The sequence below is a fragment of the Brienomyrus brachyistius genome, chromosome 16, assembly GCF_023856365.1.
Source record: "Brienomyrus brachyistius isolate T26 chromosome 16, BBRACH_0.4, whole genome shotgun sequence".
Classification (NCBI taxonomy): domain Eukaryota; kingdom Metazoa; phylum Chordata; class Actinopteri; order Osteoglossiformes; family Mormyridae; genus Brienomyrus; species Brienomyrus brachyistius.
The window spans coordinates 10,605,572-10,657,688 of NC_064548.1; the positions used below are offsets into that span (position 1 = coordinate 10,605,572).

A 52,117-nucleotide genomic window follows, 5' to 3' on the forward strand; every position below is an offset into this window, starting at 1 on the left:
GATATTTAATAATAAGGTTTTTAAAGAGGTTCGATCGGACCATTTGTTTTCATATTTTGAGAAGGAATTAAGCTTGCATCTTCGTGAAATGGAAATGTTTACCGTTTCTCAGAAATTTCTAAGGTCACCACCGGCGATCGTATTAAGTGTGTGTTTCCTAGCAACCAAAAAATGAACCTGAAAGCAATGGTTTGCTGTTAAACCAAAAGATGTAGGAGATGGTGAAAAGTTACTGTTGCAGTTTTTGAAATGTCCAACTTTCCTGTCAGATATGACCAAATGCCATGCATGGATACAGAGATGTTCCTTTGTGCATTCTTAGAATCTAAAAAACAAATTAACTAATTAACAATCCCGATAAATTCCGGTTCCATTTCAGTTAGTTGCTGATGCCTCCAGTAGTGATTTCCAAAGGAAACATTTGGATTCAGACGTGCCGGGCTGCGTCTGACCAACGGATGAAGCAAGGCCTCAGTGCCACCTGGCCCCTGCTTCGCCAGCGCTCTGACGCCTGTTACGACGTCTCATTTAGGTGACAGCTGGGTTTTGCTGCCATTCCTCTCTCCTTTAAGAAATCGTTTGCTAGACCAACAATCCAGACAGAACCAGACGCTGCAATTAAGACGGGGCCTGACGCTTTTTAGTACAAGAATTCGGCTTAAGCAGACATTCCACTCTCCGTGGGTATTACTCTTGCTCTTGGAATAATATTGCATCCTTTATCTCTGTGTACCTGAAGAAATGTGTGTGTGTGTGTGTGTGTGTGTGTATTCATCCACAAATGAGTTCTAGCTTACCATGCTGGGGCAAGTGAATTTTTCCCTGCACAACAGGACATTCTTTGCCCATCAACCTTCTTAAAACAGTATTTTTTGGCTTGCCGTTGGGCCCTTTTCAGGTGAACGAGCTCTTCGTCTTGACAGCTGTATTTTAAGGAGACCTCGTGCCAAAAGGAGCCGAGGGCCGATTCGAGGCGGCGAGCGACGTGTCGAGACAGCACCTCTGCTAGCGACGGCTCAAACTAATCCCGAGTTTACATTATGTTATCTGTTTCAACAAAGACAGGAACGCTGGTTGCGTCAAGCTAGCCGACATGCCAGCGTGACTTATGGGCAGCTTGACGAGTCCCCAGCTTGTCAGCAGGACACCAAGGCGTCCCCTCCTCATTTGCCTGTGTACATTCAATGGGCCTTCTAAGATTTCCTTCTTGTGCAAGCTGCGATGAGTCATTCTCACCAGTGGTGTCACTGAGTTCAGATAAGCTCTGCTGAATATATCAACATCAGCACTATGCAGTGGTCTGCCGTAATGGATACATTTAAGCCAGATATTCATTTCCTTTTGTCCTTTTAAATCAATAATTACGTATTGATTTATACATGCACCACCATGTAATTCAGAATTTCACTATTGTTCAGGCTAACATCTTTCCAGTGCCTAGAAGGCAATTTTCTTTTTAAATAAAAATAAAAGGAAAATCTATTAATCTCTAGTATGCAGCATTGTTTAAGTGCATGGGTACGGAGAGCTGGAATTGTCTTTCTGGCCTTTCTAAACCATTAGTGATGGAACGCATCCATTAAAGTGTACTCTCTTGCACAAATGCTGTCTTAACTGAAAGCAGTCAACTGAACTGTCAAAATTAAGTAGTCTCAGAAAACAGCTAATTTTCTTAAGAATAAGCAACACTTTTTACTGTGATGATATTGATTGAATAGGCTGCATCTCATCCAAAGACACTGGAGCGGCATAGATACCCTGGCAAATTCAGGGGACCCAGAATTTTATAGGGGCCCCCAACCTATTATGTCAAGGGCCCAGTAGACAAAATGTAGCAAGGGGGCCCATAACCTCCAGCTATGCCCCTAATCTTCTCACGGCATTTCTTCTGACAGACACCGCCCTGCGTTGGAAACTCAAACGCTGGCGATTCGAGTTCATTTGTGCCATTTCTGTCTTGCCTCCGGCCTCCGCCCCTTGGCCCCATCTACGTTTGAGCAATAATTCCAAACGCCACACTGCTTTCAATAAACTGGCCAGTATTTATTCCTCTTGTGGGATGAATATTTCTTTCAGACTTAGAGAATAGCTAGATTTATGAGTTAGCGTACTGACTCTGCAGAGATTACGTGTTATTTAACGGACATATCCCCTCTTGTGCGTATTCCTCGCTTAGCGGAGTAATCGCTAATTTAACGATAGGGAACATCGTAACACCGTTCTTATGGCTTTGCTGCTTTCAGAAAATCTGCCAGACTCCCATTCCTAGCCTGCCTTCGCATAGCAGAGGCGGGAGGCAAAGGAATGGCATTTAATAGCACTTCACATTAGATATGGGTGGGGGTGTTTTTAGGAACTCCCTCTCCATCAAAGGAGATAAACAGATGTATCCCCATAAAAGCTCATCATTTATTAAGTGTCACTGCTGATTCGTAGCTGGGGTCTCAAGGCGCTGGATTCGGCTTAATGTTGCCTGGCGCTCATGTCCTCAGACACAGACATACTGAGGGAGTGGAAGCAGATGTCGCCGAGGAGAATGCTGGGTATTGTGAAAGTGAACTTCCTGTGCCAGATCTGCCTGAGGGGGCGGAGCCTCCGTCTGCCTCCATGGCCTGGTGCTGTGGTAGAGAGCAGCTTTTTGACAGCACTGCTCTCTTCACAGGGATCCTGTGCTGAATCGGAACATTCCAGCATGGACATGAATGTACAGAAACTGATTCCCACCTTAAGAAAGGGAAGAGCCAGGATCGTTCTTTGCAATGTATTGAAGTCTGAAAAGCCTGCATTTAACTGTAAAATCGCCTGCAAAAGACTGTATTAGAAACATTGTGATACTACATGTTGAATGAGATGAAGACAGTATTACTTATAGTAAGGACAGTAAAAACGGTACATTTAGTTATTGTAAAAAATGTCATTTGGATGATTAGCAGTTATTTCCATTTTAATGAAATGATGTAAGTAATGCATAATATCAATTAACATCGATTAGTTAAACGAAAAATTTTTTTTCAGAAGGAAAAGCAAATAGGATTCTAGTATCCCCCCATCCTCGTGCCCATTGCTTCCGGGATAGGCTCCGGACCCCCCGCGACCCAGTAGGATAAGTGGTTTGGAAAATGGATGGATGGATGGATTCTTGCATAAGATAAAAATGCTGCAGTAGGACTGAGAAAGGTTAAAAACCTAATGAAAGGGGGAAAATTAAACACTATAACTTCAATACAGTTTGCCAGATAGTGGTAGATGATACAGGGAAGAAAGAGTATTCATTAGATAATTTTATTGGAAATCATTTGATGGTTCTGCAGTGGGGAAATTTCAGTGTTTGACATAAGACTGACATAAGAAAACAACTACCTAGTTTAATTCACTAACTAACAACATAAACATTTTTTAATGGTTTCGTTTATTCACATGGCTCTTTATAATATGTGTAAAATATCACAATATTTTAAGGATCAGATTGTATATGTAGCCTTACATTGCCTCTGCAGTTCATTGACAAACTATTATTTGATTATAGTATTATGCTTATAGTGGTTTATGACCATTAACAGCCATAAAATAATTTGCAGTCGTCAGTCTGGTGCCTTATCTATTGGCTGTTTTTGTTTCCTAATTTACTGGAAAACACGCACAAAAAAAAAAAAATAAAATCTGTAAACTACCAATAGTGTTCTGCCTTTTGCAGAAGGACGAGTTTGAACATGAAACCCCTGTTTTAGGAACATTAAACCCCTGTTTTTGATATTATTTCATTTTCCTGACAGGCACTTTTGTCTAAATATACTCCCTTGACCTTCATTGTGAACGTTCTGCCAGATTATGGACTAAAGCATTATTAGTGAATTTAGTACAACATATTTTTAAACCTTTTTGAACTATCTTTGTTGTGATATTTCCCTTTTAATCCTCGGTATATGAGTTAATTGCAAAGGGTAGAGAAGGCACAAATGCCATGTAAATGGGATATATTGCCCAGAATCATAAGGAAGCTGGCAGCCTTTTTATAAATCTTCAGTTTACAGTGACACCGATTCAGAATGTGTTTAGGTAGGTGGCAAACATGTTTGGTTCCTGATTACTACAACAACACTCTTCACAGATGTTACTTGTGTAGACAGAATAACATGATTATAGTCTGGTAAATGTATTATCAAGCCAGTATACAGTTGGCATCTTGCAGTAACTGAAATTTACTCATCTAAATGCAGGACCTGAGCCTTCCCATATGACTTCCAAATACAGATTTGCATAGACCAGAGGTGAATAGTTCAGGTCCAGAAAGAAAAATCCAAATCAGGATTTTGTTTCAACTAATCATCTCTGGCACTGACTTAACCAGATTATTTGTGATGAAGCCACATTCCTGGCTGTCTACAAGGTCTGCTACTTCGGCAATTCCATGTCTATATGACTCTATGAACACATTCATAATACATTATAATGCATTCATAAAACATAATAAACATTGCTATCAATACTTATTAAAAGGCATAATACGTTATAGCATGTTTATTATGCATTATGGCTGCTTTATGAAGCTCTATAATACACTATAGATGCCTTCACAAAGCATCCTAAATTCTTATACTGGCCATTGTAATGCATTAAGAAGGTATGTATAGGTCATTATAGATGAGAGCTTCATAAGACCTTTTGAAGAATTATAATCAACACTATAATGCCTTATGACAACAGAAGATGATGGAATTCTTTATTAATTCTTTTACTGGCCATTATAATGCATTATGAAGGTATCGGTAATCCAGATGACAGCCTTAAGTAAAGTGTCCCAGACCTTCTTTTCACACATGGGCTGCTTGTGGACTCCATCCTGGTCAACAGTGATTTCCAGTTTTCCAGGTCTACTTTCAGGCCTTCATCCTCCAGCTCTGTTGGAGTCATACCTCCCCTTGTCTCTCGCTATTAGACTCTGCCTCCTACTTGTCCACCTCGTGAATGGTGGACGTGAACTCAAAGGGAGGTATGGGGTACTTCTTCTTGCAGTTACATCTTATATGGTCGGTATAAGAATTTAGGATGCTTTGTACTGCATTATGAAGGTATGTATAGTGCATTATAGGTGAGAGCCTCATAAGGCACCCATAATGCATAATAAACATGGCTATAATAAATTATGCATTTTATAAATATTTATAGCCATGTTTATAATGCTTTATGAATGCATTATAATGGTTTATGAATGTGTTCATTGATTCTAATAGATATGACATTCATAGAATGTGTTCCTGCTACTTCTTCTGCCCTCCCCTCCCCATGTGGAAACTGCACTATCCATATAGTTTTTACTGTTCCCGTTCTTCATCACCATTACCCCCCTGGCTCAGCTTCCTGGGGCCCGCCACGCCTCACTCTCCATTGCACTCATTGCTCACAGTCACTGCCCCCCTCTCCCATGAAGCCCAGTTTAAATCTCTCAATACTATATAGCAGTTTCAACAATACTGCTAAGGTGGTATTTATGCATATGGTTCTATTCACCAAACTATCGAAAACAGGTGAGATCGATGCCTCAGTTCTTTTTTTTATTTTCATGGACATGAAGGGATTTTCCGCAAGAAAGAAGGCATCTTCAGATTCTGCTTTGGGCCATGAACAGAAGTGAATTTCAGGTCACCGAAGAACATGCCAGGCTGCCCTGTGATCCTGGACAGAATAATGAGCGTAATGACACATTTGAGAATCAGACGGAGGGCTCTGCAAATTACCGCATGATGTATGGCAACAAAAACAAACTGGCTGCACGCAGAATTACTCATGTCGCCTCTGAGGGCATTTTAATGAACAACAACAAGATAAACAACAAAGAAAAGGTGTAAGAAGTGTCTGTACCACATGCTTACACAATTCAGGCAGCCTTTAAGGGTGGAGATAAGGGTACTGGAGTGGAACACTAACTACTGTAAAACTATCGCAAAATGAAACACACACACACACAGGTTTGTATTTATATCTTTGTGGGGACTCTCCATTCATTTCTTTGGGGAAAACTCAAATCACAACATGATGACCTTAACCCCTACTCAGCCCTAACATTAACCATAAGTGACCAAATAAAATATGACACTTTTGACATTTTTACTTTTCTGATTGCATTAACAGATTGTTGTAGGGACCTGAAAATGGTCACTACTATGTCAAATATGTTTTATTACACTGTGGTGGACAATAAAATACTATTTTTAGACTAAAATATCAGACAATTTGAACATCTATTCTGACTGCTTTCAAAATTCCAATGTCACATGTTGCTGTCATATTGTTTACTGCTGATCATGTAAAAATAAAATATCAACCAATCAGTTGAGTATAGAGTAAAGAGTGACAGTTACAAAGTACTCAACTGGTTGGTTGAAACAAAATCCTCATCTGGATTTTTACTTTCTGGAGCTGAACTATCCACCTCTGACATTGACTTTCAACGTTAACCTGACCATTTGTGTTGACAAGGCCACCATGTTCATTCCTGGATATCCACAGGGTGGATGCAGTAATAATACTTTCTATGAATCCAGTGTCTATATGACTTTATGAACACATTCATAACACATTATAATGCATTCATAAAGTATCATAACATGGCTACAGATATTTACAAAAAGGCATAACACGTTATATTTATAAAAAGGAATAACGTAATAAAACACACAGACAAAATGTTTGCTGTTCTTTTCTAAGGTAAAATCTTTAATTAAAGACATAAACAGGAGCAATTCAGTGTTTCTGTTTAATTTGCTACTCTGTTCGCCAGGTCATACACCTAGCAAGCTGATATTACAACACAACACTATGCATAAGAAAACACGATTATAGATATTAAAACATGTTTTTACTTCATACATAGTTTACCGGTTCTCATTGTTTCCAGACAGAATCCTCAATTTCCTTTGAAAATGTTGAAAGTCGATGTGCTCTTTCTTTCCAGCCTTTAATTTATTCAGCGTAGATCATTAAATTTTGATGTTCCCAACTAATACATCACCATCGCCTAGCTCTGCTGTCCCACGATGCCTGATCAACTTATAAAAATAATTTGATTCTCCTCCAGCCAGACCATTAAAATGTTTTTACACATCCATACAGTGCAATAAGTCAGATCATCTGTTGTCCCAGAATATAAATAACTTTTCTTCATTATTTTGTAATTTATAGTGTGGGAAAGTATTATACAACTAGAGATGAGGGGGCTTCATTGTAACCAACTTTGCTCTAACCAAAAAGATGGATAAAACACAGGAAGTGCTTTTAGAGCAAAATATATTTTATTATCATCTCCTGTGTCCTGTATCCTGTACCCAAGGTAGGGGCAAGCCAAGAGCGGAAATGGCAAAATGCAAAAACAATGCCCAAACTTAAAAAACTCTCCAGGCTTTGACTGAACAAGGAAATTTCAAGGCAAGCCTTTGCTAAGTACGTGTGTGAGCTGGTTCAGATGTGTTTGCAGAAGCTCCCCGCAGGAGCTAAAATGCACTTCCAAAAGGTGACCGAGCTTCTGCAGCTCCCCATCTGGAGGCAGTAACATGGTTGCTACCATGGCAACTGCCATCACTGCTCCTCCACATGCTGGTTCGGATGCCAGCAGCTGCCACTTGATCTAATGTTATGCACATCTGGACTTGCCCCTTGACTTAGATCACATTGACTCAAGCCTGTTCTTACTTATTTTTTTCACAAAGATAAAAAGACCAGTGCCAAGTACAGCCCAGTCTATTCCTTTCATCTGTCCTCTTTGAATAGCACACTGGAGATGATGAAACGCCCCCATATTGCTTATACAGTACTCGCACCTGGGCATCCACTGTAAGCTCATCCTAGCTGCACTAATCGACTCCTTGACAGCTGTAAGTTGGTATTGTGCTACTCACCTCACTTGAAGGTCACTTTGGACAAAAGCATCTGTTAAATAAAGAAAATGTAAATGTGAATGTGAGGGTACAAGGTGTAGCCTAATGTTACAGGTTGTAAAATGCTGTATCTGCATAATATTAAAAGGTCACCAGCCTCAAGGGTGGCCCAGAGGGACAATGACTTAAATGACCTTGACAACAATTTTTGCATATGCATATTTTTTTATATTGTAGGTATGGATATTTTTTTTAGTTCCAATCAACAGGTGTTCTTAGAAAATAACAATAATGCCTATTTTGAGTCACTTTCGGGGTATTCTGACATGCCTTGACATTTTAAAATATTTCACCTATCTAAAAACATTTATCCCAAAGTGTTATGTGTGCTTTATTCAGCACAAACTCAGCACCATCTGCTCAAAAGTAGCTTTTTCATTTTTTAAACAGCAGTTATACATATAAGTGGAAATTTTCAGCATATTCCCCATATTCCAGAATGGTTCACAATTTTATATATGATAGAAAAACAAGCTGATATAAAATATTGAGTTAAATGACAATCTAATGTTTCTGAGTGGCTAGACTCTCATTCCTAGGTTCAGTGGCAATTTAACAATCATTAGCACATTCTTAGCACTTCCAAAAGCCATTTAGACCCAAGGAAATGATTCTAGTAAACTTCCATCCATCTTCCGCAACTGCTTATCGAGTGCAGGGTCGTGTATGGCTGGAGCCTGTCCCAGGAAACACAGGGCACGAGGCAGGGATATCCTGGATGGGATATCAGCCCATAGCAGGGAGTGCACTCACACTGAGCAGTTTAGAGATCTCGGTTCACCTAAGTCCATGTTTTTGGACTGCAGAGGAAAACCTGGAGGAAACCCACGTGAGGACAAGGAGAACATGTGAATTCCACACACAGAGGGCTGGGGGTAGGAACTGAACCCATAACCCAGGAGGTCTGGGGTCACAGTGCTGACCACTCAGCCTCTGCACTGCATGATAATAAACAACTAGTCTAAAAAACCATTCGGCTGCAAAAACCAGTGTCTGCTGAATTCAAACAAGCACTGAAGTGGGACTGAAGGCGCTCTGCTGACTTGCATTGCTGCGCCGGCCGGTGTCCATTATTCGCTCTATCGGCGATCTCACAAAACAGTAGCAGAGAAATCCTCGAGAAATGCAGGCCCCGATTTACATCGATTTGGCGCCAGATCAGTTTGCTGCAAACCGATCAGGCGGAGCAGAATACACACGAAAAATAATCACATTTAGAGTGTGATGCAGTAATGATCCGTAGCACCTTAAGTTTCAGAATGTCTAACACGTATCTGATTTTATAAAAACAGCAACAACAAAACATTTAAGATGTATCGAAATGCTGCCTGAGATTTGCTGATATTTCTTTCTCTCAGCCTCCGCTTGAGCTAAAAATCAGCGCAAGACCGTCACCTCTTGGTCCACTCGTGCTGTCAAAAGGCTTTCCCAAAGAGGCCCCCTTTTGTGTAAACAGCAACACCACATGAGAGATTTGATGGACAGTGCACTGTTTGCAGTTTGAAGGGCAGTTTTATTTGATTCCCCCTTTCAAACTAAAATATACAGCACGACCGCAGTTTGTGAATGGAGAAAAGGCATGTTATTTGAAAACTGGGGAAAGCACAACAGTTTGGGTGTTCTGCATAACAGGCTTTACTAAATGTAATAGTATTATGATGGTTCTTGGCACGCTGCGGCAGTTCTGATTACAGATCGACATTTGGGCTGATGCCACATTAAGTGTTATTTTCTTTGTCACAGAGCAGTGAAGTGTTCAGGGCCCTTTGCTGCATAACTAATTTTCCTTCTCCAGGAACATATAGCGATTGCCTTCTGCTGGGGGGGGGGGGGGGGGGGGGGGGGGCGGAGGAGAATCAGGAAATGTGAGAAAAAAGACTGTATAAAACCACTCTGTTTATTTCCAGTGTCATCCACACTTTAAAGAGAATTACATATGCTACAAATGCGATGACATTCTCCAACATTAAATTACTGTACAGTACATCATTAAGGCTATGGAAATTATGAAGAGACAATCGTCAGTATTCCGGTATTCGATAATCCCACTTCAGGATTTCCAGTAGCAGGTTCAGGAAAGTTAAATTAAAAAAGACTCTACTGTACACATACTAACAAATAATTCACAGACTAATGGGAAAAAAAAGAACATTTCAGTTTTAGGTGATAAACACACACCAAAATGTACATACATTTTCCTAAGAAAATACTGAGAAATTGTGCTCTTGGACATAGCTCTCCTGTAAACTCCAAATTACTGATGATCTACTGCTTTGCCAAAACTTTCCCGCCCTGCTGGAAACATTACAGCAAGACAAGCTATACAAGCTTGGAATGAGCAGCCTAGAAGCCCTGGAACTGTAACCATGTCCCTAAGGAATCGGGTCGTGTCAGTGGGTTGGCATTGCTCTGTTGGCGCTTAGTGTCCATTATGAATGTTGTGTCATACCGCTTGGCTTCAAAGAAACTTTGGGCTTCATACAAAACAACTTATATATATATATCGGTAATCATAACAATAGTTGATACAAAACATAAAACAGAAATCAAATAAAATACAACCTCAAAATGTAGTTCTTCTTAACAAATGCACATCTACAAATGTTTCTCATATGGATAAAGTAATACAACCATAGACTCAAAACCTCAAAGGTTCTATCTTGTATGCTACGTGGTCAACCGTGCATATGTACCTACAACTGAGTTTGCACAGTCCTGCTTTCGTTTGCAGTCATTGGTGAGTTCTGCTGCTCTGGGGAAAGCCGTTAGTGTCTTCCGCATGCGTGAGCATCACACGTTCATGTGAAGCTCATTGTATTCATCCTTTCCATTTTCATCAAAATTGGGGATGCCATCCTCTGAATCCAGCTACAAAAAATATAGACATCAACTCAATCAACCAGTCATTTCTAAAAAGTGATCTACTGTTCAGAAACTACTCAATAAATTGACTAGAGAACAAATCATTAGACATGTGAACCTGATGTGAGGGGCAGCCATGCAGGTTTTCCAATCACTTCCATAGACACAGGTGTATAAAAGAAAGTACCTAGGCATGCAGACTGCTTCTACAAACATTTGTGAAAGAACAAGTCGCACTCAGGAGCTCAGTGAATTCAACCATGGTTCCGTGATAGGATGTCACCTGTGCAATTTGTGAAATTTTCTCACTACTAAATATTCCACGGTCACATGTTAGTGGTATTATAACAAAGTAGAAGCAATTGGGAACAACAGCAACTCAGCCAGGAAGTGGTAGGCCACGTAAAATAACAGAGCAGGGACAACACATGCTGAGGAGCACAGTGTGCAGTAGTCGCCAACTGTCTGCAGAGTCAATAGCTACAGATCTCCCAACTTCATGTGGCCTTAAGATTAGCTCAAGAACAGTGCATAGAGAACTTCATGGAATGGGTTTCCATGGCTGAGCAGCTGCATCCAAGCCTTGCATCTCCAAATGCAATGCAGAGCGTCGGATGCAGTGGTGTAAAGCACATCGCTACTGGACTCTAGAGCAGTGGAGACGTGTTCTCTGGAGTGACGAATCACGCTTCTCTGTCTCGCAATCTGATGGATCAGTCTGAGTTTGGGAGATGCCAGGAGAACGGTACTTGCCTGACTGCATTATGCCAAGTGTGAAGTTTGGTAGAGGGGGGATTATGGTGTGGGGTTGTTTTTCAGGGGTTGGTCTTGGCCCCTTAGTTCCAGTGAAAGGAATTCTCAATGTTGCAGCATTTGAAGCCATTTTGGACAATTTCATGCTCCCAACTTTGTGGGAACAGTTTAGGGATGGCCCCTTCCTGTTTTAACCTGACTGTGCACCAGTGCACAAAGCAAGGTCCATAAGGACATGGATGAGCGAGTCTGGTGTGGAAGAACTTGACTGGCCTGCACAGAGCCCTGACCTCAACCTGACAGAACACCTTTGGGATCAATTATTCATCCAACATCAGTGCTGGACCTCACAAATCCTCTCCTGGAAGAATGGTCAAAAGTTCCCATAAACACACTCCTAAACCTTGTGGACAGCCTTCCCAGAAGAGTTGAAGCTGTTATAGCTACAAAGGGTGGGCCAACTCCACATGAAAGCCTATGTATTAAGAATGGGATGTTATTCATGTGTGTGTAAAGGCAGGTGCCCCAATACTTTTGGCAATATAGTGTAGGTGCCTGCTGTCTTTTAAGGGGGCGTCAACTTAGCAAATCACCACCACCACCCTGAGAAAAGACATAGGAGGGCTAAAACAGGCACACTCACCGCTTTCAGCTCCCGTTCCTCAAAGACACGCGTGAGAATCAAACGGCGTAGGGGTACAGTCATGATAAGTACAAAGGGGAAAGCCAACGAGGCAACAGTGGACTTGACGACCCAGAGCAGCGCGATGCACATCAGTTGGATGACCGTGAACATGTTCATGCGCCAGGTCTTCACCTTCAAGTCAAAGCCCATGGGCACATAGACAAACACAAAAACAAGCACGCCCTGAGGAACATGAACACTGTACATCACCATCTTTTCTAGTAGTGTTTACCTAACTATATATTTGCGGGCTAGATTGTTTGGGCTCCACCTAGTGGGTGTTGGGAGACACACCTCTATATTTTAATACTATTCAATCGCAACAGATATTCTGAAGGGCATTCAGATATTCTGAAATCGACATCTACAGAATTAACATATTACCCCAGATAAATCTACAGTTACATACAGCCATCAAAACAACCCAACTGAGCTGTTTAACTGCACTGCCTGACTCTCATTGGTTTCAGCTTTGGTTACCTTAGTGACATAGATGTGGTCAGGATGGTGCTTGGCAGGTGTGACCATGAGCATGATGCGCTCATATAGCTGTATCCCAGTGAGAGAAGTGATGCCCATATATAAGAAGATCCCAAAGAGTACAGCCAATGGGATGTGTCGCAGCACATTCTTCATCACAATGGACATGCCTGGGATATAGAGGTGGGGCAAGGCCATTCATGGAGCACTGCAGTAGGCCAGCAACTCATAATGATGAGAAGCAGAAGGGAACATGAGCAGAGCAAATGGATTGGGAGCCAAGCCTCACCTATTAGCAGAGAGACCATCATGCCGGTGATCCTCTGATCTTTGACCTCCTGAATCATCGGCTGCTCCCCAGGGGCAGTGGCTTTGCTCATGACAGTCAGTGCGTTGACGTGGGTGACGGAGCGCACGGTGGTGGCCGTCAACCAGGGCAGGCCGAACAGGGGGCAGACGGCCCCCAGCAAGACAATGAGGAGCAGGTCGAGATGGAATCCGGAGCCTTTGACCAGACGGCGCTCCTTCTTACTTAAGATCAACCTGGGAGCGTCAGAGATCGCAGTAGTCCAATATAAACTCACAGAGACAAACTGGAATCAAACTTACAGAGACAAACTGGAATCCAGTGCCAAAATCGGGCAGTGGTGGCTTAATGGTTAGGGATGCGCACTTGCTCGACCAGCAAGGCACCACTGAGGTACCCTGACCAAGGTACCGCCCCCAAGCACTGCCCTCCAGGCAGGGGCGCTGCTAAGGGGGGGAAAGTTGGGACAATTCTAAGGGCCCACGCCCTTTAGGGCCCCCCAGAGATCTGAATGGGTGTGGTAGGGGGGCCCAACCTCATATTTTGTCATAGGGCCCAAAATTGCTAGCGGCGCCCCTGTCTCCAGGTGCTGAATTAGCTGCCCCCTGCTATGTCACATTGTCACATATGGGTTAAATACAGAGAACACATTGTCATGCAATTGACAATGTTGTGTTCTGTGTGCTGTGGTGTGTCAACAGTGACAATTAATCACTAAATTCTAAAAACACCTGCAGCAAATATTCACTCACGTGGGGTCGTATGGGTCTTTTCTGAAAGATTTCATTGTCTACCACAGACCACTTAACTTGACCAAATCATCCGTTAATCTAGACCAGAATGGTTACAACGGACTTACGAGGTAATCTGTGTCTCCATGAAGATTAAGATGAAGACCAGCAGGGCTGGGACAGCTGAGGCTCCCATCATCCAGATGGGGAAAGGATGTCTATCCCCAAACGGGCTGATAAACCAGCCTCGCTTGTCAGGTGATGTGACTGAGAAGCCAGAGGGTACATTGATCTTCTGAAAGCACCAAATGAGACAGGAAAGAATGTGGTTATTCAGTAGTGAGGAAATTTCACAAGGTAAGGAGCGCACGCTGAGAACTCTTATCTCCACACAATGACCTTAACCCCGACCCAGCCCTAGTCTTAATCATACGTAAGCAAACAAAATATGACACATTTTTAGGTTTTTGATTGCATTCACAGATCTTCATGGGGACCTGAAAAAGGGTCAAAATAATCATGTCAAAATAACATGTTTTTTATAACATTGTGGGGGATAGTTGGTCCTCACAATGTAATATAAATCTAATATATATACACACACACACACTTTCCAGGATAGTCCTGACTGGATAGGTGTCTATTTAACATGAATTGATAGATGGAAAAACGATGCAAACATACCATTCCATCTTTTGAGAAATACAGAAATAAATTTTATGATATATACATGAAAGATTGGACAGAGAGTCACCTGAGTATAGGTGTCAGGGATGGCACAATCCACGATCACGGAACAGAGGATAGAGATCGGAATTCCAAAGTCCCCGATAATTCTTCTGGCCTCAATGATCAGACAATAAACACATTTTGTCACTATGACTTTCAGGTGAAAGAACAGAGCACTGCTGAGAGTTTGCAGATCAGATGCCATACTCTACCTTTCCACCCAAGAACCTACTGTTCCTAAACTTCCTGAGGAAGAAGGCCACAAAAAATGTCCCCAGCATCAGAACCAGGGACAGCAGAGCCGTGTTGGGCTGCATAAGCATGTGACCGTGGTGGTCCTCTTCGTGATGTTCAACAAGGTTTACAGCAGGATGGGGGGTCACTGCTGGGTAACTCTTCAGCAACGGATGCTCCTGGAAGACCTGAAGTGGAGTTTTGTCAGGCTAAGCAAAGGCTATTTGGGGAGCACCTGAGACATTCATGCAGAATCATCATCATCATCATCATTATCAACATCATCATCTCACAGGCATAAGTCCAAAACTCCAAATACCATCGCTGTCAGAGGGAGACCTTCACCTGAATAAGCCTGGAGAACGTTTCATAGATAAAGATCAGCGAGATGAGGAAGGCGAAAATCTCTTGTGTGAAAGGGGTGATATATCGGACCAGGAAGCTGCCCTCTGCAGCCACGATGACCAAAACGATGAAGATCAACCAAAACCCGATCCAGACTCGGGCGGTCAGGTACTCAAATCCGTGAGCCTGACAAAACTGGGGGAGCGACAGAGAGGGATGGAGATTAGGAAACATGGTCTTCTGTTTGAAAGGGCAATTTTCACAAAAGACCTAATTAAGGTTCTTTGGCTCAAACAGTCCGCTCAGCAATGACTGATAACAATAATAAATAATGCTATCATTATAGCTGGTTGTACTCTGCCTTGGCCCAGTCTCCTCTAGATTAGCTAAATGAGCAAACAGCAGATTTACGTTGTAAAAAGCTTCCTCAAACACCAGCAGGGGCCCTGAGAATCCGATGATGAGCAGGGGTTGCCCAGCTAGCAAAGAAAACAACACCCCAAGTGTGGCCGTGGACACGATAAGCTCTGACACTCCCATCATCCCGTCTGTTTTTTCTCCTGCATGGAAGGAAACGCAGAGACACAAAGAGAAAACGAATCACTCATTAATTAGACCATAGTTCTTTACAAACAATTTAAATTCATAGAGAAATGTCAATGCTACTTCTTTTGGAGCAAATTATACATGCTGTAGGTACATGTTATTAATACAGGTATAAAATCACACACAAATGACACTTAGGGCCCGCAACTTTATGTCAAAACAAACTAATCTGCATTTTCTCAGCAGAATGCAAACACACCTGTCAGAGTTAATTGTTTCTGCTCGTTTTTCCACAGCCAGCACTCACCCAGCAGTCCCCCAAAAGTGATGGTTGGCGAGAGCGCAGCGAAGTAGATAAATATAATGGCAGCCACGCACTGTGTGTCCATGGCGTCCTGAATGTCGCTTACATAGTGGGGGTAACGGCGACGGATGTCATGTATCAGGCCTCCGAATGGGATCCCGGAGCGCTTAAGAGGATCCACCTCTAGCACCTCCTCCTCCTCCTGTTCTTCCAGGAGCACCTCTGTAACAGAATCACATTGACCTCGTCATAATGCATGGATCTGTTCAAGCCCTATAGGATACTTTCATTCATGATTCAGAAACTGGGTCTTCCATCCTCCCACAAATTGTTGGGTTATTCTGTTCAATTTCTATTCAAGCAAATTTACTTTAACCTACGTTATTTCTGTGCCATTATGTCTAATCCTAATTTGATTAACCATTTTAAGACCAACAAAATATCCCACCTACAGAGTGATGCATCAGAAATTAGAAAGGTATGGAGTAACACTCTGATTACAGCACTTTGCCACACCTGCCACACAACAAACCACCTCAGGGATGAGAACCTGAGTGCAGCTGTGCAGCGGGTGATACCTCAGCACCACACCAGTCCAAATGGACCAGAACGAGTTTTTTCCAGAGGCTGGAGTGCCAATCCTGCCACCAACCCCCAATCTTCCCTGTAAGATGGAGGACCTCCTTACAAGGCTGGATGTAAATTAATGTTATGCCCAGGGGAAAGCAGTTGCAGTTTAAAGGCCTTTCTCAAGGGCCCAATGGAGTAGGATCACTCACGGCATTCACAGGATTTGAACCAACAACCTTCAAATTGCTAGGACAGATCCCTTACCTCAAAGCCACCAATCAACCTATCAGAGATGGCCACCACTAAATCCTCCCAATGTGGCCCAAATTGACATACCCTTGGTCTCAAATTCAGACCCTGCCGTGGCATTCATGCCTTTCTTCCCCCTTTCTTTCCTCTTGCGGAGCATCTCCTTCTGGAAGGAGGACACACTCTTCAGCAGATCTTTCCCTTCCACATCAGAAGGTGGAATCACGATGCTGCAGTCCAGGAACTCATTGATGCCATTGAGAAGGTCCTGACGGTCATCCGCGAAGTAGGCCACTTCATGGAAGGTCTGGAAGGTTTTCAGGAAGCTTAAGAGCTATACTACATGAAGTATTGTATCTAACAGCTACTAGTGATTGTCCTCTGCATTGTCTCAATTATGGAAAAGGGACAATGGGGTGGAGAGCTATGATTTTATTTAACATGTGGGTGTCACACACACACAAAATATATTTCTCTTAGCACACTTCAAGTTTGTGTATTATTATCTTGTGAACAGGAAAAGAGATAGAGTGCTGTGACAGTGCTCACCCACAAAATCTTCTAAGCTAAACCCCATATAGCTGGTCTAGGATCAGCTGGATTGAAGAGTAAGAACAAGGTAAGAACAACTTGTGTCCAGAATTTGTGGAAAATCCTTCAGGACTGCTGGAGAAGCATTGCAGGTGGCTACATCTAGAAGCTAGTTTAAGAAATGACAGGAGTCTGCAATACTGTCATCGAAGCTAAATATGACTATTTCGAAGAGTATAAAATTTGAGAAAGTTCTGAGATATTGAAAATATTTCCTGGTTGGTGCAATATGGAATATGTATTACTTCATTGTCGTTTTACTATAAGGCAAATAACATAGTTAAAATAGAGATAATGCATTAATGGCAGGAGTGTCCAAACGTTTGACTGGGTCCACAATTTGTCACAGAATTTACTATAACACAATGCATATTAAGTCACGATAGGGTGGCCCTCCCAACAAAAACAAAAGAGATGTTATAGACCCATCTCTACAGATAGAAATCAAATTACTTTTGTAGCAGCTTACATAAATAATATGATTACACAGAACTGGCAATAGTGCTGACTACAACAACAGGGTTTTACAATACAGGCAGATATGCACATAAAACGTATGAACTTTAAAACAACTGTCTAGCACTGTATGCGGAAATGAAAGCAAAGGCCCTGTAAGATAGCAGAGAACTCAGGCACAGATTAAACGGAGCGCACCTTGTCAGACATGAGAGTGGAGATGGACCGGCCGGTCTCATGATAGTCCATGTTGAAATAGCTAGGTCCCAAAAGCAGGAAGAGGAAGCGGACCGGTATTGGTACCTCTAACACCGACTCGAGGAGTACGGCCTCATTAAGGCGGACAAATGCCATGGCAGGCTGCTCCAGGAAGTCCACGCACCCTACACACCAAAGTACAGGTCATCCACATGTAGCCAGCACAGTAGGATACTCTTAACATCTGACGTTACTAGCTTAATTCAGCTATAGTAAATGCTAAGAGAAAAGGGCCTGAGCCCTGAGGACAAGAACAAATCACCATCCGAAGAGCATCTTCCATAAAAAGGACCAATGAGAAGCACACTGGCACTTACAGTGCCTTCCCATACTCAGCCACCCACTGTTTCCTTTTACAAACTTTATAATCTTATTTTGCACAAGCCCCAAAACTGTTTGTATCCTACATTTAGTTGTCTCATGTTTATTTATAAGTCCACGTATTTATTCATTAATGGCATGTCTAGTTTCTTATACGTCTACCTTTTTCCCAGTCTAATTATCATATTCATTTATTGCATTTGTTGAAATTGTTCACTTCATGCCACAACCTGCCCTAAAACAAATTCCATGTACTATTTGTACTTGGGCAAATAATAGGATTCTGGTTCTATAGGACTAACAATACCAATAACAGATATCCGTACCCTCTAGACATTTTTGATGTTTTGTGAAAGTTAAAAAATCCCATCGAGACAGCTAAAGTTTGTTACCAAACAGCTCAAGTGTAACAGCAGGGAACATTACTGTATCAACCAGAGTGCGGTCCTGCAAAAGTCAGTCTACTCCACCCTGTTGTGCATTTCTATAATCGGTATGTGTAATAAAACAGTATTTAATGCTTTACACACAGCATGTATGTCTCAGCAATCAAATCCGCTGTGGAAAAAAAAGGATACATATGATATTTTGGTGCCCTTGGTGGGAAACGCCCAAAGCCAATGTGGCTGGTGACGGCTTACCCACTAAGACCACTGTGGCCTCAGCGTCCTTGGGGATCTTCGTCAGGAGTTTCATGGATCTGGCAGCCGGATGGCCTTCAGCGGCGATGGGGTGGACTGCTTTCTTTCATTTGCAGAAAAATATTAACTTAAATTTGTTATTATGTACTGCTTGATATTGATGAAGTTCAACATGCAGCGTTCACAATTGCACGATGAAGGCAAAAGCAGAGACCTAATACCTTTCTAATAGATGCTTCGAATACAAGTAAAGGGGAGAAGTAGAGCCTCATTTTTTTTTTACAGAGACAAGGCAGTAGGTTCATGAAATATTACCAAACGGCACATGACTTTAATTAGAATTCCCCATTATCAGCCATTAAACATTTCACATTTAAAGCACAGTGAAACACCTGTAAACTTGCAAGGGAACAAATTCAGCCCTAGTAGCTGTGGAAATTTCTCTTGTCCAACTGCATATGTCATGTGTGACTCTTATGGAAGATGCTACACCTTATTATGCTGCAAAGAATGGATGCTAGGGCAGCAGCTGGAGGTATCATGCCAATCCTGACGCCCAATTCTCAAAGGCTTTGGGCCAAAGTCAGACCTCTCTATCTCTAAGATCAACTCTGAAGATTGTGTGAGTGATCTCTGAAGACCACGGACCTTCCAGAATTCCATGAAAAAAGTTGTTCAGTAGTGCAAGCTGACACGCATTAAACGTGGAGAACCCACTTTTATTTAAGACGACTGGCGACACCACAGACACTGTACGATTGGCAGGAGACTCACAAACAAGCTCACAAACACCTCTTTGTCAGGCTCCTGAGGTTTGCTCTCCTGATGCTCAGTTTGGTATTCGGCCACCGGGGGCAGCAGAGGCTCAGGCGCGTGGTTGTGGTTGTGATGGGAGCTGCCCATCCCGTGGACCAAGCTGTTGTGGGGAAAGAAGCCTTCCTTTTCATCATTGGGGTGGCTGTAAGAAAAGCCGTTTCAAAGCACAGAAGATAGATGTGACCTTTCTCTGCGCTTTACTGTCTTCACCGCAACCTTCTTTGTGGTCTCACCTGTAAGCCACCAAGAGGCATGGAGAGGCCAGATCCAGCCACGGTATAAATTACATCAACGATGCTCAAGCACACACATCATTCTAATACATCTGGGTGGCTTTTCAATATTTAAAACAGCATAATGACTTCATGCCACCGGCACTCCTCCCTTTTATGTTTTATATGTATGATGCCAGGGGCGGCATGGTGGTGCAGTGGTTAGCACTGTCGCCTCACACCTCTGGGACCCGGGTTCGAGTCTCCGCCTGGGTCACATGTGTGCGGAGTTTGCATGTTCTCCCCGTGTCGTCGTGGGGTTTGCATGTACTCCGGTTTCCCCCCACAGTCCAAAAACATGCTGAGGCTAATTGGAGTTCCTGAATTGCCCGTAGGTGTGCATGTGTGAGTGAATGGTGTGTGAGTGTGCCCTGCGATGGGCTGGCCCCCCATCCTGGGTTGTTCCCTGCCTCGTGCCCATTGATTCCGGGATAGGCTCCGGACCCCCCGCGACCCAATAGGATAAGCGGTTTGGAAAATGGATGGATGGATGGATGTATGATGCCAAAAAAAAGTACATAAATCCCTTAAATTTTCACCAGATGTACTGCTGGTCTATATATTAATTCTTAATATATTTTAATTATTTAGACATGGGGTTAGCCTCTACCTCTACTGCATCACATGGCTAGTGCACTATGCCCAATTAAGACTATTTATCTTACTGTCCTTTAACTCTGTTAAGCCCATTATTAATACAGATTGACCCCAGTGATATTTATCTATTTGGCTTTTGCATCATGCCTAAAAATACCCCTTATTTTGGCTACATTCGCAATAGAGCAAGGCCTACTATGCCTTATAGCTGCATCATATTGCAATGTGCACCCGGAAAATGCCACTGTGTTCGTTAACAAATGGAAAAAAATCTGAAATAATTTAAATATTCACTGATTTTTGGGGGAAAATAAAATTGCAATAAAATAACTGGATAGAGATGCGCCCTGACAGAGGGGTGCATCAGTGTTTTCTAGTCCAGCAGATGATGTCAGTATCAGTAAAAGGAGCAAGCAAGTCCCATTACACACCTGTTTAGGTGCAGAAGTGGTAAAAACCAAGGGAATAGGTGTGACACAAGGCAGCGTTTAAAACAAAGTGATCCTTATGGGGGGCAAGTGAGCGCCAGGTGCGGTCACACTGCTCCTCGTTGCTCTTCTTTCCACGCTATAAATACATATCTGGGAAGTGATTTACTCCACTCACTTTCTCACTGAAAACTGCTGCGAGATGCCGGGACGCATCGCTGGGTCGCCGCTGGAGGTGACATGTGTCTAGGTACAGTAACGGAGCGCTAATCAGTGCCGGCTCCTCCGCACCGTCGTGTAGGTTTAATGTGGGCTGGCGCAGCAGTTCAGAGGGAAGCCCTTCGGAGCGACGTGCAGGCTCTGCCGTCTAGCCAGAGATTAGGCTGGGCCAGGGCCCACCCGTTACAAATGGCGCCACGTCTGGTGGTGGGGGGGGGGGGGGGGCAGATGCCTCGGTTTGGCAGCATCGGAAGAGCTGTCACTAGGTTTAAAGGCATTATGTGCGTCTGTTTTATTGCAACAGGGGTCATGTTTGTTTGCTTGTCCCAAACAAAATCTGTGTCCTCCTGCCACGATCTGTAAAGCCGAGGCATTTTCCACAGAGGATCGTCCGTCTATATTTATACCATTAGCTATAAATATTTAGATTGCAGCCCACACATGTGAGTCAGCGCCACGCAAAGCTGGCCGCCATGGAAATGGCGAGGGTTGTTTTCTTTTACCCCAAATACTGAGCACGATGACACTCCAGCATGAACCAGAGGTATAAAAAGAGAACTGAAAAATCAAAGAAGATATTGTACTACAGCTATAATACTACAAATATGTTGCATTTTGACCCATACTATTGAATAAAATTTTATTTCTTTAAGATACAATTGGTTAAATTATATATTTTGTCAGTCTGGGGATGCTGTCATGATTCCCTGTAGACCAGTGTTTCCCAACTCAGTCCACAGGCACCCGGAACAGTCCACATTTTTGCTCCCTCCCAGCTCCCAGCCAATCAGGAACACCAAATACCTGGTACACGTGCACTAGGAGCTGAGAGGAAGCAAAAACATGGACTGTCTGGTGTCCCTGAGGACTGGATTGGGAAACACTGTAGACTCTGGTGACATGCGTGAGTGTTAGTGTCCAACGAGATCGCCAAACCCTGGATGATCCTTGTTGGCCACTCTGATGAGGATCCAAAAAATGTTGGATAAAGCATAATATATGGATTGCATTTCAATTGTATTGAAATAACAGGAAGCATGGACAAACGGGCATACAGTGAAACCAATACTGTGCTACTTTCCATTTATTTCTGCCATTTTATGTGATGTCACTGTAAACTCTGAAGCTACCATTTTGTATGGACAACTTATCGTTTCACCGTTTTTTTTAAATGTAATGTTACTTATTCTGCTCTACTGTCTACTTTATTATTAGTAGTATGTGTGAAACACTAATATAGTCTCCTACCTCATTCCATTGTGCTTGTGCACAATGACAATAAAGTTCACTTTGAAAGAACCAGGCCAGGCCAGGTACTCAATACTGACCTGTGTTTGAGGAGCAAAGCCCGGAGAACATTGGCTCTGTCCTCTGGCTTGATATGATCAGAGATGATCATGGTCTCCACTATCTGGTGGGCAATGCCCGGCAGTGTGGTCTGCTCCAGGTCCAATAGCACGGTGCCTGGGAGGGGACAAATTTTGACTTGGAGCCAGAAGCCAACATTTCCTAACTGTTGGCTGGGTTGTGTAAAATGGCAGTTTGAAACTTCAGAATACAGGGAGAGGAAGATGGTATGGGAGCAGAGAAAGGAACACAAAGGACAGCTGTTCTGGCTTAAGCAAAACATGTACAACAAGTAGGGAAAACAACATGGCCATCCAAATATCAGATCAGGTCAGGTCAGGTTGGGGAGCATGCGCTGATGCAGCACGTTGCCGCGCCCACCACACGGCAAAACTCCACAGGATCCCTGCTGACGACCCCCCCAGGCAGACACATGGTCCAGTCCAACCCTCTGGAAATGGCCATCCATCTGCTACAGCCAGGTGTTACGTGGGCGTCCCCTCAGCCTGGTCCAGCCGCCCGGGTCCTCAGCAACAAGGATCCCACGAGCCGGATCACCCTCAGGGAAACGCATCACATGGCCATAGTGCCGTAACTCACTCTCCCTCACAGTACAGGTAATGTGCCTCCTTCAGGTCTCCTCGAGCAATCGCTTGTTCAACACAAAGTCAAACCAGCGGTACCCAAGAATCCTCCAAAGAGACACAGTACCGAAGGAGTCCAGTCTTCATCTCAGCTCACTGGACAGCGTCCATGTCTCACAGCCAGACAGCAAGACAGGGAGCACCAGGACTCTAAAGACTTGGACATTCAACCTCTTGCAAAGATATTGGAAGGGTCACAAACCCCTTTCCAGTCACCATATGACCCCATAGGACTTCATAGGAAGAGTCACCAGAAACATGAATGTCGCTGCCCTGGTAAGTGAATCCCTGGGCAAGGTCGACATTCTCCCCGCATACAGACACACTACTGATGGCTGTGCCCATCAGAAGCAGTCATTAAAGGTCTGCATCTTGGTTTTTATCTAGGACACTCGCAAGCCCAGACACTCAGACTTCTTGCTCAGTCTTTCGAGAGCCCTGATCAGAGCCTCCATTGACTCCGCAAAGATCAAATATGAGGGATGAATATATTGTATTTGGTTTGTCGGGGCCCAGAGAGGAAAAAAAAGAATAACAATTCTACAGTATATTATTAGTAATGCAGCAACATATTATTTAAGAGCTTGACACACGACCTTGCCTCCCTCCCAGGACACCAATACCTTCCCACCACTCACACAGAGTGGACCTGGAACCTTCCTGTTCTGACCCACAAACAAAAAAAAAACAATATCAGAACCTCTGGCCTAAGAAGAAGCATGAGCAACTGTGGTCACCACCACAACATGAGATGTGGACAGTCCTCACCATGAGTGATGGTCCTACGCAGGTCAAGCAGGCTACGGAAGGTCAGGGAGGCCACATGAGGCTTCCCCCAGCGATCTGTCTCCTCCTCAACATCCTCCTCAAACTTAATCCAGCGAGCCCTCTCCTTCCAGTGCATGTCCTCATTCTTATCCACGATCAGTTCGTTCAGCTCCACAAACACCTGGCCAAACAAACACATAGATCCAGATCTGAAGGATAAACATACACGCACATCAGACTAAGCATTGTTTTACTGGAGCGATAGTGTATCAAATAGACCTTATAATTTTGAAGATCAGGTTACTACAAGAGCTTGGCTGATTATCAAGGCAGACATCTGAGTTGTAAAGGCAATACGCAGGACAGAGTAAACATGCAGAGAAAATAAAACCTCTGAAGTGATTAATTTTGGGTTTTAGTGATTAATCCCCAACTTTGATTTGATGTCGATACCCAGGAAATGGATCAATAGGTGGTTGCCAAGAGCCGTGGCCCGAGTAAGCTGCCCAGCCCCCATTGTTTAGAACTATTAGCAGATCTTATAATAAATATTGAAATTGGCTTGTGTAATGCAGTTGGGAACTCAAGCTTCAAAATTTCCACTGCAGGCGATCTGCCCATGCAATTAATTTTCTCAGGATTAAGCAGCACAGTAAACAGTTTGCCCAAACTGGAAGATAAGCATACTGGCAGCTCGCCTTAATAAAACAGTTTCGTGTAACACTTTGGATAATGCGGGTGTCCTCAGGCGGCTGGTACGCAGATCAGAGGAGGTCTCACGTCATGTGTCTTCCTGTCCGACTTTTTCTTCTTCCGAACGCCGGACCTAGGAGGCGAGCTGATGCTGCATCGCGTCACCTGATTACGGGACGACCTTTTCACCAGGTGGCGCCTCACTCCGGGGTTGTCCTCGAATCGGTGACCTTGCAGCAGCGTCAAAGAGAGAATGCGATAACTCGTGCAGCCATTACGTAGAAAATCAGTAGTTTAAAATTAGGAAGTTAAGTAAGATTAACGAGGAGCATCACACTCACGTGAAACAACATTCAAAGCGACCGTACCTCTCAGCAGTAACACAGCCAACACAGTAACAATTAAAAGCAAATTTCCTCCATATTCCTCGTTAATTGGTAGAGCAATTTCACGCGTCATCTTATATTGCGCGGTAAAGTTTATACTTAAGAAAATTATACAAAAGAACCTGAAATGAAGTCACAAGAAAGACTTATTATTATTGTAAGGTTTGTAAAACAGGCTTAACATAAAATGCTGTTTCATATCAGATTCAATTATTGAAACTGTGACTATACAGAGGGTCTATCTGTGGCTTGGTCAGCTGTGTTCTCAGTGAAGTAGTGGGGTTAGAGACCCCACTCTTATGTCAAAGGTCACAGCTGTTTTGCATTGTCATAGTGGCCACAAGGGGAGTGCTCAACACAGCATAGGGGGAAAAAAAGAATATATTTTGCAACTCATCGTTTTCCCTGTCTTTCTGACCTTGGGTTAAGTTTTTCCCCTCTTTGTTTATTTGTAGCTCAGCGTAAGAAGAGCCCCCTTCAGATCTACACTCTCTCCCAAGAATACGCCGTGCCTCGCATGACGACTGAGATCGCGGAGATGTTTAAGTTTAGCGTAGCCGATGCTGGAGGGTACTACTTTTACATTTTATTCACTTAGCCAAGGCCCGCTAAGCAGAACAACAGCCATGGACAATATGAAAGGACACTAGCAAAAACAGAATCAGTATTTACCAGTCAAGTAACATGCATGGATGAGTTGTATATATTATAAAATATATAACTTCAGGAGGCTTTACAAATGTATCCCTTTATAAATGCTATCAGGTTTTGCATAAAAATGCTTCTAAACAGGAATCAATTGCCAGCAAAAGTTTCGGGCAGAAGTTTGGGATGAGGGTGCGCACAGACAACAACCGCTGCAAGCAACTTTCATGCTGGTACACAGTCCTATGAGAATGTTACCATCCATCCAATTTCCAAACCGCTTATCCTACTGGGTCGCAGGGGGTCCAGAGCCTATTCCGGAAGCAATGGGCACGAGGCAGGGAACAACACAGGATGGGGGGCCAGCCCATCGCAGGGCACACTCACACACCATTCACTCTCACATGCACACCTATGGGCAATTTAGTAACTCCAATCAGCCTCAGTATGTTTTTGGACTGTGGGGGGAAACCGGAGTACCCGGAGAAAACCCCACGACGACATGGGGAGAACATGCAAACTCCGCACACATGTGACCCAGGCGGAGACTTGAACCCGGGTCCCAGAGGTGTGAGGCAACAGCGCTAACCACTGCACCAGCATGTTACACTTAGTTTATTTAGAATGCACCCAAAGTCGACAGACATTTTTGAGAAAACAGGCTCAGCCAGTCGCTGGAGCAACTGAGGGTAAAGGGCCTTGCGCCCAGGGGCCCAACGGTAAAACCACACTGCTGACCCTGAGATTTGATCCAGCGACCTTTCAGTCACAGATGTAGTATTATATTTAACTAAGGCACGCTTCATCGTCATGATGCTGAAAAGGTGTGAGTGCAAGGTAAAGTACTGGTACCATCTTAGAATTTGCCATAGGGGGAACAAAAGTGATTACAACTTTCTGTAAGTAAGAACATAAAAATAGCCTGGATACCTAATTATCCATAAAAATCTCAACCTGCAGAATGAGTCAAAATGGATGTTCTTTAATGTCTCTATTTAGTCCCTGTTTCTAAGAGCTAAAAAGCCCTACTCATTAAGCTTCCATTTCAGCAGTATAATGGCCACCATAAATGCATGAAAAATTGTCACTGAAAAATACATTCACGCTTGGAAGCTCCAATTCCTGGTAGAAGACCACGCTCACAGTGTGTAAGGAGAACACAAAAACCTATTTCACCCCGCGACCTAAAAGGATTTGATTACTGCATCGGAGTAGTGAATCGGAGAATTGGTTTGACAGTAATTGGCTTCTGTTTTTCTTCAAGGTCAATGGAACAGCTCACTTTAAAATCCCTCTAATCAATGGGCATATTCAGGCTGAATTACTTCCTGCCACATCAGTATCCCAGGCACATCCATTAAGGCTCTTATTACAGTTTTAGTCAAATTTCCTCCATTGTATTACTTCCTACGATATCTTTACCTGCTGATTCTAAGCAATTACAGTAAGAAATGCATCAGCTAATTGTTCCGTCACTGTAAAGTTTACTATTCAATGGCCTGACACAATGTCCAACATTTCGGAATCAAAATTTATTTCAGATCGAGACTGAAATTGCTAAAGGGCTGCTCTGGACACATAGTGGTACTTCTATACATCAGTCTAATTACTTGACCTTGCCATCATTTTTAAACATTTCAGCACAAAAAAACAAATCCATGTCCTCAAGCTTTTCAATGACAACTTACGAGAAGGTTCTGGACTTGAGCCCAGGTGGGTGTGAATTGATTCCAAAAGATCATAGTCCTCAAAATCCAGCACAAACTCCTCAAAGTCTTCAAACCCCTCCAGAAAGTTTCTTTCCTCCCTGCACTTGCTTTCTCTTTGTCCCTCCCTGCCTATAAGTGACCCACGGCCTGAGCCTGTGCGATCTGCTGACTCCTCTCCGACCTCCATTATCTCCTGGAATGGTGCCTCCAATCTCTGAATGAGAGCCTCGACCATCCAGGGTTCCCGCTTCTTGTGCCGCTTGCTGTTAGGCCCGGACTCAGTAGGGCTGCTTCACAGAGCTCACCATGAAGAATGTCGATTGCCGATATTAGCAAGAGCAGGACGACTGTCCACAGACTGTTGGGATTTGGGATCCCGCAGCTGGTGCTACAACCAGAATAATAATATTATTTTAAAAAAAGGAATAAATTAAGCTGATAAACTTTTTTGCTTCGGTGTTGATATTATTCTTAAGCAAACTACACCCAACTGCACCCACCTTGCCTCGGAAACAGAGCTTCAATAATAAAAACGATATTTAACCTATATCAGAGGGAAAAAATACAGAGTCCCGCCTTGTCCTGTTACTGAGCGAAATCCGAGGATGAAAAATGCAGTTATGTCCAAGCTCTAGGTCCTATTTACAGGTAAAGTGTCAAGACTGAAGAGGAAGCATAGAACGAGAGGTGTGACAGTTTATGTGAGAGCACACTGAACCTAAACATCCCACTTTGGGATCCACTGGGCAATGCAGAGACACTAAAAGACACAAGTAGGGACAGCTACTGTAGGTTACAGTTTGGGTATAGCTCCACCCTGCCCAGTAGATCGATTGGCCTGCAGGATAGTCAGCTGTCTGAACGGTCAAGCACTAGTTTCTATCACATTGTCCATTGATCTAACACTCGTTTGACCGATGCTGCAAAAGGGGACCGCGACTTGAGTCAGGAGTGTCCTCCAATTGTCACGCATTACACGCCATTAGTGGCATTCTCATCTGAGGCAGATGGTAAGAGATAAGAGGGGTTTACAAAAGGAGAGCGTGTGGTGCTAATGGCGTCCACGTGTGAGGTCCCTAGTGTGTGAGCTCTCTTTAATGTTTGACCAGGACTTATCTTGGAATGTCTCATTCAACTGAATTAGCTGCCAGAACTACAAAAAAACCTTCTTCAGACCTCCAAACTTTCAAAGAACATTTTTACATGCTTTTGACTTCCAGGCAAATCAACTAAGTAACTCTCATAACCGTTTGACCTAGCTAAATATCACCGCTTATTAATTAAATCTAAATTACATTTTTGTTTAAATTGCCTAAAATTTTTTACTTGGCTGTTTTGCTTGTACAGCCGGTCTGAACTCACAACCACACCCACACACACGCATACACAATGAGCGGAGAAACAACATTCTTCTCACAAACCCAACAGTTTAAATCCTCATACTGGTGAAGGTATAATCAGTTTCTGAGAACATTCTAGAAATTCTGTTCAAGGCTGAAACACGCCAACGCTAAAATGCTAAAATGGAATGTAAATCAATGCAATATGTGACAAATTAAATTTCTGTTGCTGAAAATAAAAAAAGATATCTCAGCTTAATTTACATAATCCAGTATCAAATCCTGACACTTTAATGTTTTAAACTGACTGCTTTTTCTTATGGGGGAGAGAGAAAATGGATAAGAGCTGTACGATGTTTTTCTGGCCTGGGTATAACAAAAATCCAATTTCAGCCCCACACAAGTTCTAGTACTAATTCTGTGCGACTTGAGCAGTCAATGATTCTCGCTCTGTAAAAGCAGGAAATGCCAGGGGCAGAGTGTCTGATAATCAATCAGAACCCCTAGTTTTAATTATCACTGGAGGCCAGCTGACTGAGCTTAAAGTCTCTTTGCCCAATAGTGCAAACTAATTAGGACACAGAAAAAAATGCATTTGTCTTGCAGCAAACGATACGAAGGCAAGGGGGACAGCATTTCTAAGAAGATTCTTAAGTTGCACTGTTCATTTCCTGCTCTTGTGATAAGATGATTATCCTCTTACGTGTGTCTCAAAACAAATGGCGTACTGCCACATTTATCGGTGAAGGGAGTTTGATTGAACAATTGGCAACGCAATTTTCGTTTCAGTCAATCAGCAAACTGAACTCTTTGATTCCAGCTCACACAGACGTATGTGTCCATGATGACTTTGGCTGAATCGCTTGCATGCTGCAGGTCCGACGCATACAGCTACGCACTATGTTCACAGATGTGTCAGTTCAACTGCGCCACATCGGGATGCTGGTCTGCACCCCAGTCCTTCCATAACCGCTTAGCGTAGCTGGTGCATAGTTAGCTTAGCTGATTTACACCAGTGCCAACAGCTTTCAGCAGAAGCACGTCGGCCCCATCCAACATCTGGGAATCAGGACTGGGCCATAGAATAGGGTCAAATACTCTGCTACGTAGGGCAGAAACTAAGCCTCCCGGGAAAAGTCTGTAGCACAAACGTGAAATGGATCAAGGCTTGTACAGTTAAGGGGCAGGAAAGAGCCTCGTGGGGGTAAATACTACATAAAAGCAACATAGACCGAGGTAAAGAATAAAGCTTTACAACACAATAACCCATTTACTGATAGAGAACAGAATACTGAACAGAACATACTGTGCTCATTTGAACACTTTTTAGATCCTAAAATAAAATAACAGTCCCTTGGCTCTTCCAAGTTGTTTGCTACTTGGCATTTTTGTCTGTGGCAATAGTTGTAACTTATTAGATCAGGACTGCATTATGTACTACGGTAGCAAGTGGCCAGACTTCTAATTCAATGTATCTGCCAGTTTGAAGCCACCCCAGCTCAAGGCGGGACATCCTTATCTCTAAGCCTGTTTAATGGAGTGAAATACAGAGTCCCGATCTCTGCCCCCACATTCCGACTGCTGGAATGTGTGGTTTAGCCAGTGTTTACTTTAAAGGCAGCAAATAGAAGGCATTACAGATGACCTTGGTGCTGCACTCTCAACCAAAACAAATTTATGAGCGTGCGGAGTCCACTCAGAACATTCCATTCGGTTTCACCGCTGAGCAGAAGGCCCTCCGAACCAGCGCCCACTGTCCGCAAAGCAAACAGTGCGTCGACAGCTACCGTTCTCGTACCCGCTGTTATGCGATGCTCTGCCACGCCGTGTTTTTATTTTACTGGGAAGTAGTGCGGAATGGCGGTTTGGGCCAGTGGTCTCTGGATTGGAGTACTGAGGGTTCAGATGCTGGTTAGGACGTTCCTGTCAGCTTCTATAACTAGACACGTCCACGGATAAAACCCAACTTTAAAAGTATTTCCCAAAACTGGCTGGCATTTGCTTCCTCCTCGGCTAAATTGGTTTAAACCATATAAACCTAATACACTGCAAGGCCGGTATGTTAAAGTTAATTCCAAACTGCTGGTAACTATAATTAGAGCAATGCACCATGGGAAAACAGAATACCAGTAAGAATAGCTTGGTTCCTGTGCAGAAGACCATGATGGCCCTTACTCTTCATGTCATCCAGGTCCATGGTGGCCAGCATCTGGGCTTCTGCTTCATCAGTGGGCACCTTCTGGTACACGGCAGTCTCTGTACTGGTCATACTGCCGATGCAGACACGCTCCCGCAGGTCATAGGTAGCCCTCTGGGGCCCCATCTGCCGGCACATGGGCTTCTTGTGGAACCAGGTTGGAGTGGTCTCTCCAGAAGGTTCCAGAATGTCCAAGAACCTGCAGGAAATGAGATGTGGTTGAAGAAGCTCAATCTGACCTGGATCTATAAGATGCTGTGTGTATATAATGCTGTTCTAATTTGCTGTTCTCAGATACTGAGTTTGATATGCAATTGCACCATTTATAACTGATGGCAATGAAGGGGAACCTGTCTGCTATTTGATCCTTGGTGCTGTTAGACACCAGGGACAGTAGGGGGAACTAAAACACAGAATCATACACAAGCCAATCCTTCTGCATCTTATAAGCAATCTGTAACTGTCAGAAGCTGCTGTTCATAACTATGTGCAAGGAACATTTTTTTATGTTTTAATGTTGCCACAAATTGATTTGCACAGAAATTTCTGTCATCTAGTCATATTCAGTTAAATATCGAAATATGACAAAGACTTAAGCTGCTACTTTAATAATTGCCCCAAGTTACACACTGACAGGGGTAATATATCCTAGATTTCAGCAGCAGAAAGCAATTAGCTGATTTATCCAATTACTTCATGGTTTGGCTACATCCAATCCTCTGTCCCCATTGAATTGTACCCAGTAGATCATCATCTGCGTAGCTACAGGAGAAATGCCAGAAGGCTTGGTGTTCCACACACACTGACTGGACAGCTATGGTTCAGCATGGTCCGTCTGGTCTTGGCTTACCTACTGCCGGCCTCTTTGTCTCGCCTCTGTCCATTTTGCTCCAAGCCCGCATTGGTGTTCCTGGCTGCATCCGAGCTGGGAAGGCACTCGTTCTCCATATGGAAGCTGGCGAAGGCAAGGGGCAGCACAAGGTCCTCATCATCTCTTAGGCTGGACTGCAAAGACAAGGCAGATGACTGCCAGATGCCAGAACAGCTCACCAAGCCGTGTGATGCAGCCAGAGGAGTAGTAGGTGTGGGGACCAATAAAGGGTGCAGCCAGAAGAAATGTATGTATTGCAGCTGTTGTGTAGCTCTTGTAGATAGTGTAGATACCCAACACCTTTAATGATCTTAACCTGTAGCACGTGATCAACTCTCAAATTCTCATGTCACACTCAAAATAAAGTGCATTAAAAACACAACTGTGATAATGATAGAGATTTAACTGAGATTGTGCTAGATCACAAGACTGTATCCACTTGATTTAAAGAGCACTGGCCCCCTCTGGTGGACATAACAAGACAAGACAAATAGTCGAAAGCTAAACATCTGCAGCACTATAAGTATAAACAACTGCCAGTAATTGTTTCATTTGTTTCTTGTAGAAGGGGGTCAGGAGCTGCGAGGGAAGCCCAGCAGGGAAGCTGCTGGAAGCACCTAATTTCACTGTGTGCCTCAGGGTGGCTGTTCCACACTCTACTCAATCCCTGGATTAATTTAGATCAATTTACAATTATATTCAGTTTCATAATTAATTTGAATCATTGGGTCCTGCTAAACAAAGTCAAACACAAGCGAGTTAAAACAGACTGGAAATTTTCTAAGAGACCAATAAAATATTTCGGTAACTCAATGAATGCCACATCTATAAGAATCAATGAACACATCCATAATGAATTACAATGCATTCATAAAGCATTATAAACATGGGTATAAATATTTTGGCATAACGTAATATTGGCATATTTATTATGCATTATGAATGCTTTATGAAGCTCTCATCTATAAAACACTATAGATACCTTCATAATACAGTACAAAGAATCCTTCATTCTAATATCATAATGCATTATGAAAGTATCTATAGTGTGTTATAGATGAGAGCTTCATTGGAGCTTAGGAGGTAGCATAATCAACACTATGATGCCTTATGACTGTCAATATTAATCCTTTTACAGGCCATTATAATGCATTATAGAGGTATCTATAATGCATTATAGATGACAGCCTTAAGTAAAGTGTCACTCTTGGATGCAATCCTGGCCCTCTTTTCCAGGTCTACCTTCAGGCCTTCATCCTCCAGCTGCGTCGGAGTCACCGCCTCCCCTTGGCCCTCGCCGTCGGACTCCGCTTCCTCCTCGTCCACCTCGTGAATGGTGGGCGTGAACTCGGAGGGAGGTATGGAGGTCCTCCTCTTCTTGCGCTTCTTCTTCCTGCGCCGATCAGAGCTGAGCGCCCTCTTCCGGAACCGCACTGGGGGTGGCAGGTGGCTGGATAATGGGTGGTGGATGTGGTGGAATGTATGTCTGTGGTCTACAGGAGAGAATAACCAGACATAAACTTCCGGCAACACCTTCCAGCAGACCCTACCCCCAGAAAACATCTTTCCTCACCTGTAGATATATTTGGAACTGAGCTGCTAGGACAAAAAACACTGAGCTTTGAACATATTTATTGGGTGTATGTTAATCATAAATGTTTAAGTATTTCCCCTGTCGTGTTTGAGGTGAGCCTTAAGGGTTCCGTTTTTAGTTTGGCTTTGAAATCCAGACAAGTATGGGGTGTCTTTAAAGCTTAGGTCCTCATGTTGTTCCTGAATTGTAGTTTAATTTCCAGCCATCTCTCGATTTCAGGCACATTCCACAGCCTTTCCTTTGCATTATGAATTCACTCGTGCAGCCAATACCTGATCAAAAGGACTGTGGGCTTATTGCTGATGATATGCAAGCAAACATGGCTTTAGATTGATAGAATTCCAGAAGACACAATTCACGAAACTGCATGTCTTTGAACTGAAGGAAACTGGAGTACATGGAGAAACCAACCCAACACAGAGAGGACATGCAAACTCCGTACCGTTATATTCACGCGTCTCATTTAAGTCGCAATAGTGGAAGTGCTGTTGTTCTGACATGAATACCGTTTTCTCAATAACCCATTGCAGCTCCATCGAAAACACTTCTGTGAGTTATTCATTTATCTCTCCGAGATGTTTGTGAAGCACGAAGCTACATTATTTCTGAACAGATAGACGACCATGACAATTACACTCAAAGTCCGTCTCGCTGTAGCTGCGACCAGGCTTTTCACCGTTGGTGCTGGCAGACTCTGAGATGATGTCTCCAAACCTCTCCACAGAAAGGGCTTTCTCCCAGTCCTCTTCTTCCTGTCCATCGCCGGAGTCTTTCTCCTCCTCCTCCACAGGCAGGGTCTAGACCACAAGTCACAATACGAGAATTAGAGATGCTCCGATTGATCGGCAACTATTGAAATCAGCTGATTTTCAGTCTTAATTACTCGACTGGCTGCCTTTAACATGACCCTTCTCAAATACTGATTTTCCGGATGATGTATAATTAGAGACGTTCCTATTAATTAACCACTGATCATGATCTGCCAATATTCATTCTAAATAGTTGGATCAGAGCTCTCTATAAAGGCAGATCAGAAGAGCCAATCAGATGACAAAATACATGAGACATGCCTTTGTGTGCAGCAAAAGTGATCGGCATTTAGTATCGGCCAATTTTGATTCCAGTGATTGGCATTCAGTGACTGACCTCAAAAATCCTGACTGGAGAAATTTTTGATGTCCAAAAGGTAAACTACTTTCCAACAACTGTGTCTCACCAGGTCAATCAACACCACAGCAGACAGGGAGATGAAGGGGTGATACCATGATTTTTATGAAAGGTGGGAGCATAAGAGGGGCCGTAATTCATACATGCGGGCCAACTTAATCATTAGCCAATGACGTGTTTTGAATAGGGAGGGAAACTCTGGTGGCCAATCAGCTTTCAGGTAGAGCAAGTGCCCAGGTGGCCGCACCTCTTTATACATCCCTGGGGAGGGAAGATGTCTAAAGAGAAATGCTAGCATTTGGAGACTGCATGATATACATGTTTATGCAAGCCGATGTGAGCTAGGACAGACATTAAGGCACTGGTGTCTGCAGGGGTGCAGATCCTGTGTGAAGGCTGACTCTCCCATTGATAAAGGTAAGCGCACTGCATCATGGGAGACGGCCCTCTCAGCTCATCCCCGCCTTTGTTTCCTGCTGTGTGTCATGTGCAGTGATGACAGGCCTGCTGTTTGCACCCTGCCCCGAGTCCGGACCTCTTTTATCTAGGTTTCTGAAAGCAGCACAGGCCAGCGGGGCTGATGGGGGTGTAGTAGGCGGTGGCCACGAGGAGGCTCAGATCCGTCGCAGGAAATGTCACACTCCAGCTGGGGAAAGCGGGCCCCACGTGACAGGCAACGAGAATCCAGATATGGGAGCGTAGATACGCAATGTGCGCCTTTGATGCGGCGGACTGCGACTGGCAGGCACCCCCCGATATACCTGCCATATTGTGTAACAGAGGAGGCAGGATGATCCGATGAAAATCTGATATCCACTGATATCCAGAGAGTGTGACCACTTTCCAACCTTAACAACACAAACTGTTGGTGTAAAACTATGTTATTATGCCTATTAAAATGTGTTTGCTTCACCATTTCAATACTTTTGCTAATATGACACCTGTATTTGCAGCAACCATCCAAATACACCCATACATTTTTTTATTCAATGACTTCCACACCTCATATAGCTAATCAATTGCTAATCATTGGCTTTTTTAACTATTAAATTAAATTAAGGAATGGAATAACAGGGGTGCCCCTGAGGAGAGGTTTCGGAACTCAAGCGGTGTTCATCTAGCCATCCAACTAGATATGTCAGTAACTGCGAGAACAGAAGAAATTATTTTTAGTAGCTATTGTGTTAGGCATATATTCTAATGCTAAATTGTGTTTTTTGTTTTGAGCAAAAGTATATTTATTACACAGATAAATATCTTAAAATATTTCTTTTGACTGCCTAAGACTTTTGCACAGTACTGTATGTACATGTGCGTGTGTGCGTAGCTGTGTGTGTGTGTGTGTACATGCATGTGTGTGAGAAGTATCTGACCATGCTCAAGAACTAATTCCTCAGACATGTAAATGTCCTTGGTGAAAAAAAAATGTGTCCTACAGCAGGATAGTTACCATGCAGCCAAATTGCAGTTCAACAAGTCATTTGTGAATGGCTGCATCCGTCCATCTCGTAACCGCTAGTCAGGGTAAATAGTCCTTAAAAATAGTGTGCGGGATTCAGATTTTACTAGTACTCCCATAAAGGAGCTTAATCATTAACACAACAGATGGCCAACAAGGCAGCAAAGGTAACGTGGTTATGAGGCATCTTTAACTGACGGGAAATAAAACATTCTTCTTTGTAGAATGCGCCCCCTGTTTTTACATGAATTAATAAAATCCTGCCTTTTCATTAGGCATGCGCTGTTGCACTTGAGTGCTCTTTCATCTTTATTCAACTATTGACTTTGAACTCATCTTTACACTCCATTTTACTACAATCCGTACAACCTTTGAAATGCGCCTCTGTTCCGAACAGAAGATGAACGAGGGATGTTTATGTCTTTGCATATAGCCGGGGCTTAAAAACCATAATGTGCCTGACACCGAAAACAAAAATTCATTCAAAGCACCTGCACTAAAGGGTTAACATACATCCGGCTTCCCCGGACACTTGATCCTCATCATGGTTTCCTGTCCAGACATCGGGGCAGTTCTTCAGAAATCGACAGTGTGTCTGGGTTTAGCTCTGCAACCTGTATGACCCAATGTTGCAAGTTACAGTAGAACACAGTAGACAGCTACTCAGTATCATTACAGCGTTTGCAAGGCTTGGGCACATGTTTACTTAAAAAGTTGAATGATATGCACAACCCCATGTGTCACACTGCTCACAAGTGACGTCAACTTCCCGAAAGTTTCCGGAAGTTGACATCAATTAAAAGCTTTATATTTATGAGATTCTGTGAGCGACAGAGCATATCCTTTTTCATCTCACCACATCTGGTAACCCTACCCGCACTTCATCTTGCTCATAGTACAAATGATTCAAATGGACGAAATTAATACATCAGGCAACCTGACAAAATTGCGCTTGAATTCAACTGCAATGTGTATGCAAAAATCTGCATGACTTCCCACACCTGTGCGTCATGTCAGCGCACAAACAGAATAAAAACCCAAGCAATTTCAGGGAGCTGCTCCCCCTCTAGAACTTTGGGAGGCAGACAGAAGCAGCCCCATCTGTACTGTAGAAAAACAGAAGGTCGAAGGATGGTTGGGGGGGGGGAGGGGGGGCATTCATGTGCAAACAACACCTGTGCACTCCAGTCTTCCCGAGGCCAGATTCTGGGTGAAACTGGGGCTGTGGAACAGTCTGTCAGGATTCATCTCCATCACACAACAGCATGGTGGCAGGGAAGGGAAAACACACTGTTTTACAGGCTTTTATGAAGACATTCTGGTCTATATATAAAAAAAACAAAATCGTTTTTCACCAGATGCCGATTTGCAACATCACCAAATTTGCAAGGTTTCTGGAAAGAAACACTACAGGCATCATTTGTATCATTGTTAGAAGATCATTTCTGTTATTGTTTATGCTACAGGCTCAGTATCCTTGTCTTGCAGCACAGGGTTGCAACCAAAACGGAGTGATTTTCAGAGGACGCACATCGACAGGGCTTCACACATGCTTTAACAAAAGCCCAGTGTTACCCTGATGAAGTCTGGCTGTGCCTGATCTAGTGGCCTTTCTACTGACCTAAATTTTGACATTTTTAAAATGTGAACTGAAAAATATAACACTTTATTTCAGGAGACAAAATAATGTAGTAGTACATGCTTAGTTAATGCATTACTTAACCAGTAACTAATGCCCGTTCATCATTAATAAATCATGACAGTTCATTTATTCCATTCAAGTACTGTATTAGTCAATAGTTGACTATTTAGTTAATAATGGGAAAAGTTCTCATGAGGAGGCAAAAATCACTTAACTCATTTTCTCCTCAAGAACAAATCATGAACTAATATAGGTTTGCCCATGAAATACATGAACTGTCAAAATTGATTAATGATGAATGAACATGGGTTTGGTACTTAACAAACACTTAATTACTGGTTAATTAATGCATTAAGTCAGTGTGTACTTCTACATAATTCATGTCCCGTCAAGAAAATAGGCAAATTTCGGAAAAAAAAACACAAATATAGCCTGAGTCAAAAAAAAAAAAAAAACCTGGAAATTCTGGAAACAGAATTTACAAATTAGATGCATGTGACATGATAATTAGTTCTCTTAGAGTTGCTAACTGGGAAAGTCCGCTCCACGCTGAAGTATGAGCCATGGGTTTTAATCTCACAAAATGATAAATGGCAAGTATCCATATGACATCCATTAATGGAAACACACCGTATTAGCAGTTTCACTTATAAGCAATTTGCTTATGATTTACACAAAACATTAATGGGAGCACAGCTACCGACGCAACAAAATGTGTCTGGATGTCAGCAACCAGCTGATGTCAATATAACAACCAGGCAATGGAATAATCAAGTTAACATTCATGGGAGACAGACTCAGAGTAGTTCTGACAGGAGGGGCCACTTGATGCGATGACTCCAAACCACTGTCCTGACATCCTGGGAAACCTACTACGCTGTGATGACACTGTGGCAATAAAGAACCTCTCACAAAATCGCAGGTCTGACATCTGTGACATCAAAACATTTCCGGCTAATGAAGACACACTGTCAGTCTGACGATGGCTTGTAGGAAGCTCTAGGGGGCTGCTGAGAGAGAGGCAGTCTCTTTCACCATCCTGTTGGCGGAGTGCGGATTCCAAGAGTGTCATGATGTTGCAGCAAAAACAGCGTGATGAGGCCTGGAACCTGTCATCCACACCCATGAGCCTCAACCCTAAATTCGCATTATTCAGGAAAAAATATGACGCCATAAAATGTTTCTAAATATATATATATATGGTCTGGGAACAGCAACGAAAGAGAAAAAGACTAAGGCACAGTCAGAAAAAGGATATCTGTCTTATTTAAAGAGCATCAAAGTTTCATTTGTATAGTGGGGAAAATACCCACATGTACTTATCTCACAGTCCTCTTGCCTCTGGATTCTAAGTCAATACCGAGAATTATGACACCTTAAAAACACAGAAATCTTTTATTGCGAGACCAAACATCCGTCACCAGCTAATTACTTGTTTCTGTTTCCTTGAAATTTTCTCTGGAATTTTGTTTGTTTCTCTCCATAGCAACTATCAGAGCCCAGCAAACCATTGTTGAGCTCGGCAGTGCTGTGAATCTACGAAAAGAAATCATTTTTGTCGAGCTGTCGCTAGTCAGGCATGGTTGAGCCAAGCTGTCTGAAAAATGACATATTGGCTAAAATAAATTTGAAGGCATTCTTTTCCCATCATTCATCATTTATTTATTAAAATACTTTATTTTAAAATTACCCACCATCGCAACTAATCATTTCCCTGTGGTCCCACTCATTGTTCCTTTCCAGGATACAGTAATATTTTCCAGATAGTGCATGTCCATCACAGAATGAAGATGGCTCCTTGAAAAGATTAGTGAAGTCTATCAAAAAGCATATTTATAGTTAAGCTAACTGTGATTAAGAACATTTGGAACAGAAGTTAATTATATTTACCCCTGTCCCCCCATCCATAAAAATAGCATGTATTTCCGATATATTTTAACAGTAAAGATTCACATTCCCAAAATAAACTTTTTAATGAGCTCCATGATAGCTGAAAATATCGTGGCCAGTTGAAGAACTATGCCAAAGGTTAGGTATTCAGTTTTATTAGACCTAATTTCAGTAAATGAAAGGTTTTGGTAACACTTTACGACTGGGCACAAATACTCAGTAATAACTCAGTTACTACTGAAGTACAAATTATGAACAAATCACGAACGAATATATGAGAAGATGAGCAAACATGATCAGTATTTCACCTTGTTATTCATTACTTACCTTAATAGCTCCTTCAGTAGTTACAAACGATATAGAAACAAATATAGTAACTGCTGACGATAAAACATGTGTCATGATTAATTAATGATCAATTAATGAGATCAGCATGTAACTTTTTTTAATTCATATATAAGCAATACTATAACACTATATTATTTGTGCCCCATCAAGTAAAGTGTTAGTAAGGTTTTATTGCATGTTTTCTGGAAACTTCCTTTGCTTTCTAATTATTTGGGAATTCTCTTTGCCTGCCATTTAAATCACAGGAGACACACGATCTGGGTCTCTGTGACACCCTCATTTGGGTGAATTTGACTTATTCACTTATTCAAATGTTGGTTCTCAGGCCAACTCGAGTGCCTCCAATCTTTCGTGCTGACGACATTCAGCCAACAAAGCCTGGCTGTGCGGCAGCACATTCACCATAGCAACCTATAATGCATGCGCCCCTATGCTTTCCCACCATATTTCCTGCAGAAAAGAAAAACTTATTGTAGTACTTACAGAGTCTGTACGTACGTACAGAGTCTAGTGCTAAAAGCATATGTAAATTTTCATGCATTTGTACTTGTAAATACCTTGTTATACCTGGACATGCTCACCAAGACAGATCATATTTTTTAACATACTTGGTCAATATCTTGGCCAAGATCTTTCATCTTCAAAAAGCAGTGGGACTTTGGGTAAATATTTGTGTTAAGTATATCTAAGTCTGTACACTATTTCATACAGTCATTACCTGTCCTATTTCAAAATTGGCACATTCTGACCCGAAAACATAAAGCTTAGCAACATGACCAGATTGCTTGGAAACATGGTGTCCATGTGTGAGTTGTGAATCATTGCGTCTCAGACATGTATCTGAGGTGCCCTGAGGTCTGGAAGAAAAGTAGGGCCTGTTTACAGCTGTCACCCACCCATCAGCCCACATCAAGGTGGCTTCTTCTTCATCCGTATGCCTCAGATCACCTCAGCATGCTTTGACAGCCATTAAAGAAACTCAGTTTTGCCACGTAGCCAGTGTAACTCCCATCATTAATCAATTCCTGCTGACACTGACTTTTCCACTACCTGACAGAAAAGGGAGTTGTTTGATTTGACCCCGTGAGCAATTAGAGAATTCCCACTACACAGCCTGCATTCACTTATTTGCCTCATCTTTCCGGAAATGCATTCATGGCTGATTGTTCATTATCGACATACATGACATGCATTATTTTTTTAATTTTTTTTTACATAGGCAACCGGGACTCTTGTAATACTAAATTATTACCTCAATTATTGCCATAATTTAGCCACTGTCCTGTACATTTCACAAAATTATCCCCTTTATATGGACTGCTTGCTTTCAGCAGGGGTAATGAAAGGCACTGCCAGCAGTAGAACATAAAAGCCTCTGATTTTCAGACTCTTTGCTTCCCAGGGAATACTTCGCTACATAATCAGAATGCAATGGCGTATTGCACCTTAGATCTTAACTGGCACGCACCTCCAACTCATTTAAGAACATTTACGATCGTCATACCTGCCCCAAAGGTATTATATAAACGAATGTCAACAAAGGGGACAAGCCTTTCTTGCTTGTTTGTCGTGGAAAGGTACTTATAGAATCCTACAGGTAAGATGTGAATTATGATGTGAAAGCCGTGGATTATTATTTACTGCCATGAATCCTGTTACAATAAAGTTTCATACTCACAAACATATTCTTTTATGCATCACTTAAACCTTTTTTATAGTAGTACAGGCAATTTCCAAAAACTGCCTTTAACAACACGTTGGAGTAAATCTGTAAGACATTACTTGTTCCTATCACAATAACACAGTTTAAGCATAAAGAGATGGATATTTCAAATCGTCATGCTCCATTAGAGTACAACCGCCACAGATTCAGGCAGACAGATAGAAAGTTCTTTAAAAACAAAAAGAGAGAGATTGTATTTACCCTGTTTGACACACCAGGAAATGGTCAGATCCAGTAATGTACGTGAGAGCTGTTGTTACATGCCTGGGAGACAGCTAACGCAAGGTCACTGAGTGCAGCACCATTATCTTAGCATTTCGCGCCATGTTAGACCCAACAACCCCGGATTCCTCACAACATCGTTCAGTTTAATCAGAATTGCTGGTGACAAGCAGACACCAGGGGCACGGGAGTCCATGCCGTGGTCCTCACGTGCACAAGGCAGCACGTGCTGTACAGCGCCTTGCTCTGACTACATGTTACTGGGCATCTGTCAACTGTTGCCATGACACGCCATAGCAACTGGGTTTAATTAAGGATATTTCAGTCGCTCTAAATAGTCACCATGAGCACCGCGGCTATGTCGGCCTTGCCGAGGGTTCCGGTAATGATGCACGATGGCAGGGGTCCTTGTGTGCAGGAGTTGTAGATGGGAAATTTTGCGCATGTTTGAGGAGAGTTAGTGCATGCTTTTACCTGTAGGCTGATTACCACGTCCTTCTCGAGAGCGTGGCCTCCTGTTGCCATGGGGACACAGGAAGGCGGCAACTGGTGTGGGAGGGTGGTTGGATCAGCCCTTTTCTTTCACAGTTGGGTTGCCAGTCAACCTGTGGGGTGGCATAACCTGCGGGGAAAGGGATGAGTCAGGGGGAGGAGGCACTGACACGCTAGTGCACCGAGCCGTCGTATTACTGCTACTGGAAGAGTATTAATGTTTGCCTTACATAAAATATGACCCTTTAAGAAAGCAATCGAGATATAAGTAGGTCACGAAATACTGGCAGAGTGCTGAGAAACACATCAAACTCTAATTCACATATATTCATATACCAAAAATCTTGTTCCATAGCCCGTGCCACCCGCCGTTCTTCCGAAGGCAATGCTTCCCGCCGGCCAAGACTGAGCTGCTCACTGGGTCTTCGCTGCCGCTTAATTAGCTTGTCTGCCATTGGAATCTCCTAGCGGGGAGCGTGGCAGGCTATCGCAGCAAACGGACACAGGCCTGGCAGGCGGCCAGATTCTCAGGCGGTGCTGCAGGAACCGCGAACGACAGCGGGGCTAGTGAATCGCATCCTCGGTGGCGGTGATGAGTCACGGCCGTGCTCCATCGCTGCTCCTTGACTAATGCTGGCTATCTGCACGCAGTTACTGGAACAGGAGCCGTGTGACTTTATGAAACATTACACAACAATGGAGAAGATGCGGGGATTTTTACGTAGATATTAAATCCTTCTGAATATTGGGCAATTTCCAGCTATAAGTGGAAGCAATAGGCAGAATGCTGGACCTGGATCCAGACTGATTAAGCAGCCATCTGCTGAGACGCGATGCTTTTTTATGGATCTTTCTTGAAAAAGGTACAGTGAAACAATCAAAATATTCAACATAAGCCAACATAAACAGCCCCTCCAATTTCTGAGGATTATAGCTGAAAAGAGGAGAGTGGCAAACTCCCAAAACACTTCTTTAAAAAATGTATTCCCTTATATTTTTATTTATTTAGCAGACACTTTTATCCAAAGCTACAATCATTTTTGAGAAGGCAGGGTCAGACTGTCCATGGAACAACTGGGGGTTGAAGGCCTTACGCAGGAGCCCAATGGTGACATCACTCTGCAGACGATGGGATTTGAACCAGTGGCCTTCCAATCAAAGGACAGCATCATAACATATCGAGTCACGCATCCCCCCTTAAACTCTATGATACATTTATGTATCATAACTTTACATTTTACATTATTTAACACTAAGAATTCACCACACTATCCCAAAAGTCACACACTTTTAAGTACCGAGCTTAATGTGTAAAAAATTTCACTTGTTTTTTCACTTGCTACTGAAAATGCATACACTTCCTTCCATCAAATGAATAAAAAAAAATCTCTCTGTGCATTCTGGCATCTAATTTCTGTGGCTGTTTCAGCATAACAAACAGAGCCGCACAATCATTCCTACAAGATGAGATATTTGCAAATGGTTTTTTTTTCCTCTGCCAGGCAGGAATGGCAAAATCCGTATCTCGGCAACCCACTGGAAATCTGTAGAGTTACGTGGAAACTGGTGAGTCATGGATCACTATAGCCTCCAGGGATTAGCTCCAGTGAACTTAAACGGAGCTGGGATCTATAAGAAGAACAAAGACTGGCACCTCAACAACCATAGTGGCAGAGTTTGTTGTCAAAGATCAAGATATCAGCGCGCTCATTTCCTGGACCTTAGCCTTGCTGGATAAAGCCTACTTGCTCCAATGAGCCATTACAAGCCTTTGTGTGGCCCACAGACCCTGTCAGCACAATTCCCAGTGAGGGATCATTTCCGAAGATGGTTGCTGGCTCACAAGACTTAATGAAGATTTGGAGTGAAAACAAAGTGTTAGAGATAAAGCAGGAAACATGGATTTGGTAGAAATCGCTACAAGCAGCCAACGCATTACTAAATGACCAGATGTCTTGAATTATCTTGGATCATATTTTGACTGTGACCTAATACTGCTGAAGCGATAAAACAAATCTTGCTTCTACAGATGCCACTCATCATTAGCTACTTGGAAGACAAAGTAATTAGAAAAATCTTCTTGGAGGAACATACGGTCCGTTGTCTGTATGTGGTTTTATATAATCAAATAAAATGCTTTTAACAGGCCATGCGTGGAGAGACTATTACCACAGACATGTATCTATGACTGAAATGTACGTAGATGTATGTTTAATACACACTGAAATTCTTAAGTTATCAGAAGAAAAAAATCATGATAACATTAATTTCAAGTTTGTCATATTATCAGCAGTCAGATGATAATGTCATTTCCGGTGATCCCTTCCAAAAAACCCATCCAGCCTTACTTGCTGTTTAGTGTAACTTGCTGCCTAAAGCATAAACTAAATTCAAGAAAGTTCATGCATAACACAGTAATACCAGACAGTCAGAACAAGCAGAAACTGTGCGTGACCCTCCACCATTAATAGAATCCAGAGTTTCAACCTCTTGGTGTCCTTGAGTGTTCATTGTTTCACGAGGTGGGCCAGTCGCCTTGGAGCTAAACAAAGGGGCAAACATGCTGGCTAATCATGCTGTGAGAGTTCAGAGAGGATCTGCTATCCTTTCCCAAGGGCACTTGATTCGTTTCCTGCGAGGGCACCCCGTCGTGCAGCTACACGCTATGGCCGCCTACCATGCCTGAATGCATTGCATCTGCAGCTGCTTATCTCCGGAATGTGGGAATCAGCTGTCCTCCTGCACACTGTTCAAAACAATTACATCTAAATCCAGGAGTCCGATATCCTACCTTTTCATGGTTCTGGCTATCTGGAAGGTTTCCCAGTTACGGATCAGTGAAGCTCATCGTGCCGACAACCTACAGCTGTTGGAGTGACAAGCTTCCCATCAGACCTGATACATATTAAAATTCATGTCTTACATTGTTACAGGGTAAAAGGAAAACTGGGGGAGATGACCCTCTTCAGCTTGACAGGAGGCATGCATAGGCAAGATAGGGTGGGGGGGCAGATTGAGGGTCTACATGTGTGCTTATATGCACTGCGTGTGTGAGTCAATATATATATGCATGTCATTTTATTGGGATTGTGTAAGCAGGAACAGGTGCGTGCGTGATGCTTTAGGGCTACGGGAGAACACTCTGGAATGATGCAGGACAAAATGATCTCACGGCAACATGACTGCATGGCACGCCAGCCATGGCTCGGCAGAAAAGCCTGAGGGAAGCCATGGATTCCTCTTCCGGCCTGGGCAGGGGTGGCCCCCCACATCGGTGGCAATGTGTTCTTGATCAGAACAGGTCTGTACCATTGTCCACAAGAACATCCTGTTGTGTGCATGATAAAATCAGAGTAATGGATTGCCACACACACTTGTCAAGTGCCTTGGGGACGACTGTTCTGAAAAGCGCTACATAAATTGAATTGAAATGATAGCGGCTCTCCGTGAGTTCCACACACAGACTGCTAAGCCCTCCATCCAGGCTTCAAATCATGGTGGAGCTGAGACTCTCCTATTCTGGTCTAGGAAGAAAGGCAGACAGATTCATGCAGAGACACATTCACATGGTCAGCAGCCCCCGGCTATTTCAGCTGTCAGAGCCCCCCCCCCTACTATTTTCTACAATGGTCTAGATCAGTGGTCTCCAACGTTATTAACAGTGAAAGATACTTTTACGAAAGAAAATAATCTGGCAAGCTATTGGGCTGTTACGGTAAAAGTTGATGTCCGGTACCGGGTATACTTTGCCAGCTGGGTGGGGGGTGGGGGTGTTCACTGTTGTGATCGACTTAAAAAGTCTGAAAGATTGAAGTACTTTCTTCTGGGATGTACATGGGAATGGTCAGTGTTGGTGGAAGCCCATGTGTCACCCTAGGCAACCCTCCTCATCTCCACCCTCCATTTAAGATAAAGTGAAACCAGCTTGCAAAGTCAGCGCCACTCAGAAGATGCTGCCCATGTATGGGTACTTTTCCACCGCACCAAGTACGGCACTTTCGGTACTTTCCCTTTTATATTAACTTCCGGTCAAGTACCGGTATCAAAAGTTCTAGTACCTAAAATGCCAAACCAAGTGGAGCACTTCTTTGATACTTCAGTAGTTAGGGGTGGGAATTGAAACGCTATCTGTGTTGATTGGTTATGCAAATAGCCTGCCTCTTAAACACAATATAACCACAGTCTTGAAGAAGTTGCAAACCCAGAAACGAACGATAAACACTATAAAAAAAATTAAAGTAATAATGATGGATGTGTTGACAAATGAAGAAACTGAAGCCTTAATTGAGATGTGGTTGGAAGACGAGATACAAGATCAGGATGACATGACAGAGAAAATTATATTTTATATAATATAATATGGCATCACCGTATTGGACAAATTTCAAATATCTTGATGTAATTTTGTTGTAATAAACATTGGTGTATTTATAAAGCAAAGACGGAGTAAAACAAATTTCTCACAAACCAATCTAGGACTGATTTAACCAGCAAGGATGAAAATGATTGTGACTGTCTCAGAGAATGAATGCAGCCCTCATGCAAAAGCAGTGGAGGTCAACTGGTTTTAAACATGCACTAGATAATCTTCAAAAAGAATAATCGTTAAAATTGCTAAACTTGCTAAGTTTTTCTTCCTATGATAGAGTAAAAATGTTTTAGCGAAACTTAAACTGACAGATTTGAAGGTATGAAAAAGCCTGATCTAATCCTGCTGACTCGCAATGTAAGAATTGCATGTGCATAACATGTGATGTTGGTATTAGCATCACAGTTCATCCTGCCTGCACTATAATATATGTACGCATTTTTAGAATTCAGTACAAAACACCCTGCCTTGCGTTGTTATGCCATTTAGGGGCAGTATCAGTTTTTACTCCAGCTTGGAGAACCGTACCTTTGGTGCTTTCTTGAAGTACCAAAAGTACAGCACCTGGTGCAATGGGAAAGTGCCCTATATGCAGCATAGCAAAAGGGGATCATAGATACCAGTGTTTCCAAAGCAGAGCAAGTTCAGCTCATGTCAGTCTGTTCCACAAGGTCATTAATCTGATTTAGAGTAAAATGTGAGGACCTTTGAGCATTGCAGACTATCAATGTCTTCCAAGCTTATGAGACAAACTATTGAGCCCTGCCATACAAAATTCAGTACTACACAAGTCGGCAATCGTGCATAAGCTGGACTTGTAAAACTGTTCTGGCTGTTTAAATGCCAGCATTGTCTTTGTAGTCAAGCTAATATTACTGGGAAAGGAGATACTGTAAGGAAGAGGAGTCTTCTTTTATGGGTTAAATGAGTACAGTGGACATGCAGTATTTGTATGCATAAGCTTTGCATTACAATAAGATTAGACAAACGTATATGATGTTCATGTTCAAAATGTAAAATACAAAGTTAAGCCAAGAGCTGACCACACGTTTGACTGTGAATCTGCTAGGCTCTTGAGCTCTTCAGTCGTGCTGTTTCAACAAGTGTTTGTATTGATCAGTCCTGCACTCGTTCACAAATGACAAGTGCAAAAACTCCAACTGAATAGGTCCAGCTCCTAAGACTAAGACTGGGGATTACTAACTTTTTGGGGTTGGGTCAGCCAGCTATTACACAGAGACACACAGAATCATATTTAAAGGTGGCATGATGAGATTTATGGGGACAGCAAAGAACTGCAGAAGAAGTGCCAGATGATGCGGTCAGATACCTCCTAAAACCATCTACAAAGTTATCTCTACTATTTTTGCTAAAAAAAATGAAAGGACTGATTTTTATTTTTAAATCACTACCAATTAGCACATTACCATCACATTTTTCATGGGTACGTGGCTTGCAGAGTGCAAAGAATTAATCATACCACCCCTTTACAATTATTCATATGCTTCAAACTAAAGGTTGCACCTTCCGTATCTATTTTAAGTTTGTGATCAGCATGCATTTATAAGGATAATAACGGTGATTTTTTTTTTATAGAAAATCGAGAAAGAACAGAAAAATTCTTTCACACAGAAAAAATTTACAATTTAAGGTAAATGCCGCATCAAGCATAGTGGCCTTGAATCACGCTTGTTTAATATATATTAGGGTTTACATGCAGATATCTGTAAGAACAGCAGACATTTGGCAAAAGTTAATCTCACCAGCTCCCGTAAAGAATAGACTGGAATAAAGCCTGCCAGCTTGCTCCCGCCATACAGAATTTACAGTATTAGCATATCGTCACAGGCCACTGCGCTGAAGTTCTTAGAAGGTCACGAAGCCATAAACAACATGACTTGGGTAGAAATGCTGTTTTGTTCCTCTTAAAATTTACGAGCTCCTTGAGTGGGTTGAAATAGTAATCCCCCCACCCAATCCACCCTTTCCCCAACCCCCACGGGGGCTGCTGTGATGTAATAATAAGACACACGCCCCTTATTATCAGTACTAGGTGTGGCACTGTGTTCACTTTGTTTGTGCCTTATGATGACAATGAAATTTTAAATAAGATGGAGTGACACCGTGCGAGTCACAAAAGATTTAAAATACGGGATGTTGACAAAGTGAAGCGATACGACAGTAACGGTGATTTCGGCCGATACTCCTGCATTATTTAGTCGGAGGCAAGTCCACATGCATCACAAGCCAATGTTTGACTAACAAATAGGAATACGACGTAAACAAAGTGAATGCTAGATACGTACAGGAAAGAGTCACTAGTCAAAAAGTTATTTCACGGACTTATTTCACTTTGAAACGCACTGACTTATTCTAGCGTGGGATCGATGCTTTTCGGGACGGAAAGATGCGCTTTTTACTGTCATTCACTGGCCTTTGTCAATACGAGTGAAAGTCGGGCGCCACGGCATGCAGTTTTATCCTCGCAGTCTCTTAACATCAGCATGTATGCAGTGAACAGTACGGGCACCAAATTCAACATTAATGGCATAAAACAAGCTGTCAGACAAAACGCCGCCCCTACCGAAATCGATGCATTTCCTACTTACAATACCACGGTTTACACGTACCACCACAAGTCGGCAGGTTATGAAAATAAAATTATCCACTTTAAATCATTACTGCCCTAATTCAGTATTTATTATTGAACATTACGTTAGTGCGAAATTGTTCCTGGTGATGGTTCTGGCAGTGAGCGTTTCCTTGCTGAAATACCCATGCAAACAGCAGATACCGCTCTCCTCCGGTCTGCCTTAGGCATAATCCAGGCATTTACTATAAAAATTGCAGGCTTTTTTGCAGACACGCGGCTGCCGGTGCATTACTCGCCTACCTGTGAGTGCTGAGACTCGTCCGAGAGGAGTGAGTGTTAGAGGCGCGCAGTCAGGAGGTGCAGCCGCCGCTGCGATGCTCCATAGCGGACAGCGAAACAGCTGGCAGATGCTCGCCTGCAAGTGATGTCAGGAGTCAGCGAAGCCTCGCTAGCTGCTCTCAGGGAATCGTCTGTCCCAAACGGGTGCCTTTTAAAGCCTAGCTTATATCCCATGGGATCATACATACAAAGAGAAATATAAATAGATTTACAAATAAATAAGAGTGTAAATTAACAAATAAATATAAAATAATCAGGCGATCAATCACTGTGGATCCCAAGTTCGAATTACCTGGTTATAAAATACATCTTACTGTATTAACTTAAATGTATTTGGACATTAATTAAGGAATTCGTTTATTTTAGTCGATGTGACTATTATTACCATGAGAAATGGTCGTCTTATAAGAAAACCAAGATATATTCTAGTGCATCTCCTATCTGTTAAGACGAAGGTGCCTTTAGTTTTTTTCATATACATTGAATCTATAGTTAAGTACAGTACTAAATGGACGCTAGATGTCGTCAATTGACCTGTATAATTATAAACACTTACATTTTAGTTGTTAGTTTGAAGCTCGCGGGAATGACTACTCCAGTGATTTTTTTTAAGCTTTACTTTTTACTTAATACATGATTTTTCTCAATATTTATGCACAGGCAGTGCATGGAGAGAGCCGGTATTTACCGGTAACAAGTAGCAACACCTCTTTGCTTTTCTCTTCTGAGTACCAGCACCTCCCAATATCTGCTGGTACCAAATAACAAAGGGGGTACCACACTTGTACCTTTGCTTGTCACTGGGCGGGTACCCTCACCCCAAGGTAAAAACAACAATAATGTACCTCCAGTGTCCATTTCTGTACAGTTTCCTACAGCTAATAGGACAACTGGGAGACCCTTCAGGGTACAGCCCCACTGACAAGTACAGTTTTTTACCCTTTTATCTGAGAGTGCAGCTATATATATATATATATATATATAGGTCTGACCTGAATATGAAAGCTCACATTTTAAAAGGCAATTTACATTGGAGGTAATACCAAGGTTTTTCCATCTGGCATTGATTTATTTAGCAGATACTTTTGTCCAGAGCAACATGCAGGTGAGGATCAGAGAGCAGAGTTAGCCAGTGTCTCTGATACAATTTGAGTTAAAGGCCCCACAGTGAAGCCGCTCTGCCAGCCACGGGATTTGAACCAGCAATGTGTGACTCAGTGGGTTAGGCCTCTGTAGCTATGATCGGGAGGTTGATGGATTGAATCCCATCTGCAGCAGAATAATAGCATCTCCATTGGACCCTTGAGCAAGACATTTAATCCAGGTTTTTCCTGCTCTTGGGATGCCAGATGAATGGCTGACCCTGAGCTCAGACCCCAGCTCTTACTCTCTCTTGTGTGTGTGTATGATTGTGTTTATATTACATTGTGGGGGCCAAATGTTCCACACAATGTAATAAAAACCTGTTATTTTGACATTGCGGGGACCATTTTTCAGGTCCCAACAATGATCTGTGAATGCAATCAAAAAACTAAAAATACCTAAAGGCTCGTGTTTTCTTTGGTTACTCATAGTTAAGGTTAGAGCTGGGTAGGGGGTTAAGGTCGTCATGTTGGGATTAGAGTTTATCCCTTAGAAATGAATAGACAGTTCCCACAAACTTGTGTGTGTATGTGTGTGCGTGTGTGTGTCTGTCAGAAATGACAGAAAGATGGGGTATGTAAAAACTAAATAATTCCACTGTACTCATACTTGTTCAAACAGTAAATAAAGCAGAATTTTACATGCAACATCTCATAAGAATTTATCTGGACACTGTGTTAGAAGGACACTCTGTCTGAAATTCTCGACATTTTTCTGTTGTGCTTTTCTGAAGCCTTTTGTTTTGCAATTTACTTTTTTTTTAATAGCACGACTTACAGTTTCATGTTTTAATTCCAAGTAGTCTAGATTTTAGTCTAATTAATTGGTACAGATCCTACCCAATTGGAAAATGGTGGAATTAAGTGTTTGCGTGCCATCGATTTGCAAAGGATTTATGAGTGTTTGAATATCACTAATCCACATCATCTGGTATCACTGGTAAAGTGAACTTCCCTGTTATGGGCAAACAAACCCCTGAAGTGATGTTACTTACCATAGCAGTGTTATTAGCAGTGTAGTATTGCTTTATGCATATACAGGCAGCGTCAGCATCAGCATCAACATGAAAAAATAATGTAGTTTCGAAGTCCTTCTACTGGTAATAACGGGATTAGTACTAAACTCGATTTCTAACTATTTTCTTCTACTTCTGATTACATGATTCAGAATAAAATGGTCTAAGTTTAAGCTAAATGGGCACCGACAACAAT

General features: G+C 42.7%; 1 protein-coding gene across 10 annotated transcripts; it reads right to left on the reverse strand.

The window, feature by feature from the left end:
- Window positions 1-9,814: 9,814 nt before the first annotated feature.
- LOC125710070 (anion exchange protein 3-like) lies at window positions 9,815-49,885 on the reverse strand. 10 transcript variants are annotated; one of them, XM_048979260.1, is made up of 23 exons: window positions 49,725-49,885; window positions 42,445-42,592; window positions 34,154-34,316; window positions 33,168-33,418; window positions 31,905-32,059; window positions 30,985-31,253; window positions 24,865-25,007; window positions 24,085-24,265; window positions 22,654-22,789; window positions 19,786-19,951; window positions 18,994-19,096; window positions 17,972-18,156; window positions 16,814-17,033; window positions 15,863-16,129; window positions 15,469-15,617; window positions 15,058-15,252; window positions 14,691-14,900; window positions 14,504-14,593; window positions 13,878-14,044; window positions 13,001-13,254; window positions 12,712-12,881; window positions 12,190-12,363; window positions 9,815-10,799 (listed from the first exon to the last, which is right to left on the reverse strand). In XM_048979260.1, exons 2-23 carry the CDS (start codon window positions 42,493-42,495, stop codon window positions 10,722-10,724), a joined length of 3,777 nt encoding a protein of 1,258 aa, XP_048835217.1. In that variant the 5' UTR covers window positions 42,496-42,592; window positions 49,725-49,885; the 3' UTR covers window positions 9,815-10,721. The 10 variants fall into 10 exon arrangements, with proteins under 10 accessions (XP_048835217.1, XP_048835215.1, XP_048835224.1 ...); XM_048979258.1 differs by having other exon boundaries at window positions 19,768-19,951; XM_048979267.1 differs by having other exon boundaries at window positions 15,911-16,129; window positions 31,033-31,253; window positions 49,725-49,884.
- Between the last annotated feature and the right edge of the window lie 2,232 nt (window positions 49,886-52,117).

Bases quoted from the DNA above. Each gene is read 5' to 3' on its own strand.
- LOC125710070 (XM_048979258.1), bottom strand. From the start codon at position 42,495: ATGGCAACAGGAGGCCACGCTCTCGAGAAGGACGTGGTAATCAGCCTA. The intron at 24,266-24,864 runs GTGAGACCTCCT...TTGTTTGGCCAG, and splicing joins CGGACAGGAAGACACATGAC to GTGTTTGTGGAGCTGAACGA. The intron at 12,364-12,711 runs GTAACCAAAGCT...TTTGACTTGAAG, and splicing joins ACCACATCTATGTCACTAAG to GTGAAGACCTGGCGCATGAA.